General features: G+C 34.8%; 4 protein-coding genes across 5 annotated transcripts; 3 read left to right on the top strand and 1 right to left on the bottom strand.

The window, feature by feature from the left end:
* The first annotated feature begins 15,898 nt into the window (after window positions 1-15,898).
* LOC127806906 (pathogenesis-related protein PR-1-like) lies at window positions 15,899-16,883 on the top strand. The gene is made up of 2 exons (XM_052344480.1): window positions 15,899-16,267; window positions 16,360-16,883. Exons 1-2 carry the CDS (start codon window positions 15,991-15,993, stop codon window positions 16,659-16,661), a joined length of 579 nt encoding a protein of 192 aa, XP_052200440.1. The 5' UTR covers window positions 15,899-15,990; the 3' UTR covers window positions 16,662-16,883.
* An 11,561-nt stretch (window positions 16,884-28,444) lies between these two features.
* On the bottom strand, window positions 28,445-29,336 carry LOC127806905 (pathogenesis-related protein PR-1-like). Its single transcript, XM_052344479.1, has one exon. The coding sequence runs from the start codon at window positions 29,293-29,295 to the stop codon at window positions 28,774-28,776; it is 522 nt and encodes a 173-aa protein (XP_052200439.1). The 5' UTR covers window positions 29,296-29,336; the 3' UTR covers window positions 28,445-28,773.
* An 8,836-nt stretch (window positions 29,337-38,172) lies between these two features.
* On the top strand, window positions 38,173-40,392 carry LOC127805650 (flavonol 3-O-glucosyltransferase F3GT2-like). Its single transcript, XM_052342402.1, has 2 exons — window positions 38,173-38,659; window positions 39,518-40,392. Exons 1-2 carry the CDS (start codon window positions 38,173-38,175, stop codon window positions 40,390-40,392), a joined length of 1,362 nt encoding a protein of 453 aa, XP_052198362.1.
* Window positions 40,393-44,826: 4,434 nt separating this feature from the next.
* On the top strand, window positions 44,827-60,585 carry LOC127806904 (flavonol 3-O-glucosyltransferase F3GT2-like). Of its 2 annotated transcripts, XM_052344477.1 has the most exons (3): window positions 44,827-45,395; window positions 48,540-48,647; window positions 59,517-60,585. In XM_052344477.1, exons 1-3 carry the CDS (start codon window positions 44,903-44,905, stop codon window positions 60,392-60,394), a joined length of 1,479 nt encoding a protein of 492 aa, XP_052200437.1. In that variant the 5' UTR covers window positions 44,827-44,902; the 3' UTR covers window positions 60,395-60,585. The 2 variants fall into 2 exon arrangements, with proteins under 2 accessions (XP_052200437.1, XP_052200438.1); XM_052344478.1 differs by lacking the exon at window positions 48,540-48,647 and having other exon boundaries at window positions 44,829-45,395.
* Window positions 60,586-64,305: the final 3,720 nt, after the last annotated feature.

Raw genomic sequence — 64,305 nt, 5'->3', positions numbered from 1 at the left:
AAAAACCTAAGCCATACCTCTAAAGTCACATAAGGGGATGATAAGAAGGAAAATGGCACCGCTAAAGAGAATGCGAGCAATGGTTAAGTCGGTTGTACTAAGGAGAAATAGATAGATGCCAGTGACAACAACTAGGAAATTAAGGAGTAGGAAAATGAGGGGGTCGCAACAAACAACATTAGGAGAGAGGGGATATGAGGAGGAGATAATTTGGATTCAATTTCTATATAATATATTAATTCGTAGTTTCTCAGATACATTTTCCCAATTTCAATTCCAATCCTTCATTTATCAATATCCAATCCTATTTCCCAGGCGCAATGATACGCTCTACAAAGGGGGAAATGATTTAATTTGTTGAAATGTTGTAAAGGGGAACATGATTTAATTGGTTGAAAAGTTAAAGCCAATTGAAAAAGCAAAATTGAAGAGACATGACGACTGCACAGGCGCAATTCAAACTTTAAACTAGAAAGAGAGCAACTATTGAACCTATTATTTGGACTTATTTGAAATTAATGATAAAATTGAAGTGGATTTGGTCTTAAACTTACAATTTTTTATTTGTAAATTGGTTATGCTCTAGAGTGGAGAGTTACATGTAACATCTCGTATCGAACGATAAAAAGGACCAAATCTAACTTACCCTGATGGACCTACGCGAATTTTCTAAGGGTCACCCATCCTTGAGCTACTCTAAACCCTGGCTCAAACATACTTAAGTCAGGAGTTCTTTATTTACATTCAGCCCAAAAGGTATCCAGCTGAAGTTGTTTCCTTCCTTACTATCATCAATATATATACTAGTTTCTCTAGAGTCCATTCTTGGACCTAACATTGGACTGTTAGGGAATTACATTCTCCATCCTTTGAGCACATGATATCCTCATCATGTAACCTTACAATTGGTCCCAAATCTTCTCATCTTTAGGGGTTATCATCTTAAAAGCCTACTAGGAGTCGCTCCTTGTTCTGGCCCTTGCACCACTCCATGCCCTCATCGGACCACTTTCTTCAAGGGTCAGTTCTGATACCATTTGTAACATCTCGTATTGAGCAATAGGAAGGACCAGATAAACTTATCCTAATGGGCCTACACGAACTTTTCAGGGATTACCCATCCTTGAGCTACCCTAACTCAAGCACGCTTAACTCGAGAGTTTTTTTATCCACATTCAGCCCAAAATGTATCCAACTGGTATTGTTTCATTCCTTACTATTCTCGATATATGTACAACTTCTCTAGAGTCTTTTCTTGGACCTGACATTGGGATCTCGTGGTATTATATTACACACCACAAATTTTACGCTGGGTTGTAATTTTTTTTTTTTTGAACTGGACTATTATTACAAAAAAAATTACACTAAAAAATTAGATTAGATTTGTTATTGAGCTACCCTAAGTGCGATTTTGTGCACCCCCTTTAATAGAGGTGCACGACACCCCTCGTCAATTTAGGGGGGTGTAAAAAAGTTATTGGGATGGGGGTCTTTCTCCCCAAGCCGTTTCTCTCTCTCATCTCTTTCTTATTCCCTTGCTCTAGTTGTTTTCCTCCCGTAGCTAACTCTCTTACCATTGCTTCCCTCTCTACCACCGCTGCGTCACCTTTCGCTGTCACTTTGCCACTTCGCCCCGCCTTGTCTTTCGCTGCCTCACACTTCGCTTCGTTTCCCTTGCTAATGAAGAAAATGGAATGAGAGAGAAATGAGATAGGAGATGAGAGAGACGGGGGCCCTACAAAATTAACGGAAGGTAACGTGCACCCTCGTTAAATGAGGGGTGCACAAAATCACACTCGACTACGCTTAGGGCAACCTGTAATACCCCATGTTGGCATGAGATTGCCACGTAATTAAAATGAGTTCGAAATACCAAAAAATTGGCTTGATAATAAAATAAGTTGTCGAATCGACGGCAAGGAGTGCCTCAGAACTTAGATGTCTAAAGAAAAAAGTATATCATTAATGAGCGTCTCGAAATGAGATTTATGAAGCTGAAAGCAATCGAAACACAGACAGTTCCCGATATAGTTAAATCATAGTTTGAAAGACCAAATAAGGGTAACAGGCTTCCGAGAAATTCACAGAACCCTGAGGAAGCTATAATTTTATGAATAAAATAACCTTTAAGTGGTTTCGGGATGAAACAAAAGGGTTTGCGATCAAAACACGCATTTGGGCCTAAGTGTAATTTTTAATTCTAGTTGAAAAGAGGGTGAAAATGATATTTTTTCAAAAATTTTGGGCCAATTGAGAAGCATGGGACTTAGGTCTTCATGTGATAAAATATCAAAGTTTAAGGACTTGAGGAAGAGGGCCAAAATGCAAAAGGAAGAAGCTGGGGGCCAAAGTGTAATTTTTAAAATTGTCAGAGCAGGTGGGTGCCGACTTGCCACCGCACATGAAGCCAAATCCGGTGATGGGATGACTGGACCTTGCTAGGGTATAGCCAAGCATGGGCCTAGAAAGCTTAGGGGTGAAGTAATGGCCTGTGATTGGTCCAGAGATAGCTGAATTTCGCCTATAAATAGGCAAATGTTTCAACAAAAAGTGAAGCATCAAATCTCTTAAGTTTGGGAGTATTTTTGAAAGATTGGATAAAGGGCTTTTATTCTTTGGTGTGTGGGCATCATTTCTGGAGAACTTGGAGTGCTTTCATGAGGGTTTAAGTGGGTTTCGAAGATGGTTGGAAAATTGGGTGGGGTTGCCAGAGTCGAGGTATAAAACACCTGATCGAGACACTTTTGGCCACTGTTTCGAGCATCCAAGGGTGCTATTGTGATCGAAACAAGGAGTAGGCCAAGGTTAGAGGAAAAAATCGACTATTGGATATCGTCGGCAACTGAAAAAAAAGTAGAAGACGATCGGCGCATGCATTACACGCTCGGGTCTTCATGCATAGGGCACGTGGAGTGAGGTATTTTACTAATTTTTTTTAATATTTTTAAAAAAATATTTTATGAATTATGGTGGAGAAAAATTTGATAAAAACCTTGAAGAGGTATTTATTTTGGAATTTTGATGAGAAAATAAGGAGAAATTATGGAAAAAAATAAATGTTGATATTCTTTTAAATAAATATGATATCCAGGGATTGTTAAGGTTCGAGATTGAGTAACAATACAATTATTGAGACCTGGCATGAAAATCGAGGTGGGACACCAGAATCGAGGTATTCTGAATACGTTCAAGGTGAGTGATTTTACTATCAAAAATTGGCTTATTTTATACAAATGGTTTTGACTTGTGAGGGTTTCTACTTCAAACTTGATTGTTTGTGAGTGTTCGCCCCTATAACTCGGTTTGTTGTGAGTAGTTCTATCAAAAAACTAGTTTGACTTATGAGTGTTCTGTCTAAAACTTGGTTTATTGTGGGTGATTTGATCCTATACTTGATTTTGTTTCATGCAATGGTTTTGGCATGTGAGTGGTTGATTTCATGTGGATGCTTCATCCAAAATGTTTATTTACGTGTGCATTGAAATACATGCATTAAAATGTCATTTTATGTAATGTATCATTGCATGTTGTGGTTATGGCATTGACATATGTCTTGGACATGGGTAGTGTTTTCGGGATGCTTTTGAGTGGGAACGTAATCTCTAACATGATTGTGGTGAGCTGGGTTCCTGTGTTGATGTTGACCCTCCCGTATCGGGAGTGGTAACGATTGTTCCCAATGTGTCAGAGAGATGTGTTGATGTTGCCCCTCTTAAGCTAGGATTGTGTTATGCCAATGCGTCGATATGATTATGTTGACTTTAAAGAGATTACTCTTTTCCCGTGGTATAGGTTAAGCGTTGTATGGGATTCTCTTGAACTAAAATATGTCAGGATATGTCAGTTTATTTATGGTCTTGCATATTTCATGAAAATATTTTGAACTCTCACTTAAATGATTCAACATCTAATTTGGACTACCCCTACAATATTCTAATGTTTTAGGTGAAAATAACGGCGCTAAGAGAAATGAGGTTATCGAGATGTAGCCGTTGATCACATTAGAGACCCTTAACACATATTTTGATTATGTTTGAGGTATTTAATTGTGTTGTTGAGGGATTAATCTCTATGTATTTTAAGATGTCATGTCAAACAATAGTACGGTTTCCATATTTTGAATAAAGGAACTACGATTATGTATTATTTGAGGTTTCGATCTTGCTTCCGCATTTTATGATGATGTTACCTGTAATTAGCTCATTGATTTTTAAATTTGATATGCTGAGAAGGTAGAACGAGATTGTTGAAAATGATTTATGATTAACGTATGCTAAAAAAAGAAAATTCCAAAATCTCGGGTTCACACACACTTGAAAAAAGTGGGGTGTTACACAACTTACATGTGGATCCATCTGTACAAGAGGTTAACTCACAAGAAATGGGTGCTAAGGGGCTTTTATTAGAAAAGCCTTCTATACTCAAGCTTTATTAATAAGCCAAATGAAGAATTAATGGAATAAACAAATGAAAAAAGAAATAAATAAGTGAGACAAAAGAAGTAATATATATTTGAAACTTTGTGCATGGATGATCTTCTCATTTTAAGCAAATCAAAGATTTGGAGCGACTATGGGCTAAGATTTTTAGAGTTAATTTATTTTTTTATTTTAAATTTCATATTATTATCCTTCTGAAGTTGCTAATATTATCACATTTATTTCATGAGATGATCCACTTACAATAGGCTCAAGCAATTGGCCCAATTGTTAGTTACACAAGATATATGTACCATTATGGAGCTTTGGCGTTAATCCGTATATCAATTATCTATAAGTAAGAAATTATCCACCATTAAAATATAAATATATTAAAAATTTAAACACAAATACAAATATCAAACAATTAATGTTTTGTTAATCTAATTATTCACTATTGGGAAAATTGAACTATTTTCCCCAAAATCATACAAATATACTAAAAAAAAAACTATTGAATATAACAACAAATAAAACGTACACCAAAATATATCAAGGTTCGATCAATTTAGCCTACGTCCTTGGATATCACAAAAAATACTTCACTAATATCCAAAAAGAGAAATACACAGAGAGAAAAAAAATACAATTTGTGGGATAATATTCCAAATAGGGGGAGGGTCGCTTTTATACAAATTCTAAAACCTCCCAACCCACTCATTCACAGATGTGGGATTGGGAGAAAGCCATCAAAACAACAAATCTCCACCTTGGTGAATCTCCCTAATCCCAATCAAATTTTTCAAAATTATCTCCAAAAAAACTGTCATAAGTAGTGTTTTCAAATGCGCTTTATAGCGTCAACTTTAAATACTAAGGATATTAATCAAGTTCAGATAATGTTTGAACTTGACCGTTGTCACTACCTTAGTGATCATATCAACAGCATTTTCAATGGTTCAGATCTTCTGAATTTGTATCTAATTCTTCTATAATTTCTCATACAAAGTGATATCTCACGTTGATATGCTTCGTACTTGCATGATAAACTTGGTTTTTTGCTAAGTGAATAGCACTCTGATTGTCACAATGTACCTTGTTGTACTTCTAACCAACTCCGAATTCATCAAGCAAACCATAAAGCCAAATTGCTTCATTCACGGTCTATGTAACTGCTATGTACTCTATTTCGATTGTAGATAGAGCAACTGTACGTAGATTGTAAGGTAGACTTCTAACTGATTGGTGTCTTTGCTAAAATGAACACATAACCAGTTGTACATCAACGTTTATCCAAATCACCAACATAGTCGGAATCACAATAACCAACTATGTATTTACCCACTTTCTCATCCCGCTCAAACATTAAACCAATATTTATGATGTTCAAAATATATCGCAGAATCCATTTCATAGCTTGCCAATGTTCCTTTCCAAGATCATGCATATGCTTACTCACAACTCCAACTGCTTCTGAAATATTGGGCTTTGTACACACCATAACATACATCAAGCTACCAATAACATTTGCATATGAAACTTTTGACATTTACTCCCTCTTCGCAGCATTCTTCGGAGATAAAGATGCATTAAGCTTGAAATGATAAGTTAACGGGATACTCACAAGTTTTGACTTTTCATTCAGGCCAAAACGTTGTAGTACTTTCTTCATATATGTTTTATGAGTCAAACAAAGTCTTCCCCTTTTTTGTCTCTGATTATCTTCATACCAAGAATCTTTTTGGTTTCACCCAAATCTTACATTTCGAACTCCTTATTCAGCTGAGCCTTTAATTTTTTTAATTTCTTCACTATTCTTGGAAGCTATCGGCATATTATCAACATACAGGAAAAGATAGTGTTGGATTACATAGATCTCATCATATGTGCAATGGAATAAAATTTAATTTTGTAGGTATCACGTTTTTTAGAAATTATGGTTTACAAAATCAAAAGGTAAACGGAAGTATACCTCTTGACAAAATCCGATTTCACCATTAGGTTCTCCACCGTATAATCCTCCAAATGTAGGATGTTGAATCTGTTCACTCGAAATCACTTAGATCTAAGATATTCAAGAGAAGAAGTAGAAATTTTCTCAAAATTTCTAACTCTTGAGAATTCACACACACACCTCTCAATCTTCTCAACTCTCAAAGAGTTTCAAGTGAGCAAGAGTCTTGAGAGAAATTTTCTATTATGTTATTTATAGAGCATCATGGAGGACCCTAGGTGCCATTGGGCTTAACAAGCCCAATCCAACTAGTGGACTTAATAAGCCCAATTCAATTAGTGCTATTGGGCCAAACTTAATGTGTTAGCAAAAAGCTCAATCTAATTATTAATAATTAAATAATTATATTCATAATATAATTATTTAATTATTTTTATTTATCTAATAAATAAATGCACTATAATGAATAATTCCAAAATTACTAATTTATCATTCTTCTTTTGAAAAGTGATTACTTATTGGGTGGGATTTTTTGGTTTCACAATTAAATTGGCAACGAGAATAATTAATTATTAATTTTTGTAAATCATGAGTGACATTTAGCAATATGTCATGATTACCCAATTATTGTGAAGCGGGTATTGTAAACATTTTACTACGATACCATGCAATACGATCCTTTTATCATTCTATATATCGATAAGATATGAGATCATGGTCAGCAAGTCGAATCTCTTAATCTCGTCATATGACCAAATTCAAAATCAATCTTGACTAATTATGACACAACCTTATGGAACACATTCCATCGTCATATTACCTCGGCTAAGGATTTATTGTCAAGTGATTATTGGATCGTATAGGATATCCTCCTCATAAATCTCGAGGTGATAGATTTCATGTCTGATGCACATAGCTCATGTATTACTAAACTAGGCACATAAATATGTATGATTATTCCTTATTAGAGCAACCATATAATATCGTTGATATCATTTCCACCAATACATAGATATTCATGTCATCTTAGGTCTAAGGACTAGTTGCACATTTGCAGCTAACATTAAATCATTGATCCGTGAGATATAACCCATGTGATTCAATGTTAACAGTCTCATTCAGTGAACTCGTTCCTATAACAAGCACCCACTCATCTTCTTTCTATATCTCATACAGAATGACACGAGACTCACCAATCTTATCTTTTAGTATCTCATATTGAACAAGGAGAAAGATGATGTGATGGCTTTTGCTAGTTACTACTATCCAAGTTAGGAATTATATGGCCAGAAATATGTTTATAGTATAACGAATTGTGGATTATCTAGAACTCATATTTTTAACATTTAAGAATGGTATCCACATCTTATTATACTAATGGATATATATTTTTTTAATTCATATTACAATTTAAATAAAATATAAACTTTCCATTTAAGTAATATTTAAAGAATTACAAGATCGAGTCCCTTTATGTCACTAAAATTGGTCTTTAGGGCTCGTATCTAATATATAGATGAAAGATTCACCTTGTAGCTTGCGTAAATACACACAATGATCATATTTGCTTCTTGTGTACCTCTACCTCAACATAAACTAGTCAAATCACTTATATCACTGCCTTGAAGATTGCTTTAATCCATATAACGATTTATTTAGTTTGCAAACCTAATTTTCTTTACTAGCCATTCTAAATCATTCTAGCTAAGTCATATATATTTCCTCTAAAATGCGATTTTCACATCCATCTGAACTAGTTCCAAATCCAATTGTGCTACCAAGGCCAACAAAATTTTAATAGATGAATGTTTCAGAATTGGAGGAAAAACTTCATTATAATCAATACCCTCCATTTGAGTGTGGCCTTTAACCACCAACTTTGCCTTGTAACGGGTATCATTCTTGTCAAGAAATCCTTTATTATTTTCTTATACCTATTTGCATCCAATTGCCTTATCTCTTTTCGATAAGATGGCTATCCTCCATGTCTCATTCTTCTAAAGGGACTGCATTTCTTCATTCATGGCCTTCCTCCACTTTTCATTTTCTGAGTTTTGGACAACTTCATTATAAATGGCAAGAATGCCATCATTTACAATTGGAGATGCATATGCCACCATATCAACAAAAACAAGCAGGTTTGCAAATCTCTCTTCGTGCCCTTCCTATTGCAATTGATGATTCTTGTTGCTGTGGAGCTTCTTGGGTCGGAACCTCTTCTTCATATGACCGCTCATTTGCTGTAGGAGTGTTTCTATCTGATTCATCATTTATTGTTGGGACAATGATTCTTCTATCAAACTCCACTTGTTTTGGAGCATCAGCAATCTACTATACATTTGTTACCTTTTTTTAACATGGCAGATTCATTAAATGTAACATCTCTATTAAAGATTATCTTCTTCGATTCTAGACACTAAAGTCGGTATCCCTTTACCCCATAAGTGATCTCCATGAACAATGTTTTCTTTGCTCTTGGATCTAACTTGAATTCTTTAACATGGTAGTATGCAATGGAACCAAACATATGTAATGAATTATAATCATTAGCAGGTTCTCCAGACCACATCTCAAAAGGTGTTTTTTCACAAATAGCAGTTGATGGCAATCGATTAATAAGGTGACTCGCATATGCCATAGTCTCAGCCCAAAATTGTTTGTCCAACCCAGCATTAGACAACATAGACCAAACTTTCTCCAGCAACGTTCGGTTCATGCACTCTACCACCCTATTCTGTTACGGTGTATCTTTGACTGTGAAGTGTCGAACAATACCTTCATCTTGGCAAATTTTGCTAAATAAATCATTTCTATACTCACAACCATTATCTGTTCTAAGTTGTTTGATCCTTTTGCTAGTCTGAATTTCCACCATGTTTTTCCATTTAAGAAAATATTCCAACACTTCATCTTTTTTCTTCAAATAATACACCCATACTCTTCGGGAATAATCATCAACAAATGTAACATAGTAGTGTTTGCCTCCCATAGATGCTATCTTGGATGGTCCCCACACATTTGAGTGAACATAATCCAAAACGCCCTTGGTATCATGGATTGCAGTGCCAAATTTCATTATCGTCTGCTTCCCTTTGACATAATGCTCACAAAAGTCCAATTTACAGGTCTTGACGCTTTCCAACAATCCTTACTTGGCCAAATTTTGTAAGGATTTTTCACCTGCATATCCCAAACGCATATGCCATAGTTTGGTTGCTTCTGTATCCCTGTCATCATTGGAAGCTACAACTGTTGTTGTCCCAAATAACTGTATTATCCTAATAGTAATACAAGTTATTCTTCTTTCGAATCCCTTTCATCAATACAAGTACGCTAGAGATTACCTTCATAACTCCATTTTTTGCCGTTATTTTAAGTCCCTTGGATTTTAAAGTTCCCATAGAAATAAGATTATTTGTCAGACTTGGCATATATCTCACATCTATTAGTATTCTACTTGATCCATCATGATTTCTCAAATAGATTGTGTCAACTCTGATTGTTTCACGAGGTGTGTCATTTTCTATATAAACAACTCCTCCATTAAGTTCTTAAAAGTCAAAGAACTAGTCTCGATTGAGACACATATGGTGGCTGCAACCCGAATTCAAAAGCCAAGCACTAGAATAACTTGTCAAAGACGTAAGAACCAATGAAAAATCTAAGCATTCATCATCAAACTCAACTACATTTGAGACAGCTTTCCTTAGTCAGGTCTGCCTTTGGCTTTTAACTTTGGGCAGTCATTTTTTTAGTAGCCTTTCTCCCGACAAAAGGCACACTCATATTTGTTTGGTCTAGATCTCGAACTAGATATCTCTTTCATTCCTTTCTTTTGGCTTTGCGAATGGTCTCTTACAATCAATGCTTCTACTGAGCCATGCATTGCTTCTTTCTTATCTTTCTTTCTCAACTCATAGCTATACAAAGCGGTACAAACTTCACTAAAAGACACATGGATCTTCTTGTGAAGTAGAGTAGTTTCAAAAAATTCAAATTCCTGAGGAAATGATTCCAATAACATCAAAACCAAATCCTCATCTTTGAATATTTCATCCAAATTCATCAAATCAACTACCAACTGATTAAAGGTAGTGATATAATCATTTATCGTGGTACTAGGAACATAAGTAAAGTGGAATAATCTTTTTTTTCATGTAGAGCTTATTTTGACCACTTTTTTTCAAAAAAAGTTTCCTCCAATACCTTCCATAATGTACTAGTAGAAGTTTTCTTCTAAAATGCATACTTCTGTTCTCTAGACATGTATGATCGAATTGTACCACACGCCAATTGATTGATGGTCTTCCATTTTTTTCCTCAATATCAATTGGTTTCTTTTTCTCAATGATGATATCTAGACATTGCTGAAAGAGAGCGTCTAGAACCTTGCATTGCCACATGTCAAAATGGCCGAACCGTCAAACACCTCCATTATAATTCTTGTATTCGCCAAATTCCTCGCTAAAGTGTACGAGGAAGAAGCTCCCGAAATGGATGGTTCTGAACTCTTTTCGTCTGCCATCTTCTATATTCAATAGTTATCAAAGCAGAATATCAACAATCCAATAAAATCTTTTATGATTTGGAAGATCAGACACATCTACAACTACATAGCATACTAAGAAATCTTGGCTCTAATACTAATTGTTGGGAAAATCGGACTATTTTTCCCAAAATCATACAAACATACCTAACAAAAACTATTGAATATAGCAACAAATAAAACACCATAATATAATGAGGTTCAACCAATTTAGCCTATGTCCTCAAACACTACAAAAAATACTTCATTAATATCCAAAGAGATAAATACAAAAAGAAAGAAAAGAATACAATTTGTGGGATGATATTCCAAATAGGGGGATGACCCCTTTTATACAAAATCTACAACCTCCCAACTCACTCATTCATCAATGTGGGATTGGGAGAAAGCCATCAAAACAACATTTACCACAATTTGTTATGTGACAACTCATTTTTCCTAATTTAAATAACAATTTAGAGATATTTAAAATAAGAGAAAGCTAGACAAGAACGTTCAACCTAACTATTGTGTAATAAGAGTAAATTCTGTTTCATAATTCAAGTTTCATGAAGAAATCACGAATTAAGCCTTGCTCAATTAGATAAAAGATGAACAACCTTTCAAATAGTAACTTTCTAAACAAAAAAAACATAAATTAAAATTATATGTTACTCAATCTCTCAACCTCCCTATATTTCTCAACATTTATTTAAAGGCTTTTGCAATTGCTCAAGTGTCAAAGAGTCTCTCTATGGACATTTGTGTTAAATTTTGTCTCTTCTTATAATTTCATCAAAAACCTTATCCCCCTATTAATGATCTCTCTCCCACCATCCAACTCAGTCACAACTCATTTCCTTTTGCCAAATCAATGATGGCTGCCTATGCCTAGGGCCTCTATAAAAGAGAGACTCCAAAATCGATAATTTTGAGTACTAATTAAAATTTATTATTTTTTTAGATATAAAATCACTAATTTTATTTTATGATATTTTTTGTTTGAATTCATACTCTATTTATTTTGTTATTCTATACGGATGAGAAGGTTCTAAAACTCTCCAAATTCATGGTTCATTTTTCAATGTTAGATAAGAAATAATGAGGTGTCATTTAGATGAAGAGACTTTCCAAACTTGGATCATTTTTCAATGTTAAACAATAAATAGCAAAGTGTTATTTAGACGAGAAGACCGTAACTCCCAAGTTCATAGATCATTTTTTAATATTAGGTGATTAGTGGTTAATTTTATAAAAATTTTGTTATAATTATACCCTTCTTTTGATCTTAAAAATGGTTTAAATTAGATATTAATATATATTTTATGGTTATATGCAAGTTTAAATTGAAAAATGAATGAAATGAAATTCTAAAGTAAAATTTAAAAATAATAATAATAATAATAATAATAATAATAATATATAAAACTATATATAATACATATACATCATTATATGCTTGCATGTAATATATATATATATATAATATAATCTAATATATATGTGCCATGTGTAATACATATATATATAATATATAATTTATTAATAACATTAAATTATTATTTTTTTGTAGCCCATGAAAAATTCAAGGTCATGAAGAATTAAAATCCATGAAGAATCCAAGCTCATGAAAAATTCAAGCCCATGAAAAAATTAAAGTCCATGAATAATCAAGCCCATGAAGAATTAAGGTCTAACTTGAGCAATCCATGAAAGATATCATTTGGAGAAAGCCCAAGGATTATTTTAATCCTAATGAAGATCAAAAATCAATTTATAGAAATCTATTTTTATTTTTTAATGTGAGTGCTTTATTATGTGTGTTTTTTTAGCTAAAATCCATTTAACTATTAGGTGTGTATTATAGCTAAAATCCATTTAACTTTATGAGTGCTTTATTAGGTATGTATTTTAGCTAAAATCCATTTAATATTAGGTGTGTATTATAGCTAAAATTCATTTAACTTTAAGTGTGTGAGTGCCCATTAGATATAATTAAGTCTAGTTGAATAATTGAAATTGTGTGGTTTGTATTGCATCTTGTGGCCTATAAATAACTCACTTGATTGCATTTGTAAGTGTGATTATTATTCTTGAATCAAAGTTTAGTTATTTCCTTAGAATTCTCTCTTTGAAAATTGTTTTTGTTCTTATTTCTTTCTCTATTGTTTTCTCTTGTGATCTTACTTCTTTTTCTATTGTTTTCTCTTGTGATTTTACTTCTTTCTTTCTTCTTTTAAATTCTTATGTCATTTATGGTTACTTTATTATTCACCGCCTAAATGGCTGGTTAGTTTATGCTTTTAAATTTTTGCAATTTTAATTCTTGTATTTTAATTATCCACCGCCTAAATGGCCGGTTAGTTTCTGCTATTTTAATTCTTGTCATTTAAATTCTGTTATTTAAATTACGTCGTTTAAATTCATGTCAATAAACTTTCAAATGGAAATGAGTAGCTAAATCTAATCTTAGGTTAAGGCAATGACAGTGTCCAACGCCAATGATTCTCAAAGAAAGTTGCGCTTTAAATGAGTAACATTAATTTAAATTTCAATATGAGTGTGTCTTAATTATTGAGAAATCACTAGGTTTGGATTGGAGCGTAAGCCTAACTTAAAGCTTTCATGTTACGCATGAGAGTTAATAGAACTGGAAACGCTATCATACCCAAACCCGGATGATTAATTTAGTTGTCTTGTATATTAATTGTAATTGGATTTATGGTAGTTACTTAAATTAGAATCTCACATATCATGTATGAGCATTGCTTAAACTAGAACTATCATCATCTCTAATTCCATTTAATAACAAACCTTCATATCTGAAATTAAATTAATGTTACTAACCTTATCTGTTAAAATTTGGAAATCAACGGGTTGGCATTGAAATTGTCTTAACTCAAGTACTATCTAATTTTATATTCTCACTTTAAGTATTTATTTCAATTACTGCCTTAATTTATTTCCTAGTATCTGTTGTTTAAAAAACCATAAAAAAACTTTGTTGCCAATTTGTCCAAATACGTGTGTGCTTGTGTGTGACATTTTTTTTTATTTTGCCATAAATAAATCTCTCGGTGGACGACCTGGACTTATTCAGAAAATATAAATTTAAATTTGGATTACAACTGCACTCGTATACTGACGAGTATAAACCTCTCACCTAAATAAAGAAAAAAATATAAAATTTTTATTATGTTTTGTTTTGTGTTTTAATTGCAGGGTGGGAGTGCAGTCATTAGGTAATAAATAATGAGGTATAAACTGGTAATACAATGAAAAGAAAAGGCAAGAAATAATATTATTTTAGGAGGACAATTTGATAAAATGATTTTTTGAATGACATAAATTTTATTTGAGAAATTCACATTGATCTAAGTATTAAAGAGAAAAAAATAAATTGATGACTTTTTAATTTATAGGACTTGACTGCGGATTCTCTACATTTTTTGTTTATTCAACTCTTACATTTTCAGATCTTTCTCTCTCTTATATATTGTCAATTAAAAAAAATTATTTTTTAAACTTGAATATAAAATTTTAATTAATAATTTTGTATCTTAAAAAAAATTTAAATAATTCTTGTGTAGCGTGCAAGTTTTTCAATGCAACTTAACACTTTCTGAGGGTGCATGATTACAACATGATCACTTGTGTTCTTGTTTATAATATTTTACAACCGATGGAATAAAAATCAAATGGCAAGTTGGAGGACAAAGTCAGGCCCATCTAAGATGTGGGTCGATTATGCTCAATATTTAATGCTTTTCTTTTTTGTATTTTCCTTTTTCGTCTATCAATTCTTTGTAACAAATCATGGTAATGTTGGGACAATAAAAGTCTAAGAATATTTAAATCCTAAATCTTAAACCTTTGAATGAGGCCTTAATTCCATATTGAGAGCCGAAACTCTGCAGATGGAAGCCCAAATAAATCATGAGCTTGATCAATAAAAATTTTGCTTAATGTAGAGAGAGAAATAAAGGCAGAAAAGATTATTTGAAGCAGGCTATTGGGTATCTCACCTTTCAACCTGTAAATTGTTCTAGCCGGCGGCTATTTTTCTTTTTAATTTTTTGATTTTTAATTTCTTTTAGTTAAATTTAATTTAATTATGATTTACTTTACTTTACTTTATTTTACTTAATTAACAGTGTTACTAATGGGAAGAGTATTTGAGCAAAAAATAAATAAACTCTAAGAATCTCCAAAAAATTTTTTAGACTATAAGGGATCCCGATTACGGGTTGCCTAATGAAAATAGTTGGGGCTAACCACTTGGCAACAACAAGCCTTAGATTAAGTAAGTTTCTTAGGCTTAATTTTTACAAATGCTAAGCTAAACAAAATACAATCATATATTTATTGGGTACAACAGCTAGGGGTAAAAATTGTCATCATAGTCTCTTATAATTAGGGCTTATATCTTTTTGGAACAAAACCACTCACAATTTGTTATATATTTACTTAATATATGCAATTTATAAAATTATTGTACGATACTTAATGAATTAACCTAATATATGTCAAAAGAAATAATAATTAAGTTCTCCCCGATAACAAAAAAAAAAAATTAAAAAAATTGCCATCCTCATTGGTTGGTTGGTGGAATATGTGCCGTACAGGATCCCCCCAAATAATTTATCATTCTCGAGAGGTGATCATGAGAGGAGGTGATAACAAAAAAGTCCAAAACGAAAATCTATCGAACTTCGATGATCAATGGTAAGTGTGTGTAGGGAACCTATGAATGGCCACTGGTTGCTGAAAGCAATAATTATTTGGCAGCCATGTGCCTGATTGTCTCTAGAACGCTCCGTGGGCCAGATTTTCCCAGGAAACAAACAAGGCAGGGCTCACGGGTGCAACATAACCACCTCACACCAGCTCACGGGACCTTCAAAACCTTTCTCTATGCTCCCATCAACAAATAATTGTCGTTGAAAACGTAGTGCCCGGCCATATCTTCTTGAAATTCATATATATATATATATATGAAGTTATGAACCCTAGGCCACTAGGGTCGTCAGTGCCCAAATAGAATATACCGAAACCTACAACTGATAACCGTCTCTCCACTTCCTCTCCTTAAAATGAAGCTGCATTTGCTGCTTCTCTTCACGGCCTTTACCACCGGCAGCCTCCTAGTCTCCTCCCAGCCACTGACACAGCCGGAAACCGGCCGGAAGAAGCCCGACAACGAGACCATTTACAGGGTTTCCAAGCAGCTGTGCTGGGGCTGCGTAGGCGAGTCTCTCCAATTCTTGTTCGCACACAACTTGGTCAGGGCGGCAAAGTGGGAGCTGCCACTTATGTGGGACTCGAACCTTGAAAAGTACGCGAAATGGTGGGCCGGACAGAGAAAAGCAGGTCGTCAACATTTCTAGAAAACTAGTCATTTGATCTTTGTGTATATAGTTTCATCAATGGTTTTTATGGCGATCTATATCGTTCTAACACAGGCTGTGAGTTGGTGCATTCGTTCCCGGAAGGCGAATTCAAGCTAGGGGAGAATATATTCTGGGGCAGTGGCACAAGTTGGAGGCCTAACGACGCCGTTGGGGCGTGGGCCGAGGAAGAGAAGTACTACTCCTATAGCTCCAATACATGCGCTGCGGGCAAAGTGTGCGGGCACTATACGCAGATTGTGTGGAAAAGCACGCGCAGAATTGGCTGTACTCGAGTTGTTTGTGACACTGGAGATGTGTTCATGACTTGCAACTATGACCCTCCTGGAAATTACATTGGCGAGAGGCCATATTGACGGGTTCTAGAGATTAAGCTAGCTATATGTATAATATTAGTTACTTGGAAGGCCACAAGAATATTTGTTTATATATAGACATGTGTAAGTAGACATAGGAGTTATGTGGCGAATGTTGCATGCATGCGTTACCTATGTCTCATGTATGACATATCATTGATGTATATATGTTGCTGATGCAGAACTTTAATAAATATATAATAATATCTATCCAACTTCATAAAAATTTATATATTGCATGCGGAGCTGCTGTTGTGAAGGGATCTGCGTATAGAATAACTGGGAAAAAATTGATCTGAATTTGATTGAGGACTGAGTTGGCCGAACCAAATTGATGGATATGGCAACTAATTAAGAATATGGGATCAATAGTAGATGAATACGACAGCAGATTGCAGTGACATTGATGATTGATGCCCTCATCGTAGCCCTCTTTCTATGTATGTTAATTCGATTTTGTTATTTAGACACCGAGCTTACCTGTTACATATATTTTGTTGTGACAATTAGCAGTAACTCAAATAATTTTGTGTCCAAATAGTATTTTCAAAAAAACATTTCATATGCCCCAGTGTGCTCCTTTGATAGTGATGCTCTTATGAATGGTTTTGCTCCACTAATAGTACTTGATGGGTCACTTACCATGTTTAAATTAAGTAAAAGATCTTATAATGTTATCATTAAGACTTAACAAAAATATTGAATTTGAATACAGTAAGACGCTAATTTATCACTATGCAGACAACCTCGTTGAGACTTAATCTAATGGATGAGACGGAATTGTATTACGATCTTTCTGGACTCAAGCATACACTAGCTTCCAAATTTATCCTTTTATCAACAAAATCCATATATTATGTATTCTCAAATGATTTATCACATAATTATCTGTTCTCATATTTATATACAAATGTATATATACATACTAGTGGCTGTGTACCAGTATGTATATGTGTTGTGTAATTTGTATAACGTACATAAATTTATATGTAACTCGTATAAAATTTTCAACTAAATATATTACATGTTTTGATTCTATATGTTTAAAATATATAATAAACTAATAAAAGTCATTTTGAACGGATCATTAATTTATTTACAACTACTAATGCTAAACAATATTATCATTCAAATGTATTATAAAAATGTTATAGGTAAAGCCCTCAGAGATAGTGCCCAACAGTCTGGGGTGTGCATGAAAGGTTTTATGTCTTCACATTTGTAGTGTGTTTGTGTTCGACTCTTAGTCGTTGTGAACTCCCTAATTTACCTCATTTATCTTGGAATTGGGCAGTAGGGGCACTAGCAAGAAGACATCATCCTAAAATGTTATAGGTAAAATTCAATTAAATAAAAACAGTCCAAAATGACTAAAAAAATATCTGGTCCAATATATTAAAAAACTCACATAAGCAAGAAGCCACAACACCCGACTCCTCTCCTTCCCATGTTGCTAATTTTACTCTTAGGAAAATAAAAGACTAAAAAGCATAAATGATCACTGAATTTTGTATTAAAATATAAAAAAGTCACTAAATTTTAATTTGTAACCAAAAAGTCATTAAAGTTTAATTTAATATATAATTTCATAACTATTGTCAATTATTATTAAAATGAGCCAATAGAATGTTAATCTAGCTAACAAGGTGAATTCATATATAATATTAAAATATCACATCATTTAAATCTGACCTAAATAGATAACCTGACCCGAGATGATTATTTGACCCAATATATAAATTAATAGTAAACGGTCACTCAACTTTGTACTAAAGTATAGAAATGTCACTAAACTTTAATTTGTAGTTGATTGGTAACTTAATTTGGCTAAACAAAATATGTATTTAGTTCTATTAATTTGTATTATAACAGCAATATCCGTTGGATGTTGAAGTTTGCATGTCAGCAGCATCAGCAATCCGTTGAAGATGTGCCTTGATCTTTCTTTCTCTCTGGCGAGCATAATTTCTCTCCCAATCTTTTATCATTCCTATCTGTGCCTTTCATTGCCTTTTTGCATTCTATCACTCAAATCTTCTCTTCTCTTCTCCATCCCATCTCTTTTTAACTTTTTTTAATTTCTTACATTCGATCACCCATATACATCTCTGTCTCCTCCGTCTCTACATTTTTCCCTTCTTTAATTTGCTTTCTTTCTTTTTTTGCCTAAATATATTCTACCACTCTTCCTCTTTTCATTTTGTTACCGATGACTCACCCTCACATTCTATCACTGTGCGAACCCTCCAATAACTTCACCCTCCCTTCAATTTTTTTTTTTTTTTTTTAACGTTTTTCATCAACCAAATCCACTATTTCCCTAATCTTTTATCACCCAAAGGTTGCCTAAAAAACAATTCACAAAACAAATTGTTACTAAATTGAATTGACAACAAACCACAATCAAACTATCAACCACATACGAACACAAAATTTACTTAAAAAAATACAAATAAAAAAAATTATGAATAAAAAGAATAAAATATCACTAACTAAATATTGATAATATAAAAGTGATATAATTATAACTAATTTCAGAATATTGGGCACCTATTTATAGATCTAAAATCACCTCTAGATGTACACAGGAAAAAATATCTTGATCAAAACATAATTCATGAGAATATTCCTCCAAATGAGATAAATCTCACATAAAATCGAATTTGACAATATCATAATCACGGTTAAATTAAGAGTTTCAATCTCAATCAAATTTGAACTTTGAGTCACAATTGTAACACAAATGTATGATCAAACCATCTCCTCTACAATTCCATCATCGATCCCTAAATTTTGTAGTAGGATTTTACATTGATGTTGCATTGAGAAATATTTTGCATAAACCCAACTAACACCATTTGTTATTGGTTGAATACAATAATTAAATTTATATGGCTTAAGAAATAGTTTGGTAGAGTCTAGGAGAGGGAATAAGGTCTGTAACGGCAACAAGGCTTAACATGTGCGTGATTAGAAGGTGGCTCAATTTGTTGTCCAGAAGAGTAAGTTCCTTAGGGCGAGGCTCAATTCGTTATCCGAGAAAGCAAGGAGGATGTCCTGAGTCTTCAGATGGCCTCTAGAAGTTTTTAGGAGCCTTGCTCCTTGATGGCTCTAGTCTTCAGTTGGTTGGTCTTCCGATGGGTTCTAAGAATCCCTAGATAGGTAAGCTTCAGATGGGTCTGCAACATAAGAATAGTCAAAAAGTACGCAAGGAGCTCTTTCACACAGGGTCTTCGATACCTAAGTTAGATGATGCTTATATATGTATATATATATATATATATTTTTGGATTATGCGCCCAAATTGTAAACCTAATCTCTCAATCCTCATAGATCTCACTCCCAAATTTACAGTGAGTCACACAACAAGAAAGGGAAAAATGAGTTAGGGTTTTCCCGATGTTTCTCTTGCAATTTCAGTCTTATCTTGCCAAAAACGTTCTCAATTCTTCAAAATATTTATGCGGCCAAGGGACAAAATTAGAATTAACAGAACTGATCAAATAAACGATTTTGGGTTTGAGCTGTTGGGCTGCAGACACCGACGGCCCATGGTCCATTTTATTTTATAAAAAGCCCAATAAAAAATGCTTGAGTCATGCACATTTTTAACCCATGGATGCTGCTGCTTTCCACTAGAGAGAGGGGACAGGGGAAGGAGTTGACTATAAGGGTGGGTTAGGCTTAGGCGTTGTGAGGCTTTTGTCACTTTTATGGAATTTATAATTTCACCTATTTTGTAATTAGATATTATAGAAAAATCACTTTTTTACTTTTGTCAATTATTTTATGAAATAAAATTTAAAGGATATTTTAGATATATTAGAAATTGGATAGAGCTTTAAAAGAAGGAACACCAAATCTAATCTGGTGTTTACTTGTTACAATAGAATATATACATTTGGGTGTGCATATATATATAATGTATGTGTATGCATGAAGTTATGTGTGCGTATTTATTTAAGCTTAATATATATGAGGACCTCTCAGTAATTAAAAAATAATATTTATTTTTAATATGTAAAAAGTTAAATTTTCCTATCTGTATTAAAATTTGTAATTTTAAGTCCTTATTCTAACTGTGAGTAAATAGAATTGCTATTTACATTACATAAGATGTCACATCACAAACAAAATCAAGCCAATAAAAAATATTAAATTAAATTTAATATATAAATATAATATTTAATTCTTCAACAATTAAAAAAGACATTTTGAAAGAAGAACTGAGAAAAGCACGGAGAAAATGGAGAACAAAAGAATTGTGTTTCATGGATGCTGCTGCTTTCCACTAGAGAGAGGGGGACAGGGGAAGGAATCCATTATGAGGCCGGGTTAGGCGTCATGGGGCTTTCCTCAGTTTTATGGAATTTATAATTTCACCTATTTTGTAATTAGATATTCTAGAAAAATCACTTTTTTACTTTTATCAATTATTTTATGAAATAAAATTTAAATAATATTTTAAATATATTAAAATTTTGATAGAACTTTAAGAAAAGAAACACCAAATCTAGTGTTTACTTGCTACAATAGAATATATACATTTGTGTATGCATCATTGCCGACTCAAGATATAAGTCACTAAGATCTATGCCTAAGGTTCTCAAAACTTTCTTTTCACAAGAAAAATGTTGAAAAGAAAGAGATAAGACTTAAGTTATACGAAAAGAGAAATAAGAAAAAGATATGATACAAAATGAAAATGAAAAAATGTTATTTTTTAAAATGTGAAAAAAGATAACATAGAGAGAAGATCTAAATAAAAAAATATAATTTTTTTTATAAATATAATTTTTAATATAAAAATAGTTATTTAATTTAAAAATAAACATAAATTCTATACAAATTCTAGAAAAAATTTAAAATTGAATTTTCTTTTTATCTTTATTGATGCGTGAAATGTGTTTTTAAATTGAAAACGTATTTTTAATATTATAAAATAATCATAAAAGAATTTTTTAATTATAAAATTAGCCGAGAAACGTTTCATAGCATTTTAGAAATTTCAACTCCCCCCCCCCCCCCCGGGCGAGAAGTTCTTCTGCATCATAGGAGGAGATGCCGGAAAAGATGCTGGAGAAGACGCGGAGAGAAAGAGAGAGAGAGGAGACGTCAGAAGGGACCGTAGATGCTCGAGGAGATACTTAGGAGAGAGAGACGCAGGAAACCGACCAGGAGATGCCAATGGGAGGAGATGGCGATGGCCGATGGGACTCCTCAACAGTCAGCCCTCTCTCTTTCTCTCTCTATCTCTCTTTCTCTCACCATCCTGCATGACGGCCGAAGCGTGACCCACCGGCAACCGCATGTCGTGACCAGCCAGCGCCATTGGCCCATCACCTATTTGATCTGTCATGTCAGCTGCGTCATTACCGCCTGCCCCTGCTGCATTAAATGTTTGTGAGGCTTGACACTTGACTTTGACTGACTTGACAGCATGAGAGAGAGATGAAGGTGGAAGGGGAAGAGTGTGATTTTGTGTGAGGGTGGACATAGCCCTCACTGATTTGGGGGTTATGTTTAATAGAGGGGCAGTCCCCTCTGTTATCTGCAGCCCCCTTTGTTATCTTTGGCTGCCCATCTATTAAACATCTACCCTCGTTAGAGAGGGTGAACAAAATCGCACTCAAAGGGGAAGGGCTCCCTATATACAGCTGCCATAGTTCCTTGAACAACGAGAAATTATCAAATCGTTAGGCGTTTTGTGAAACGATGGAAGAAGAAAGGATAAAACAGTGTCTCCAATGGAGCGCCAACTGTAATTTGGCGTAAAAAGTGTCTCCAACGAATACACTAAAATAGGGTTAGACATAATTTTCGATAATCAAATTTGGTATGAAATGAATAGTGTAACACTAAATTTGATGTTATATTATTCATCAATACTAAATTTTTTTTATTATTTTATTCTCAATTTTACCCTTGTATAATTTTAAAATAATTTATTCCCTTTATATCCTTTACCACTTTTATTATATTTATATATTTTGATTAATAATTAAAAATATAAATTAGATTATTATAAAAAATATATACCAACAAAAATATTTTATTAAGATCTATAAAATGAGTATAATATTGAATATGTTTTAAAATATTTAATATGTTTTATAAATACCATGTTAATATAAAATGAAATATTTTTGTTTATGTATGTGAATTTTTGTATTTTAATAATTACTTAATAGAAAGAAAATATTCTTAATGCAAAAATTCAATAATATAATGAAAAGCAATAATTTTTTCATTAACTTAAATTAAAAATACATGATGAAAATAGAAAAAAAAACTTAAAATAAAAATAATAACAACAACAACATGGCTTAAAAATAAAATACTTTCCAGTCTTAATTCTAAAGTACCATTTAAAAATTTGGTGGATAAACAATTAATTTGATAAAAGTTATGTGAAAATAATTAATTAAAAATTTAGTAAAAAATTAATTAGAATAACATATTTTGAAAAAAATTAAAAAAAAATATGACTATAATTTTTAATTTTTTTATAAAATATGACTAATTATTTTTAATTATATTATACTATTAATTTTTGTTAAATACTTATTTATAGAATATTTTTTAAAGATTATTTTTTACACTAATTTGGTGTCCAACATTGGAGACAACACCAAAATGGTGTTAAAATATTTGGTGTAATCTACGTTGGACCCAAATTAGCGTCTAATTTAGTGTCCAACATTAGAGATGCTTAGGCCTCGCCATGATCGACAATCGAAACCTCTTTGGCTCTCTCTCTCTACGATTTCTCTACAGGACATCGGCGATGAGGTGTTGGACTCAAACGGTTGAACTGTTGGAGCTTGTTCTGCTGCTTCAATTCGACTCTTATTTGGCCCCCGTTACCACACGACCGCAGCAGCACTGGTAACCGGTTTGATCGGCAACGTCATTTCCTCCTTCGACTAAGACGTTAACTCGTTGAACTAGAGGTTTTTCTCTCTCCTTCTTCACTAATCGCTATCTGGCTTGAGTTTGAACTTTGAATTGTATGACTATCAGACTATGCTGACTAGCTGGTTTTTAAACTTTTCTGTTAAATTGCGAAATGCAAATGCGAAATTTGGATGATCATGTTGTTAAATTACTGTTATTTTACTGATACACCATTTTAGTACATGGAAAATAATATACTTGAGGAACATATGGGTTATAGAGAATTTTTTTGAAAAATAATTAGACATATATATGTTCAATAAATAAGAAACGTAAAAGGATAAAGGTAAGCAACCCAAAAATAGATAGGGTTGTTATATATAAATGTAGGATATTATTTCAATATCATGGTTAGTTTTTAACGACGTATGTTTTGATTATTTTTTAGCAAGTGATAATATCAAGTTTTATCATAATTTCACCAAGAAGTGCAATTAAAACAGCATAATTAGGTGATACAATTTCTACTTTCTTGCACTTTTTATAATTATTTTTATTTTAACAAAATAATATTAAGGGCTCTAAATTAATTATTATTTGAATAAAAATGTCTACTATAAAGTATGAATCTAGATTTGAAAAACATAAGAAAAAAAGAAAGATAGAAGAATTAATTCAATTCCAAAAAAGTGCACTCGATCGATAGATTTGTTATTAATATTAAACACCAAATGTTAGAAAAATCAAATGAAGATTTAAATAAAAAATTAGTTGAAATTTGTAAAGAAATTTTTGAAGATAACAATTCAAATTCACCAAAAAGTAGTGAAGAATGTGATCAAAATTTAGAAGAAAATGTTTCAATTGACAAGAATAAAAATGTTAATTATAGAGATAAAATAATTATTAAAAATATTTATGATTTGACACAATAAAAAAATTTACCGTCAAGCCTAATTGATTTATTAGTTGAAAAAGGTCCAATTATATAAGTTTTAGATTTTTCAAGAGATAAATATTTTTAAACAATTTTCTATAATTCATTACATTTGAAATTTGCTAAATGAAGAAACATATGATAGAAATTGGCTTAGTATATTCAAAAGAATTAAATAAAGTATTTTGTTATTGTTGTAAATTATTTAGTTTGAAATCAAATACATTTCAATTAGCAAATGAAGAGTGTGAAGATTGAAAAAATCTTAGTACCAAACTTAAAAGTCACAAAGCAAATAATGGACATAATATAAATATAAACATTTGGGTTGATACTGATACGAGAATATTACTTAAAAATAAAATAATTGATTAACATTTACAAAAATAAATAAATAAAAAGAAATAACATTGGAAGAATGTACCAATAAGAATTGTTGTTATTGTAAAAAAATATTTCAAAAAATAATTTGAGATTTCGTGGTACAAATGATAAATTTTATCAAAATAATAATAATAATTTTTTAAGTTTAATTGAAATGATTACTGAATTTGATCCAGTAATACAAGAACACCTTAAACGTATTCAAAATGAAGAAATTCACAAACATTATCTTAGTCGTCGTAATATATAAAATGAGTTGATAAATATTTAACATTAGAAATAAGAAATATCATTATGAAAAAAATTAAAATATTTTTTAATTATGCTTGATTATATTCCAAATGTAAGTTACCTAGAATAAAGATATTTTATATTAAGATGTATAGACATTTCAACAAGACTAATAAAAATAGAAGAGTGTTTTATAAACTTTTTAACAGTGTACGATACTTTTGGTCAAAGTCTTTTTAATATACTAATAAGTAAAATAAAAAATCTTGAACTTAATATAAATAATGTGAGAGGGCAATGATATAATAATGAATCTAATATGAAAGATAAACAATAAAGTGTGTAAAAAAAGATTATAAGATATAAATTTTAGAGCATTTTATACACTATATATGTTGTTGTCATAATCTTAATTTAATTATTTGTGATATGACTAATTCATGTGTTAATGGTATGACATTTTTTGGAGTCACACAAGGTATGTACTTATTATTTTTTCTTCTACAAAAAGATAAAAAAATTTACAAAATCATATTTTTAATTTGACACTTGAGCCAAGTGTTAAAGCAATTAAATTTCAAGTTCTACAAATAAGAGATATTTTATATCATTAGCAAAAACTAGTGAGGATCATAAAAAAAAAAAAAATTATTTCTTTAGCAACACATGAGATTGAAAATTTTGAATTTCTGCTAAGCATGATTATTTGGTATAATATGTTGTTTATTGTTATAATATAGTTAGTAAATATTTACAATGTAAAGATATAGATATTGATCTAGCAATAGATCACTTGAAATGTTTTATTTCTTTTTTTAAAAACTATAGAAAAAATTGGTTTAAATCTTCTATGATTTTTGCTAAGAAGATTGTAGAGTAAATGAATATATAACCAAAGTTTCGTGAAAAATGTATAATTAAGAGAAAGAAACAATTTGATGAGAATGAAATTGAGGAGATAAAATTATCTATTGAAGAATATTTTAGAATTAATTAATTTACATATTTAGTTGATCATGTTATTTCTTTCTTCAAAATAGGTTTGAATAATTTAAAATATACAAATATAATTTTGAATTCTTTTATAATATAGAAAAATTAAAATTATTTGATGATGATAATTTGAAAAAAATTTGTTTAAATCTTAAAATTTTCTAAAGCATGACATGCCTTTTGATATTGATTGTTTAGATTTATTTTAAAAATTAAAAATTTTAAAATAAATTATAGCCATAGAAATAAAAACACCAATACTAAATCTTATAACAATGGTAAATTCTTTTTTAAATGGATAAATAACTTATAAAATATTATTAACCATTCCCGTTACTATAATTTTAGCATATTTTTTTAAAAATTAAAATTAATAAAATCTTATTTATGTTAAACTATGTCACAAGAAAATTTAAGTAATTTACCTATATTGTCAGTTGAAAAATATTTATTTTTTAAACTTAAATACAAAAATTTAATTAGTGATTTTGTATCTCAAAAAACAAGAAAAATAAATTTTTAATAATATTTATTATTTATTTATATTATTAAAGAGTCAATAAAATAATTATCACCTATGTTAACAAAATATATTATATTAGATTTAATATATAAATATAATATTTAATTACTCAACAATTAAAAAAGACATTTTAGAAGAATTACTAAGAGGCTGTTTGGCTCATCGATTTTTTCCATAGCTTTTAAGTTGTTTAACTTTCAAGTTAAAAGTTAGATAGTGTTTAAACTAATATTGTGTTTAGATAAATATACTTTTTAAGTTGCCAATTAATATTTATGTGTTTAGTTTGAAAGAGTTGATAAGTTATTAAAATTTGACAAAAAGACCAAAATAGACATAATGTTGAATGATGTAAAATTTTATTATTAAATATAAATAAATTATACATAATTATTAAAAATATATTAATACAATATTACTATATATATTATATATGTTATATATAATAATAATATATATTATTTGTGTTATATATATACACATATATATACGCTGCACGCAGCGAGCAGAACAGTAGCAGAGTGAGAAGGAGGAGACCCACAATGCGACGGCGACGGCAAATCTGAAGAAGGAGGAGGATCGGGAAGCAGCGACCGAGATGGACTACGGAGACGACAGTAATGGAGAAGGGTCTGTCGACTGCGCTGGGCGATAAATCTGGAGAAGATGTTGGGAGAAGATGAGGGCAAACTGGTATTTTTCTCGGTCAACTCTATAGCTTTTTTTCCCAAAGTTGGGGGCACCAGCTTCTGGCCAACGTTGTTAAAACAACTGATACGTTATACAGCGTTAAAGTTGTTAATGCTTGCCAAACACTTTATCATATAAATCTGTATAACTTTAAAGCTATTCATGCAACTTATATACGGTCAAATCGTTAAGCCAAACAGACTCTAAGAAAAGCACGGAGAAAATGGAGAACAAAAGAATTGTGTTTCATGGATGCTGTTTCCCATTAGAGAGAGGGGGACAGGGGAAGGAGTTGACTATGAGGGCGGGTAAGGCATCGTGGGGCTTTGTCACTTTTATGATATATAATTTCACCCATTTCGTAATTAGATATTCTAGAAAAATTACTTTTTTACTTTTATCAATTATTTTATGAAATAAAATTTAAAGAATATTTTAGGTATATTAAAAATTTGATAGAACTTTAAAAGAAGGAACACCAAATCTGGTGTTTACTTGTTACATTAGAATAGACATATCTGTGTGTGCTGTGTATATATATATGTATAACGTATGTGTATGTGTATGTGTATGTGTATGTGTATGTATGTATGTATTTATTTATAGATACACATCTACATAAAGATGTTTTTACAAAAAAATATATAATTTATTAATGTTGGTGTAAATTGAAAAATGAAATTTGAATTTTGAATTAGTAAGTTATTTTATGTGTAAAATTTTTTCATTATAAAAATATTTTTCTTTATTTATTTTTTGAGCCAAACACCAAAATGTAGGAACATCCAAACAAATTAACAAATTAAACCTTATATTCACATTCTTTCTAACTATAAAAATTTCTCACTATAAAAATCTTATTAGTAAATTTTACAATTTGTTTTCCAAGTCTCTTTAATGTTACATTTTAGTATATGTTTTATATAATAAATTTAACACAAGACGCTGCCTAAAATGCCTTTCTATCTGGGTGACCTGTAGAGCTTCTTTATCTCCAACTTTTCTGTCAATGAGCTGGAAAGGTACATCATTAAACAAAACATGTGAAAGAAATCTAATTATATTTCTTTCTAATTAGGCAATTATATATACACACACATAACAGACACAGAAAAGTTCATAGAAAAAGAGAAAAAAACACAAACAAAAGTCATCTTGTTTTTATTATTATAATAGAAGTACCAGCCATTTGGCAGGCCACACATCCTTCTCTTCTTCTTCTTCTTCTTCTTTTTTTTTTTGACAATTCCAAGTTCAGGTAGAAACAACAAATTGAGCACACAGGCTTTGTGTAAGTAGATAATAATGACAATATTGTCAGTACCATTAACATTTATGAACCGCCCAACTACCAAAATTCCCCTCTTCAATGCTGAAAACCTTATATATATATATATATGTCATTCCAATGTAAAATAAATTCGGTCCGAAAACAGATGATCCGATGAAATCGCCGATCAGTAGGGCCTCTCTCCGATATAGTTTCCAGGAGGATCATAGTTGCAAGTCATGAACACTCCCCTCCCGCCAAAACACTTCACTCTTGCGCACCCGATCCGCCTCGTCGTGCTCCACACAATCTGCGTATAGTGTCCGCAGTCCCTCCCGCCAGAACACGAGTTGGACCAGTAGTTGTACCACCGCCACTCCGCCACCCACGCCGCCGCGGCCTGAGCCGGCGTCCACCCGTCACCGCTGCCCCAGAAAATGTTCTCCCCGTACGGTCCATTCGAATGCTTCAACGCACAGTCGACACGCCGCTGGTTAGCATACCATTCCGCGTAGCGAGCCAGCTTGGCGTCCCACAGCAGTGGTCTCATTCGCAGAGCGGAGCGGGCTGCGTTTTGGGGACCCAAAAATTGGTTCACATAGTTGAGGAAGGTGCTTTGTCTCGGGAAGGCGGCGCCGGCTCCGGAGCCGGAGCCAAGGAGGAGGAGGAGAAGGAAGGCCGCCGCCGTGCGGCCGTAGCTGGGAGTCATTCGGAGATTTTGCCGCCGCCGGAGTTTCGTTCGGGAAGTATAGGACCATGGTGCAAGGGAAGTTAATCCGAAACATATATATATAAAGCAACACTTCAGGAGTAGTTGAATTTATTTGTTAAATTATCTTTATGGGTTTCTAAAGTTTTCAAACTGGAGGGTGGCACCCATGTTCGATAATGATTGCCATATTTGTTTTGTGGGGACCAAAGGGTATAAAGTCGAAGCTACATTTGACAATGTTTTCTTCACTTGGATTAATGACATATATAGACGTGCTCATCAATGTGTTTGTAAGCGACATATATATTTAAGGTTTTCTATGTAGGGCTAATTAGCTTAATTCTCTAGATCCCCGTTGAGTCATCCTGCAAAACTTTTATAATAATGAAGACGAACATGAGTTTTGAATTAGACATGATCATGTCTATGTCCAGCTTCCTGCAATATCAAAATATTCTCTTAATTTGTGGCAAATTTAAGGTTGTTTTATTTTGGATTTTTATGAATTACAGTATACCTTTTTTTTTTTTTTTGTCAATAGAATTTACTTTTTTTTTTTTTTTACTAATGAATAGCTTATAGTACATTAAATTTGAATATAATTGATTATGATGAATTTATTAATTTAAACTGTTACATTTGATGATTTGATGGATGCATTTCTCTCAAATAATTAATTTTAGTGTGTTATAATAAGATTTTTTTTATTATATTTAGACTGAATTAACTTAAATAAGTTGAGCTAATTAATGAATATATATAGCTCACCAGTTGTTTAGCTCAAGTTAGTTTATATTAACTTATTTGAATATCATTAGACATTATGATCAGGTTGCATGCATCAACCAATTTGCAAATTTCACTTGAATAACCTAAAAAATTTAATTTATATCAAGCTTGAGTTATACAAATCTTCATTTAGTTTGTTCGATTCAATAAAATTAACAACAAGGTAAACTTTTTGACAATATCATCACGAGATTAATTAATTAATGACTATATATGACAGTAAAAGGAAAAAAATTCACAAAACCATCAGATAATTGCAAAAAACGATATTACAAGTTTACGGCATAATTTTGCTAATTTTTTACAAAAATTCTGGAAACTAACTAATAGTAATTAGACTGATTCATTAATTACCATTGTTCATGCCAACAATGATTCCGTATGGTTGGTGGGAATATTTATGATATAAAATTTGTCACAAAGTCAAGAGGGAACCGAAATCCGCGGGGGCCTGGCCTTGTGTCCCGCCTAAATCAGTGGCACCTAATTAATTAACTACTCGATCTACCTCTCATTTTCTTTTTATCTTCATTATTTCTATGCTAATATATATATATAGGTTTTGCGTATGCTGATGTGATTTGTTTATTTTTATACATTAATAAAGAAAATTCTATTAAATAAAATCTAAGTTATAGAAATTTTGATTTCACATTATTCTAATAATATTGTGTTATCAAAATTACAAACTATTGAAATGCAAACCTTTTGGATGCTTCTATGGTACACAAAGAGTACCAATTAGCTTTAAGGTTTTAATCATTAGATTAGTTTTAATAAAGTTTAGTCTTTACATTGCATAAAAGATAACATCTTAATTTAACTGGTTTAAATTAAAGATTTAAAAAACTTAATAAAAATCGAGTAGATTATAATAATCATCCCTAAAGTTTGATTTAATTGTAAAAAATAGTCTTCATATTTTAGAAATAACAAAGATTATCGATGTCATACCAAACCATCACAAATTGACTACTACACCAATAATTCTCTCCTCTCCCTCCACCATATATATATATATATAAATTTGATTTGACAAACATATATTAACAATCTATAATATATTTTAAAATATAATTAAAAATCGCCACAAAATGTTAGTGATGGATGTCCTCATGTTGCACCATGGTTGCATCTAGACATGGCCACGGTTCATGAACTGCCGGTTCCGGTTCAAGAAATCTTTGAACTTGAACCGAACCGCCCAAGGGCGGTTTGGGACGGTTCGGTTCCGGTTCCGGTTCGTGCCGGTTCGGTCAACGGTTTGGACCGGTTCGGTCAACGGTTTGAGCTGGTTCGGTCAACGGTTCCGGTTCCGGTTCAAACCGAATTTTTTTAATTTTTTTTAAATATTGTTGTATTCAATTTTGGTCCTTGTTCCGTTGTTCAGTTCGGTTTAGTTTCGATTTTTAATTGTTAAATGTAATTGTAAATATAAATATTCTCAACCATATTTTTAATAAAAAAACACTACTAAAAATTGAAGAAATATAAGTAATAATTTCATTAAAAATAATTAAAACAACTAAACAAGTATGTAATACAAGTAATTAATTTTTACAAATGTGAAAAATAAAAAATAAAAAATAGAATTAGACTTAATTTCATTAAAAAATAATTACAACAAAAATGTAATACAAGAAATTAATTTTTACAAATGTGAAAAAAAATAAAATATGGACTTGGATGAGTTGGATCCTACGCATCTTTATTGGAGTCGGAAGTCGCCGTTGTTGAACCATCATTAACCCATTCGTCAGATGATGATGAATGGATAAGTTCTTCTTGACGTCGCATGTTAGCTCTTTCCCAATCATCGAGGCAAACTTGAGCTTCCAATGATTCTGGAGCCAATCTTGATCTTCTTTCGTCCAAAATGTTGCCTCCACTACTGAATGTTTGTTCAACGGCTACAGTTGAAGCTGGAACTGCAAGAAGTTGACTTGCAATAATTGCAAGAGTTGGAAATGTCTCCTTGTGCCTTTTCTACCACTCCAAAATTTCAAAATTTAAACCTGTATCATCACCAAACTCAAAAACTGTGGTTAGATAAGTTTCGAGCTCCGAATGTGAGCTCGATCTAGGTTTTTTCCTCCTTTGATCTAAAAATTTATGACCCCATTTCATTGGTTGGGAGGAAGAGGAATGCGAAGCCATGGATGGAAATGATTCTTCACTACTAGGAGCAATAACATATGCTTCATATAATTGATTGCATAAAGTTCTAACCTTAGAAATTATAATATTCACATCAATTTCTTCATTATTTTCTAATCCTAACAACGAATAATAGTTAGACAAACACTCAATTAAACCATCAAATTTACACCTAGGATCAAATACCATAGTAACAAGAGAAATTTTAGGAATAAATTGATAATAACGTAACCATTTTTCTCTCATTTCTAAAACAGCATGACAAATTTCTTCAACATTAATTCCTTCCCATTAATACACCGGCCATATTCATTGCTTCTATTAAAAATTGATGTGAAGTTGGTTTATAAACACTACTAAGTGTATGAGTAGCATCATTAAAAATTCGTAAAATATTCAAAATTGAACTACAAACATTCCACATAGTTGGAAAAATAGGATATTGTGGAATATAATTTGCTGCAAAAGAACACAATAAATCTTTATATTCAAAAGATTGATTAAGTAATTTAAAAGTTGAGTTCCAACGAGTAGGGACATCTTTTGAAAAACGTTTTGGGGTTTGACCATTGGAGATGCAAAAATGTGCCCATGCTTTTGCAGTTCGAGGGTGTACCCAAATATAAGAAATAACATTTCTAATTGGATCTAAATAAGAATTAAGTGACTTAATACCATCTTGAACACATAAATTTAAAACATGGCATGCACATCTAACATGAAAAAATCTTCCACCAAAATTTGGTTGGCAAATTCTTTTCAATTCATTAATAGAAGCAGTATTAGCCGATGCATTATCAAAAGAAATTGAAAAAATTCTATTAACTAATCTATATTCTTGTAAAATTTGTTGAATTAATCTACAAATATTTTCAGCATTATGACTTTCATCAAAACATCGATACGCAAGAATTCTTTTTTGTAAAACATAATTTTCATCAACCCAATGACAAGTAATACCCATATATGAATGAGTTTGCCAATGATCACTCCAAATATCACTACAAATAGAAACATTAATATTATTATTTTGAAAATATGTTATCAATTCAATTTTTGAGTTTTTAAACAATTTTAACAAATTCCTTTTCTAAGTATTTCTAGGAATTGATTTAAAACTAGGATTAACAAAGTTTTGACAAAATCGAGTAAAACCTAATTTTTCACCAAAACTAAAAGATAAATGATCAATTGCTACCATTTCAGCTAAACCAGACCTACAATTAGCTTCATTATAATGAAATAATTGAGGAGAGTTTGAAGAGGTAGCAAACCCGGATATTTGTGTTTGATCGCGGCTCAATCCAACCTTGAGCGGGTGCTTTGTTTGCAAATGTCGAGCGAAAGTACCATATCCACCTCCTTGCTTGAATTTGTATACCTGATTACAATAATTACAAGATACATCAAATTTACCATCTCCTTTTGGTGTTTTCTTGAAATGAATATTAAAAATATCAGAAGTAGAAATTTTTCCACCTCCCTTTTGTTGAGTTTCACTCTCTTGTGTTTGAAAATTTTGAGCTTCAAACTCAACATTTTCAACATTTCTACCTTCACTTGCCATTTTTTTGAAAAAAATATGATAATAAAAAAATATAATAATGATAAAATAATATAGTAACAAGTAATAAATAATTAACAATATAATTGAATAAATTGATAAATAACAAAATGAGAAAATTGAAGAAATTGAAATTGAAATATTAAATGAGAGACAAAATTGAGAGAATAATAGCTTGAGACTTGAGAGAGAGAGAGAGAGAGAAAGTGTGAAAAATGAGTGGGGGAGGGAGGGGTATATATAGATAGGAATTATAAAATTAAAAAAAAAAATTAATAAAATTGGCTTGGGGGGGTGGCAGCCAACGGTCCAATTTTGGACCGTTGGGGGAGGGGGGGCACGGGGGGGGTTTCCGGTTCCGCGGAACCGGAACCGCGGAACCGGAACCGGCGGTTCCGGTTCCTCGGAACCGGCGATTTCGGTTCCCCGGAACCTTGAATCGGAACCGAACCGAATTTCGCCGGTTCAGTCCGCTTCCGGTTCCGGTTCCGGTTCCGCCGGTTCCGGGTCCGGTTCCGGTTCGAACCGCCGGTCCGGTTCAATTTTGGCCATGTCTAGTTGCATCTAGGTTGTATATTGTGAATATCAAAACTTTTTTATTATGGATATCAATATGTTATATCACAATACCCAAATGTTATATATTATAGGTAAGGGAATACAACTAACCTAGAAAATAAAAAACCCAAATCAAACTCAACTCAACTTTTTGACTCCATGTGGTTCAATTTTTCATACAGATCGATTCATGTTCAATTTGTAATGTAAAAAAAAAAAAAAAAAGTATTTGGTTCATTTTCGGATATGAGTGTTAGAAAATTAAACCTAATGAAAAAAATTAAATGAAAGTCTAATAATTAAATTGAACTAAAACCCAAAATTGAACGAACCTCTAAACTAAATTGGAGTGATAAAATAAGTAAATAGGTTGAGTTCTAGTCGATTCATTATCGGGTTGTGATATGTAAAGAGTCAATCCTAATTTGTTTTGTTAGCTATGAAGTTAAGAACCCTCAATCCTAATTTAGACATACTAGTTAAATAGGTAAACATAATCTATTAATACACCCAACAAAAATTTGTATAAACTTTCAGGTCACCCCCACTTTAAACATGCCTTGAATAATTAGCATGAAGATATATGCAATCATTAGCTCTAATTAGCGATAATTAAATTAAATTAGCGCGCTTCTATTTTCGGCTGGAAATCAATCAGGACTGTCTGATCCATAATTGTTTGCGCGTGCGTGAGACACAATCCTCTCAATCCTTATCCATTTTAGAACCCCGTAAAATATTCATGAATTGTTCTGAGTCTTGTGAGAATAATAAAAAATAAATTAAATTATATTTATACTCACATGAATTTGGTGTAACGGTAGAAAGTATTCTTATATTTTTGAAAATAATCTTCTGATCAACAGGCTTAACAATTCATTTGGAATGGATCACCTTAATATTTCAAATTCATTTGTGTCGACACACATTTTTGTAATATCCAGCATTGAGCAATAAGAAGGTCTAGAGCAACTTATCGTAATGGACTTATGCAAACTTTCTAGGGGGGTCATTCATCCTTGGGCTACCCCAAGTCAAGCACGCTTAACCTTGAAGTTTTTTATCTACATTCAGCCCAAAAGGTATCCAGTTGGTGTTGTTTCATTCCTTACTTAATCTCGATATATACTACCATTTTTCTGAGCTTTTGGGATATTACACATATCGTGTCATCATTATGGGATCCACAGCTGTTGGTCAACTCTTTAGCTCTCGCCCTTCAACGACCAGGAGCCCCACAACACTTATAAGTCCCTAAGTGGTTGCCCTTTGGGCAATCGATGTGGGACGAACCCGATGTATCCACACCATCCCCCCCCAGCAGGTGTGGTGAGGCTCTATCGGCCTCTCCCTTATCGGGGGTTGTAGGGACCATTAGGGGCAATTCCCACAAACGGCGCTAAATGTCGACACACATTTTTGTAACACCCTGCATCGAGCGATAGGAAAGTTTGGAACAACTTACCATGATGGGCTTACGCGAACTTCCTAGAGGGTCACCCATCCTTGGGCTACCCCAAGTCAAGCACGCTTAATCCTGGAGTTATTTGCCTACATTCAGTCAAAAATGTATCCAGCTAGTATTGTTTCCTTCCTTACTTATTATCAATATATACTATCATTTTTATGGGTTCTTGGGGTATTACACACATCATGGGGTCCACAGCTGCGGGTCAACTTTTTAGCTCTCGCCCTTCAACAGTCAGGAGCCTCACCGCACTTATGAGCCCTTCAATAGTTGCTCTCTGGGCAACCGATGTGGGACAAGCCTGGTGCATCCACACTATCAGGGGGGCTCCTGGCCATTGAAGGGCGAGAGCTAAGAGCTGACCCACAGCTGTGGACCCTATGATGATGACGCAATGTGTGTAATACTCCAAAAATCCAGAGAATGATAGTATACATTAAGAATAAGTAAGGAAGAAAACAACACCAGTTGGATACATTTTGGGCTGAATGTAGGCAAATAACTCCCAAGTTAAGCGTGCTTGACCTAGGAAAATCCAAGGATGGGTGACCCCCTTGAGAAGTTCGCGTAGACCCATCAGGGTAAGTTGTCCCGGACCTTCCTATCACTTGATGCAGGATGTTACAAAAATGTGTGTCAACATTTGGCACCGTCTGTGGGAATCTTTCAAGAGGATTGCCCATCACCCCCTGCACTGGGGGGGCCAGGGGGCTGATTGGCCCCTAGGCATGAATCCCACATCAAGTTGCCTAGAGGGCAACCACTGAGGGGTTCATAAGTGCGGTGGGGCTCTTGGCTGTTGAAGGGTGAGAGCTAAGAAGTGACTCGTAGTTGTGGACCCCATGATGAAGATACGATGTGTGTAATACCCCAAGAACCCAAAAAATGATAGTATATATCGAGAATAAGTAAGGAATGAAACAACACCAGCTGGATATCTTTTGAACTGAATGCAGGTAAAGAACTCCCAAGTTAAGTATGCTTGACCTGAGAAAATCTAAAGATAGGTGACTTCTCTTGGAAGTTCGTGTAGGCCCATCAGGGTAAGTTATCCCAGACCTTCCTATCATTCGATGTGGGGTGTTACAAAAATATGTGTCAACAATTTATAATACAATTTTCAATATAAAATTTAATTAAATTCTACAAATTTATGTTTGGAATTAATCTAGATTTAAATTCTATTTATTATTATTGTCTAAAATACTCTTGATATAATTATCTTGTTAAAGTTAAAAATAGTTGTCCAAATGATTAAATTTAAACAATATCATTTTAAATAATTAAATTTAAAATGTAAATATTTAAAAATTTTAAATTTCAAATTACATCAGAGATGAAAAAGTTCTCTCTCTAAATCTATTACTAAAGTTTTTTTTTGGTCGTTACGCTTTTTGTCGCTAAATTCGTCTCTAAATTTCGTCATATGCCTTTTCATTTTACCCAAATCTTATGTGCTTTTTGCATTATTTTCATGAAGATTTTATATGATTTAAATTTAATGTTTTAAAATATTTTGATTTGTTTTTATTTTTTTCTCAAACAATTCTTTTTGTTAGTTTGAAGTTTAGTTGACACTAACAAACTTATCAAAATGACATCATTTTTAAGAAGACTTAAATATTAAATTTAAATCACTTGAATCTCCATAAAATTAAGCCTAAATCACATGAGTTCCCTGTATAATTAAATCTAAACCGTAAGTATATGAGTGTAATTTACCATTTTTTTTTCCTAACCTTGTTAATAGTTTGAGTTAAGGGAATGGGCTGGTGAAAAAAAAAATGCAAAGTACAGAGATCTTTACGACTAAATTAATTTAACTATAAGAGTCTTCATGAAAAGAATTCAAATTAATCACATTGAGTTTCAATGAAATCTATTTTATTATAATATATTAAAAAATAAATTATTATATTTAATAAGCCAAAGAGGAAACAGTCAAAGAATTACTACTCAAAAAGATTACATAAGAAACAATCAAAGTAAACTAAGTCGAATTACAAGAATAAATATATGTACATTTTTTACTAAGTAAAATCAATAAATATTGTTTCAACTACATGATAATGAGTTAACTAAGCCTTCTCCAACCACAATTTATCTAAAAATTCGGACGTTATTGTCATTTGATTCTGGTTTATCGCTGATCTCTCTCTCTCTCTCTCTCTCTCTCTCTCTCTCTCTTGCTTGCTCTCAATTAGTATTGGCCCTTTAGGTGAGGGACTTCACCTTTTGCAGACAAGTAATGCAAGTATCAACAAAACAAAGTAAAAAACATGGCATTTTGAAGCAATATATAGTTGTCAGAAACAGGCAAATCTAAGCTGATCTATCTATGCCAATTTCAGGCAGCAATGAAGCACATGTTGCCGTCCTCGCATTCCCATTTGGCACCCACGCTGCACCGCTTCTCAGCCTCGTTTGCCGGCTAGCCGCTGGCGCACCGGATGTCAGGTTCTCCTTCCTCAACACTGCAAAGTCCAATGACAAAGTCTTCTCCAGGATCAAAGTTGGTGACCATGCCAACATCACACCATGCAATGTGAGCGATGGCATCCCCCAAGGCCACATCTTCTCCTGCAACCCTTTGGAAAGCGTGATGCTTTTCATCGAGGCAATGCCGGAAAACTTCAAAGATGGAGTAGAAGAGGCTGTGGCCAAATCTGGCATGAAGATCACCTGCTTGTTGACCGATGCATTCTTTTGGTTTGCCGGCGATATGGCAGCTGAAATGGGCGTCCCTTGGGTCGCACTCTGGACGGCAGCGCCTTTCTCCATATCTGTTCATCTGAACACCGATGTCATTCGTAGAACGTTGATAGGTCAAGTTTTTTCTGCATAATTTTTTCGTAAGATACTATATATAACAATATAAGATCATGGGCTGTAATTTTGAATCTTTATCAACGAAAAAATATTTGCTTACCGAAAAATCAACAAAATCTATTATTTGTTACATTGAACAATGGGTAGATCGATCGATTCAGTACGTTTAATTCCCAAATCAACACAACTTTTTGGTTGAGAAACTTGAGATTTTACTTTTAGATGCACCCAGATAAAAAAAAAAAAAAAAATTAAACAAGTATTGGCAATATCTTCTGGCATTGGCTCGCTTGGGTAGTGCAAAAGTTAATTTATTTAGCCTATTCGCCATACAATGGCTTTGTGCCCTTGCAAGTCTATGTTAGAATTGTCCAACTTAAGCTTGTTTCAATAGAGTCAAGTGTTGTTTTGTGCTGGTTGCCCAACTTTAGCTATGAGATTGTTGATAGTTGTAGGCCTTCCTTTTGTTGCGTTTTTACTTCTGGTTCTCTATGAGTCCATAATGAATCTTATTAGCACAAAAAAATTAGATCTAAGCTAGCCAGATCAATCATGGTGCATATTACGTAAGCATACAAAACATAGAGCTTTAACTTGCCATTTAGATTTAGGTTTAGGTTGGAGTTCTCATAGCAAGAAAAAAGCACTACAATTTTCAATCTTTTGAAAAGCACAGATTTTGTCTTACCTTTCCTATTCAAGCATTCAATTAATGTAATATGTGTAGCAAAGTTTTGGGTTTCCTATAATTCATTTGAATGTTCCACAGAAAAACATGAAAACAATTTTCTGGATATTTACTTAATTAGGCGATTTTGTTTTGCTCAGTACTTAATGAATTCACATAATTGCAGGTGAAACAGAAAACGCAGACCAAACTCTGGAATTCATCCCAGGAATGCCAGCAGTAAATGCCGAAGACTTACCAGAAGGCATCGTTCATGGAGATCTCGAATCCCCGTTCTCACGCATGCTCCACAGCATGGGACAAACGATACCAAGAGCAGCAGCTATCGCCCTTAACTCGTTTGAAGAAATAGACCCCATCATCACCGACTATCTCAAGTCGAAGCTGAAGCCGCTGCTCAACGTCGGCCCCTTCAATTTATCCTCGCCGCCGGCATCCTTTTCGGACGAGAATGGCTGCATTCCATGGTTGGACAAGCACAGAGCTTCTTCGGTGGCGTATCTATGCTTCGGCACCATTCTAACACCCCCATTGGAAGAGCTAATGGCGTTGGCAGAGGCACTAGAATCCAAAAATGTTCCATTTCTTTGGTCTTTGAGGGAAAATTCCAGACTGCATCTCCCGGAAGAATTCCTTACAAGGACAAGAAATCTTGGGAAGGTGGTGCCATGGAGCCCGCAATTGCAGGTCTTGGAGCACTCGTCGGTGGGAGTTTTCGTGACTCACGCAGGTTGGAACTCGGTGTTGGAGAGCATTGCCGGTGGCGTGCCGATGATTTGCCGGCCGTTCTTTGCTGACCAGCCACTGAACAGCAGATTCATAGAGGATATATGGAAGATCGGAGTGAGCGTAGAGGGTGGGGTGTTCACGAAATTTGGAACGATGAAGGCGTTGGATCAGATTTTGGGGTCAGAAGAAGGGAAGAGAGGGAGAGACAACATTAAAATCCTCAAACAGGCTGCAGCAAATGCTGTCGAATCAGATGGGAGCTCTACTAAGAATTTCAGAACTCTGTTGGAGTTGGTCACTGCGTGTAACTAAGAATTAACTTTTGATTTTGGAACTAAAAGGTGAGGTGGCAAATTACCCCCACCATCTATATATTTGGCCAAAACGTAGAGTCTCCATATTTTTTTGCAGTTTGTAATTTTAATTACACTTCTCTCAATTTTTTTAATAAAAAATTGATTCAATAATGACTAAATCATTACCCAATCAGATGCATAGACAGATAGATAGCCAAACTCCGACTACTTCATCGTCGCCGTAAAAAAAGAAGATGAGAGAGAAAATGTGATATATCATATATGAAAATTAAATTTTTAATATGTGTGAAGTAAAAGGAAAAATTTAGTTAAAATTGTAGAATTAGAAAAAAATTCTATATACAGATATAAGTATATTTTTAAATTTATATTCATTGTAATTAATGGCATAAATAGGCACATGAATAGTTTGGAAGTGGTCAGCTGTAAGCACCCCCGCCCGGATATCCCAACCGTCCGATCTATCCGAACGAAAATGCTTACATAAGGGAAGAGAAATAGACATAAGACTAAAAATACCATGGCATGCATACATACGAAAAATACAACAGCAGAATCAAAACAATATACATGCACGCCCACAAGTACCTCGCTAGAACAACGGTCAAGGAGTATATAAAAATATACAGACACTTGTGCCAACAAATAAAAGATACCAGGAACAACCGGGCACAGTAAAAAATGAGAGTCAGAACTCCTAACAAAACATCAGAGAAGACGAGGGCAGCTAACTGTACACCCTACCGACATGGCTGGCTGTTAGGTGGCGCGGTCCTCGCCCTCGACTTTTGCTTTACCCTTACCTGGAATGATGAAAAGCAAGGTGAGTCGCAAGACTCAGTAAGTTTATATGAAAATGAAGGTTGTAAATGAAACAGAAGAAGAGATCATCCTAAATATAAACCCACATGTACACACAAGCCATGTGACGCAACAACGCAACAGTGCCGCATAATGAAAGCACATACCGGTCCTTGGGGCCCACATAAGATACCTGGCACCCAAGTCCCATACCAACCTGCCGTTGCCCTAAAAGACAACATAGATCTCCAACAAACCTGTGCGCATTGTCCCGAGTCGGTACTCTCGTCACCCGTATCCCTGCCGATACTCCCGACAGCCGAGCCATAGGCTCCCTCGGAACGGTACTCCTGTCTGAGAACTAAATACTACCAGTAACCATGCAATACATATAAAATGCAATGGCATAATGAGCATCAACGTGATACAAGGCGCCCATACATCCAGGCATCAGGCCACGCTCTGCCCATATAGTAAATCACATGCGATGCATATGCCCGTACTGGATGCAACCTGACCAATCTAGAATGTCCGTGATCAAGCATAACCAAATCATGATAATCCCAACATGCAGCCCATACCCATGTGCATACCAAACCATGCTACAAGAATAAAATGATACCAGATCATGCTATAATCACATAACGACAGAGCCAGTCAATAGTGCTTGGCACCGGTCAGCAGTCAGTGACCAGGAGATACCATCTGACGACCTAAGATAGACCATACGACAGTCACTCCATCATCGAATAGCCGATCCTTGCCTCCACTGCACAACCGCTCTAGCCAATAAATAACCAAAAATCCATAATAATACCCGAACAACTAAGAACCTAGCCCCGAGTGAGTACGGCATCATTCCCATAGGCTTGAGGGTGGCACAAACCCCCATAGGCAACCAACGAATAAAACCCTCGAGACCAATTTAATAAATTAAATTTTAAAACAAACCGTTTTAAATTCCATAATTTATTAACAGCCGAAATCAACGAATGGAGGTCAAATAAATTGACATCGAAAGAATCGACAATGAGGGTATAAAGAATTTGCCTTTCCGAAGATAACCTTAGGCTTGATTTGACCAAACGCGGTCAAAGTTATACAAACTGTAATATCCCAATTATTTGTCAAAATTAATAAAATTGGGCTCTAAACAAAATTTCAACTGCACAGAATATTAATTACTAGTTTAATTACATACCTGGATAATTAAATCTGGGATTAAACGGGATTTAATCCGATTTTTGAAACCCAAATTTCTCAATTTCACGTCGCGAGCTCGCTGTTATTTTCTGAAATTTTTCTTACTGTTCAAATGTGAAATTGGATGCTGAAATCAGGTGAAAAAAAGGGCCTTAAATTGGCCAAAAGAAGTGGCCAGAACGCGGCCATGTGGCAGCGCTGGGGCGGCCACCGCCTCCTAGCGAAACGATGTCGTTTCGACGTCCAAGGCTGATTAAAATCAGCCAAAATCTCTCAGCCTTGCGCGCCTGCCCGCGGATTCGAAGCCAAGACCTCGCCCATGCCTGCCTCTCGCACAACCGCTCGCGCCCGCACGCCTTCTCAACCTATATAGGATTTAGGTTATATTTAAAGTGACTTTTGGCCTTTTCCGCGATTCACGCCAGCACCCCCAAATTTCCATTAATTGCACTCTCACCCCCTATATTAATTGCAGAAATGCCCGAAACTTCTAAAAATCACACAAATTAATTTATTTCATTTTTTTTCTAATTCCAGAAATTCCTAAAATAATTAATCAATACCTTAATTTCTTATTTCCTTAAAATCACATAATTTAATTTTATTTAATCACAACAAATTATTTTGCTATTTCTTTTAAATCAAATTATCTCAAAATTAATTTAAATCACCATTAACGGGGCGTTACATCAGCTCCGGTCTGGAATTGATAGGATGCATAAGAAAATTATGCAGTCTAGATATTCATATATATGTATTTGGACTGAATTTTATGGATCCATAATTCCGACTCTAGGCTGTTTGGCTTACCTTTTTTTTATACTTTATAAGTTTTTCTATTCATAAATTATGTAAAAATTAAAAGTTAGTTAGTGTCTAAATTAATAACGTATTTAGATAAATGTGTCTTAAGCTGTCGTTTATATAATCATGTGTTTAGTTTGAAGAAATTAATAACTTTTCATAACTTAATAAAAAGATTAAAATGGACATGTTGTTGAATAATATAAATAAAATTTATAAGAATATTAATTTATAATAAAAATAAATTATAAATTAATATCTAACTAATAAAATTATTATAATTACACATTAATAAATTATACGTAATTTTTAAAAAATATATTAATATAATGGACATTAATATATTATATATATTGTTACAGAAGAACACTTATAAAATAGAACCGATTAGTACAGTCAAAACCAGAGTATCGAAAAACAAGAACACAAGAAGAGCATAAAATAGAACTCCTTGTAAATGGCGATTCAAGGCTCATATTTGAGTCTGTCCAGATCCTACTACTTAGGTAACACCAACAGAATAAGGCCACCAAAACCACAGAGAAGTCCCAAAATCCCAAGAATAGAAAATCCTCAAATGTTCAAGCCCTCTTGCTGATTTACAGATCTCGCCCAGAAACCCCCCCCCCCCCCCAAAAAAAAAGGTTACTCACCAAAATGATTCACCAAGGAATAGAGAGCACCACTCGCAAAAAAGATGGAAACAAGAATAGTAGGCCGGGAGCTTACCTTAGAAAGATTTGTCGGATAGAATAAATAAAGACTACTCACCGATAGACTAAGGGCTCCCAAAGGAACGAAAGACTACTGCCATGGAAAGGGAGATTTGGCCAAAAAGAGGTCATAAGGATTCACGAAGATCGGTCATCAAAAGGAAGCTATCTAGTGAGCAGAGAGAGAGAGAGAGAGAGAGAGAGAGAATCAGTTGTCAATAAGGGCAAGGATAAAGGGAAATAGTCCTTTTATATGATAGTGCTAGGGTAAGGCAAGAGCGTAAATGGGCTTAGGCTTGAGCTTTCTTAAGCCTTGAGCAAATGAGCTCGGCTCATTTCTTTTCCAAAGACTTAATAAAGGGCTTATGGTCTAACTTCTTTATGGGCTGCCAATGAGTGGTATTTTATTGGACTATACTTTAATCTCGGGGTAAAATCTACGAAGATAAACTCGAATCTTCGTCATAGTCTTGAGCCTCATTGGGAAATAAAAAATAATATATATATATATATACAGATATGAAGGAGATGGTGGCAATGAAGGTGATAATAACAGACAATGGAGGATGTGGTGATGGAGATGACGACGATAGGTGATAAAGAAGAAGGCGATGGAGGTGATGGCATTGGATGATGGAGACTATGACAACGGATGATGGAGGAGGCAATGATAGAGGTGATGATTAGAGATAGAAGTTGTGAATGATAAAGGTCAGCCATGAAAAAAAGCTACGTAATGAAAGGTAGATGGATAAAGGAGTAATGTTGGAAATAGTTGAGTTATTCGAGGATAAATTGATAATTGAATTCGTCAATTAAATAAGCTGTCAATAGCTTAATTAAAAAAGTTGTTGAAATAATTTATAAGATTGATAATATTTAATCTCTTAAATTTTTAATAAATGAGTAACAAAATAAGTTCCGCTAACCCAAAAACCACCCTGAATAGTACAGTCTGGAAGCTGAGGCTCTTCCTAAGCAGCCATGGCGGACCGCTCCAAAGAGCTCCATGTAGCAGTGCTCGCCTTCCCCTTCGGCACCCACGCCGCTCCTCTGCTCACCCTCGTCCGCCGGCTAGCCGCCGCTGAGCCAGCCTTCAAGTTCTCCTTCCTCAGCTCTGCTAGCTCCAACAGGACCATCTTTTCAGGCTCCAAAGCCGGGGACTTGGGCAACATAACGCCTTTTAACGTGTGGGATGGCGTTCCTGAAGGCCACGAGCTCTCCGGGAACATCCATGAGGGTGTCCAGTTTTTCCTCCGGGCCACGCCGGGAAACTTCTGGGCAGCCGTGGAAGAAGCGGAGACGGCGTCTGGGTCGAAGGTCGGCTGCTTGTTGAGTGATGCTTTTCTGTGGTTTGCCTGCGATATGGCGACGGAGATGAAGGTGCCATGGATGCCTTATTGGACGGCTGGATCATGCTCGCTTTCTGTTCACTTGAATACGGATCTCATCCGAAGCTCACAGCTGGGAAAATCAGGTATGTGTTTGATTTTGATCCCAAAAATGTCTTTTTTATCTATCAGAAATTGATCTGTGTTTATATGAATATGCTTGCTTCCATTTGTTGTCGATTTAAGCATAATTTTGCAGCGATTGGCGTTGAAATTAGGTTATGATGAAGGGCGGATTGGGTTTGGGGAAGCACAAGTTGGGTTCTTGAATCCAGTCTGCCTGAATAGTGAGTAGTATGAATTTTGAACGTCTAAAAAGATTTAATATTAGAAAAAATTAACATTATTTAAAATAAAAACACGTAAAGCATTTTTTATTTTTTATATAAATTTTGATAATATATAAATGGATAAATGTGGAACTTAAAATTTGGTTGGAGCAGGATGGCTGGTTATAAAGAGACAACTTTTTCCGCCCTTTCGAACAATGGAAATCGTGTCTGTCCCTTTTGTTTGTTAGTTAATTCATTACATTAACGTGACTCTCTTCATGCCACGTCTTTATTATTTCCCACGGCCTTTACAACCACTTGTGAACTATAAATTTATAATAATTTTATTTAAAATTATTAATAATTTATAATAGTGAATATATTTATTATTAATTTTAAATAAAATTATCATGCATTTAGATGTAATTATTATAATAATAATTAAAATTTATTATAAACCTAGGTTCTTTTACCTTCATCAAAGAAAAAATATTATAATTTTAAAGTATAATAAGGATAGTCTATATAACTTTATTGAACCTAAATTTTAGGGTTGGTATGTAAAGTTCTACCTTTTTTTTTGGTAAATTTGGTACATACCAAACTTTCCTGCTTCACTCTCTCCCTGGTCTTGAAATGAGCAAAATTTTATATTACTAATTGATACTAATATTTATGTAATATAAAATGTCAATATATAATAAAAAATATATTACATACAAATAAGATATTATATAAAAAAACTCACCATCTATACAATGTATATTTTATATTATATATCATATCATTTGTCTTTTATATAACATTTTTTTATGTTTTCTAAATGACTAAATTACACTCAATACTTTATATGGTTTTGAGCCATTTGCATACATCTTTTATGCTTTACAAAAGTTGTTGAGATCTGTTATGTTACACGGAAACACCTTATAGGTGCAGTTTTTTTATTTTCGAAACATTTTTTATTCCCGTTTCGGACTCTATTTATGTCTATTTTTTTTAAAAAAATGTCCGTTTTCACGTTTTCATTTCCTATGGGAAACGTTTCCCATTTCCATTTCCGTGTAACATAGCCGTATTGTTTAGTTTGTTTGCCAGTACCTCCTTCCATTATCAACAGTACTGTTATTAAATGTTAACTAAATCAAATGAAACTAGATTTAACTAAAACTAAAACATGTTTGATGCGCCCGAAACTCACAAAGCGGGTCACGTCTTCTTGGCCAAGCTCAGTCTTCCCAAAAGCAACATTAATTAATTAACATGTGGGCCAAGCTGGGATTAATTTGCAAGCCTCTAAGGCCAAGACTAGCCTGGCCTCGTAAACTCTACATGGAATGGATTAGGCTTGGTGTTGAAACCTTCACCCTGCCTGGAACCCTGAATTTTAAACTATGAAGGTCCGAAATTGGGTGATCTTAATTACTCAGGGTTTGCAAGCTGATGATCGATGATTTAAAAGTTATGTTGATCAATAGGGATTCTTGCAATGATCCAACAACGATAAAACCTATCTTGTCTTGGATTTATCCCAATAATCCTAGGATTATTTTATTCTCTTAAAATTTAGAAGGGCAGTCATCATCAAGATAAGGTAAATCTTATTAGCATTAAGTTAGGATTTTTCTCTCTGAGTGGCAATATTCAGACACTAAATATATACTTAAAAGACACAACTGTCCTTAAAAATGGGTATTATAACTAGCATATTAAAAATGGGTATTAGAAGTGGGGATAACATTTCTCACGAATAGTGACGTTTTATATGATAGGATGTTAGTACGTAATATAATTTATTTTATCAACTATATCATAATATATGATTAAAGTCTAATAATATGTTAACACGAGATGTAATATTAGATTATATAGAATATTATTTTCTTGGGCTCTTCTTATTATTCCAATGTAACCGTTTAGTTTGCCAGACTCACACTTTAATTTTCATACATCGTTTTTGCCTGTGAAGTTGCAATAATCATATCGGATGCAACAATTAGTGCGAAAAAAACTTTTCCTACGTCAATAAGACTTCAGAGGGCAACTGTAAGGAGAATATCACAGTTCCTCCCCAAATCAATTTTATGTCACAGTATGATAAATTAGTTAAGTGTTTGTAATCTGTTACTGTTTCAATTTATTAGTTGACATAGTTAGTTAGTGTATTAGCTGTATTAGACCCAACTAACTGCTCACGTGGCTCTTGTATTAGATACCATAAGTAGCCCATTGTAAAGACTTTCTGAAGAGAATACATCCTCATCTTTTTCCTCTGCATTCTCTCTCTCTAACACAATTACTCTTCTTCTTCTTCTTCTTTGATGGTTCTATAATGGAACGATTCATGCTTTTCTACATAGTATTAGAGTAAAAAAAGAATAGAATTATCTTTATTAGATTAAATCAAAGCAAATCTAGTATCAAATATAGGAGTCGTCTTATATAACTGTATTTGAGCAAGAAATGAGGTTATGTCGTTGGAGAAACCAGATTGGTCCAAAATGTAGAGCCTGCCCTCCAAACGTCCCACTGCTATGATGTCTCTAGTCATCAGGTCTTGAATCAAACATCCATAAGGAAAGAAAATCATCACAAGTGTATGTCTCGAAGTAATTTACTGATATAATTGAGGTTAAAATGAAGTAAGGGTATATAAAGCACATCTTGAAAATGTAAGGTAGAGCTAAGTTTGATAATGCCTACCTAAGTGACGGTAGTGGTAGTACCATCATCGGGTAAAGAAATGGTAACTGATTGTGTGATAGTATGCAATGTGGCAAACATTTTAAAATCATGACACATGTAATCTGTTACACCACTATCAATGATCCAGTGTTTGTTATGAACTGAGCCAAAACAACAATGTTGCATAAAGGTTTTGTTGTTTGTGATACCAAACATCCCAAGGCTATGATGATCATGTGGGCCACTTTTGTGTGGATACAACCCAATGTGCAGGTCACCAAATAGAGAAGCAAGTCCAAAGGGCCTTTGAGGAGGCAGGGCCAATTTTGGCCCAGCAGCTTAGGCCCAAATTGAAGCCCAGCTCGGCCAGCCCTCTCCCAGGTATATAATACTTGTTTCTCGTTTTGTGACCTACTTCTTCTCTGGCCGTTTGCGACTCTGTCCAAAACCCTAGCTTATCTTCTCCTCCTATCTCGCCATTTCTATCTTCTCCGAAAGCCTGGTTCCTTTATCCTCCTTTGACGGATTTTTTGTTGGTTTCGGTTTATCTCTTGATGGCTATAAAACCTATGTGGGTTCGATGGGACGAGAGAGTGAAAAAGAAGAGAAACCTAGTTGAACTCGTTGGGTCTCTGTGTGAACCATTTCTGTGTGATCTTCTTGCTGTGTGCTGGTACCGAGCTGGGCCGATTGGACTTCGATTTGGGAGAGCTTCTCGTTGGTTCGCTGTAGGTGATGATATACAGATCTGAGCCTTGAATAAGCTGTAACCTTCATTGGTATTTTAAAAGGGAAGTTTAACTTTCTGTTCTTGTGTTTGTTGCTATCACTTGTGATTCGATTTGTTCGCTACTAACAGAAAGTGTTTTGGCTCTGTGCAAGATTATTTTCCCTACAAACTGGTATCAGAGCCGAGTTTGGAGACTAAGAGATCATCGATCTCTTAGTTGCGTTCGAGTCTGGGGAAGGTTCACAAAACCCTAACCTGATTCGAAAATCCTACTCGATCTCTCCACTCCGGTTGTTCTAAGGCGCGTGAGATCCTTCGTCGGCTTCTCGACGTTGAGGTGAGTCTCGGCGACCGGCTTGTGTAGCTCGGGCCAACCGGCGGCCGACGGCGCGTGCAGCTCCGGCGACGGTGCGTGGCAGCACCAACGGCCGTGCGAGGCTTTTCGACTATCAGCCCAACCTCAGTGGTTTGTCTCTCTTAATTTACTGACTGTTAATCCGGTTAGTTTGGTAAGACTCTACTAACCCTAATTTTGTTTCAGCAAGTAGCAGGCCATCGTGTGGGGGTGGACATTAGGATTGGGGGTTACCCTGTGGTGGTAACCATTACGTGCTGATAGATATATTAGGATTATCTACTTTGCTGATTTCTTTGTGAACTTGCTGATTTTGGAATTGTGTAATTGTTATTTCCTGACTGTTTAGTTGCTAATTGCATTCTGAAAAAATCTATCTGTTGCATTTTGCTTTGTGCATCTAATGGCAACACAACATTTTGAACTAGGTGTTTTTAATGGTAAAGGTGATTTTTCAATATGGCAACAAAAAATGAGAGGAATTTTAGTACAATAGAAGGTTTCAAAAGCTATAATCGGTTTTGCTAAACCTAGTACATCTAAAGAAGGAACCGAAACTGAAATTTCTGATATAACTGAAGAACAAAAGGAAATGGATGAATTAGCATACACTTCCATAATTTTACATCTCTCGGATTCTGTTTTGAGAAAGGTAGGGAGATTAAACACAACTAAAGAATTGTGGGAAAAGCTTGAGTCTCTATACCTTGTGAAGTCTACTCCTAACAAACTCTACTTACTTGAACGATTTTTTAGTTTCAAAATTGAACCCTCTAAGGACTTAGATGAAAATCTAGATGGTTTCAATAAATTGGTTCAAGATATAACAAATTGTGGTGAAACAGTGTCTGAAGAGTACAAAGCCGTTATTTTATTGAATTCCATACCTGAAACCTATAGAGAAGTTAAAAGTGCAATAAAATATGGTAGAGATACATTGTCACCTGAAATTGTTATTGATTCTCTTAGAAGTAGAGAAATGGAACTAAAAAATGAGAAAAGAAATGGTGAAGTTCATATGGTAAGAGGTAGGGGTAGATCACAGTTTAGGAATTCTGAGAAGAATGAGAAGAATGGCAAGCAAAATGGTAGAAGTAGGTCTAAGTCCCAAGGAAAAATAAAAGGGAGAAAATGTTATGGCTGTGGAAAGCCTGGGCACTATATAAAAGATTGTTATATAGAAAAGAATAAACAAAAGGAGAAGGAAAATAATGAGGCAAATGTAGTGTCTTCTGAAGGTGAGTCTGGTGAGGTTTATATGTTAGTAAACTTTGATTCATCTGAAATTAATTTGTCTGTGAACACCTATTTGCATGAATGGATTGTAGACTCTGGTGCTTCATTTCATGTTACATCTCGAAAACACTGGTTTGCACATTTACATGATTCTGATAATGGGCATGTTGTTACTTGTGATAATGTGGCATACAAAGTAGCTGGTGTAGGAGATATAACTGTTAAATTTGAAAATGGCTATGTGCTAGTATTAACTGGAGTTAGATATATCCCTCAAATGAGTAGAAATTTAATTTCTGTTGGGGAACTAGAAAAATTGGGGTTCACAGGTGAGATTAAAAATGGGATGATCCAAATGTTTAAGGGTGTACTTAGGGCTTTTAAAGCTGTAAGGAAAAATGGAATTTATTTAACTAATGTACAAGTGTTAAGTAATATAACTCCCACTGTTGCCTCTCTTAACACGGATCACACACAAAAATGGCACAATAGGTTAGCACACATTAGCTTAAAGGGTCTCAAATATCTGAGTGATAAGGGTGTTTTTGGTAAGGATCAAGTGTCAGACCTGCCATTCTGTGACTTTTGTGTCCTAGGTAAACACCACAGACTCTCCTTCTCCTCTAGCAATCATAAAACGTCTAGAATCCTAGAGTATGTTCATGCAAATTTGTGGGGACCAGGGTCTAATCCTACTTTTGGAGGAAATAGATATTTCCTATCTATAATTGATGACTTCTCTAGGCGTGTATGGGTATATCTTTTAAAAGAAAAGTCAGATACATTTTCAAAATTTAAAAGATGGAAAATACAATTTGAAAATCAAACAGGGAGAAAACTGAAATATTTAAGAACCGATAATGGTCTAGAATTCTGTAATTCTGATTTTGAAAACTTATGTACTGAAAGTGGCATAACCAGGCATAGGACTGTACCCTACACTCCACAACAAAATGGAGTGGCCGAAAGAATGAATAGGACTTTGTTAGATAAAGTTAGGTGCATGAAGCTAGGGTCAGGTATGCCAAAATCATTTTGGGGAGAAGCTATAGTGACTGCTTGTTATTTAACTAATTTGACACCTTCAGTGGCTTTAAGTGGTGATACACCCTATGAGAAATGGTATGGAAAATGTGCAGATTATTCTGTTTTAAAAACCTTTGGTTGTGCTGCCTTTATACATCAAAATGAGGGCAAATTAGAACCTAGAGCTAGAAAGTGTGTCTTTCTAGGGTATCCCGAAGGAGTAAAGGGATATAGGTTATGGGATAGAAGCCAAAAGGGTGTAAAGATCATAATCAGCAGGGATGTCACCTTTAATGAATTGGAAATGCCATGCCTTAAGGAAGACTCAAACTTAGAGAATGAAAACAAGCTAGAAAACACTAAGAGTAAGGTGGAGAAAGTTAGTACTTTTATCCATAATACCCCAAATGAGGTGGAGAGTAATGCACAAAATCAGGTTAATGAAAATGAGAGTAATCTAGAAGAAGAAACAGAAAGTCCAGATTCCCTAAATGACTATCTATTAGCAAGAGATAGGGAAAGAAGGCCACAAAGACTCCCTAAAAGATTGGAAACTGATTTTAGCATTGGGTATGCTAGCTACCAAGATCTAGTAGATAAAGAGCCAAATACTTATGAAGAAGCTATTAAAAATGAAAATGCTAAAGAATGGATTGGTGCAATGAAAGAAGAAATGAGTTCACTTCATAAAAATCAAACGTGGGAATTAGTCCCTAGGCCTAAAGACAAATCCTTAGTGGGTTGCAAATGGGTTTTCAAAGTAAAAGAAGGGGCAAGTGGGGCTGAACCAGTAAAGTTTAAGGCTAGGTTAGTAGCCAAGGGTTTCACACAGAAAGAAGGAGTAGATTACCATGAAATTTTTTCTCCAGTTGTTAAGTATACCACAATAAGGGTTATGTTAGCATTGGTTACTTACTTTAATTGGGAACTAGAACAATTAGATGTCAAAACAGTTTTTTTGCATGGTGATCTAGAAGAAAACATATATATGACTCAACCTATGGGGTTTGAAGATAAAAATAATCCTAATTATGTGTGTTACCTGAAAAAATCTTTATATGGGTTGAAACAGTCTCCTAGGCAATGGTACAAACGTTTCGATAATTTTGTACATTCCATTGGTTTTAAAAGAAGTGCTTTTGATTACTGTCTTTATCTTCAGCATCATGACAATTACTGTGTGTTCTTGCTGCTATATGTTGATGATATGCTTTTAATAGGTCCAGATATAAAAATGATTGATGAGATCAAAACAACTTTAAACAAAGAATTTGAAATGAAAGACCTAGGACATGCTAAGAAAATTTTAGGCATGGAAATCAAAAGAAACAGGTCTATTTCCATTTTGTTTTTGCATCAATCATTTTATATCCAAAAAATTTTAAAGAAATTTGGCATGCATGAGTGTAAACCAGTCTCCTTACCCTTAGCAAGCCACTTTATTTTATCAAGAGATCAATCACCTGCTAATGAAGAAGAAAAAGAGTATATGAGTAAAGTGCCATACTCTAATGTCATAGGGTCAATTATGTACTTAATGGTGTGTACTAGACCTGACCTAGCTCATGTAGTTAGCACACTTAGCAGGTTTATGTCAAACCCAGGTCCTAAGCATTGGGAAGCATTAAAGTGGTTATTAAGATATCTGAAGGGATCTTGTGATATAGGTTTAGTGTATAAAAGCACAAATGAAGAAGTTAAATTAGAAGGATTCACAGATTCTGATTATGCTGGTGATAGAGATAACAGGAAATCAACTTCCTCTTATGTGTTTACATTAAGTAAATCCTGTGTTAGTTGGAAATCCAAAATTCAGCATATTGTTGCACTATCCACCACTGAATCAGAATATATAGCTGCAACTGAAGCAATTAAAAAATCCTTATGGCTTAAAGGTTTACTCACAGAACTGGGTGTTTTAAAGAGTAATGTAGTAGTTTATTCAGATAGCCAGTCAGCTATTCATTTGTGCAAAAATCCCATGTTTCATGAACGCACTAAACACATAGATATCAGACTCCATTTTATACGTGACATAGTGTCTCAAAATATTATTAATTTGGAGAAAATTATGACTGATTATAACCCCTCAGATATGGGTACTAAGGTTCTCACATTAGCAAAATTTAGGAGCTGTTTATCACTCTTAAATATTGGTAAAATAACATAATCAGTTCTGTGTGAGTGCTGATAAGCTATGTGCTGTTGCTGTGTGCTATTTTTATGCTGAGTGCTATTATATTGCTGTGTGTTATTTATTTGTTTTTTGCTTAGTGCATTATGCGTGTTTTTTGTGCATTCTCGGTGGGTTCCGATTTGCTGGATGTTTGGTATCAAGGTGGAGATTTGTTGTTTGTGATACCAAACATCCCAAGGCTATGATGATCATGTGGGCCACTTTTGTGTGGATACAACCCAATGTGCAGGTCACGAAATAGAGAAGCAAGCCCAAAAGGCCTTTGAGGAGGCAGGGCCAATTTTGGCCCAGCAGCTCAGGCCCAAATTGAAGCCCAGCTCGGCCAGCCCTCTCCCAGGTATATAATACTTGTTTCTCGTTTTGTGACCTACTTCTTCTCTGGCCGTTTGCGACTCCGTCCAAAACCCTAGCTTATCCTCTCCTCCTATCTCGCCATTTCTATCTTCTCCGAAAGCCTGGTTCCTTTATCCTCCTTTGACGGATTTTTTGCTGGTTTCGATTTATCTCTTGATGGCTATAAAACCTATGTGGGTTCGATGGGACGAGAGAGTGAAAAAGAAGAGAAACCTAGTTGAACTCGTTGGGTCTCTGTGTGAACCATTTCTGTGTGATCTTCTTGCTGTGTGTTGGTACCGAGCTGGGCCGATTGGACTTCGGTTTGGGAGAGCTTCTCGTTGGTTCGCTGTAGGTGATGATATACAGATCTGAGCCTTGAATAAGCTGTAACCTTTATTGGTATTTTCAAAGGGAAGTTTAACTTTCTGTTCTTGTGTTTGTTGCTATCACTTGTGATTCGATTTGTTCGCTACTAACAGAAAGTGTTTTGGCTTTGTGCGAGATTATTTTCCCTACAGGTTTCATTACCAGCAAAGTTTGGATTGCTGCTTTGAAGGATTTTCAAGAGAGTGTTGGGTAGAACTGTGCTTAATACTTCATTTCTAGTTACAACATTAGAAACCTCGAGGAGTATCTTGAATTTTCTCTGCCTTGCTATCAAGATGTGCCACAAGTCCTTGACGATATCTTAATTTATTCCTATTGGTTTTATACCAATCAGGATATCCAATCAGCTTGAAACATTGTTCTTTGGTGTGCCCATCCCTCTTACAATACACACTTAATTCTTCATTTCCAATTGCAACATTAGAAACTTCTAAAGGATTATCTTGAATTTTCTCTGCCTTGCTATCAACATGTGCCACAAGTCCTTGACGATATCTTTGTTCTTATTGGTTTTATACCAATCAGGATATCCATCAGCTTAAAACACTATTCTTTGGTGTGACCATCCCTCTTATAGTACACACAGTAGCCTTTTTGAGCCTTTGATTTGCTTGAATCTTGCAGTATGTAAATCTTGTCAACAAGGCTGAACCATTTGCTACATCAATGAATGAATAGGACACTTGTCTCTGTGCCTCAACTTGCAACACCATTGAATGAGCCTTGATAACAGTAGGGAGAGGATCTAGTAAAAGAATTTGGTTCCTAACCTGATCATAACCATCGTGGAGTCCCATCAGAAGTTGCATTAGTCTGTTTCTATTGGTTATATCAGCCAAAGCCTTTGCTGCTCCACATGTACAAGGAGGCAATGGATCCACAAAGACCAACTCATCCCACAGTTTTTTGAGTTGTGTATAATATACAGAAACTGATGCATTCTGATGTTGTTCGGTGAAGCATCAAATGATGCCGTTTGGGTTAAAGGTTTGGAGGGCCACATTTGGCATCTGCAAGTTGTCGTGTGGCGCCTGCAAGATGGCCACGTGGCAACCATCCTCTTCTCCAGATGGCGCTTGGTTGCCTTTTTGTTAGAATATCGATCGTGTTGCACGACCAAATCTTGGTCATCCATCTTACCTTTATGATGCTCAATCCTAGCCATCCAGATATGCTATTTATCTCTCGCATTGGGATTTGAAGCGTCATGAGAAGGAAAAAGGAATAGAGAGGGGGAGTCTTGATCGACCAAGGGTTTTGGGGGTTTCTTCGTTTGCTCTGTAAATGCTTTGTATATGCTTATCTTCCTTGTTCTCTGGTTCAATAGGTCTTAGCTTCTAATCTGTATTTGTGATTATTGGAGCATTTTTGTTAGCAAACTAGTGATGTATAGAGAGTGTTTGTGAGCCATGTTTGAGGGTGTAATCTCCGTTTCTCATTTAGTGTAGTGAGCTCTTCTCATCGGATTTCAACGTGGACATAGCTCTGATTTGGGGTGAACCACAGTAAATCCTTGGTCTCTTTATTTCTTTTCAGTTAATGTTCATACTCTGTGTGTACATATGTGTATGCTTTCGGCCATGAAAGGTATTTTAGATTCTCAATGATTGAAACTTGTTTTGGTATTCTCTTGAATCCTCTGCTATTCGTAACGCATTCTCTTTCGAGATTAAAGCTACTTTGCATTGAATTTGATACACCCATGGCTAGTTACTTTCCCCAATCTCTCAGCAATTTCTTCCCAAAGCTCTCTAGCATTGGTTGTGTATGGGAAGACCTCTAACACGCCCTTCGAAATTGCATTGACCATCCAAGATGTGACCATGTAGTCACATCTCTGCTAGAGCTCAAACTAATCAGAATCTTCACTTGGTGCCCGGATTTTGCCATCTATGAACCCTAATTTATGTTTTTCCCTAAGACCGATTTGCATTGCATGACTCCAAGATCTGTAGTTTGTTCCATCTGGACGATCCGAGCTCTGTAAACATAATGGATCTCTAGCAGTTATATCGGCACTTCGATCATTAAGAGTTTTTGTTATTCCAATTTCAAGATCTCCCTAGGTTCCTTAAGAGAAGCAAAATAGAGACTCCAATTCAAAGACAAAATGGTATCAACTCAGTGATTGTTACTCTGATACAATCACATTCTCCAACTTGAACGGGAATATGGAGAATATCCAAGCAACCACACATATTTTAAACAGACTTCCTACACCATGTCTTGATTGGAAATCACCTTATCAAATTCTTTTTAATAAACCTCCAGATTACACAAACCTTCGAGTATATGGCTATCCTTATTACCCAAATCCAGATAAATTTAGTCCTAGAGCAATTCCCTCTATTTTTATTGGTTACCCTGGAACCCAAAGAGGATACAAATTGTATGATTTGCAGAACAAAAGGCTACTTGTTAGGTGAGATGTTCGTTTTTTTTTTTAAATCAATTCCCTTTTAAAACTGCTGTCCCCAACTCCTAACGTAACAATACCATTGTCTCTTGTTTTCCCTTATGATTTTTTTACCCCACCCACACCTATCCAATCTCCTGCTTCCTCTCCTCCAGAAAATTTACCTACATCCACACATTCTTCTCCTTCCAATCTCATTGTTCCTTCCCCAGTTGAAATTGTTGTTCCCCATTCCTGACCTGTTCCTATTCCTAGAAGAAGCCCACGCACTCGTGCTAAACCAGCTTGGCTTCAAGATTTTTTAGGGACCGCTACTTCATCAACTTCCCTTTGCAATGATTCACGTCATCCATGTAAAGCCCAATCCACACAGCTTTTTCTCACTCATTTTAATTTGTCCCTACCTATACTATTTTCCTCAATAATGTTTTTGCCATTAAAGAACCATCTACCTTTCATCAAGCATCCTCCAACCTTAACTAGATTGCTGCCATGGATATTGAATTGGAGGCAATATTGGAAAAGAATGGAACTTGGGAACTCAGCTCTCTACCTAAAGGCAAAAAGGCCTTTGGCTGTAAATGGGTTTACAAGGTGAAATATAACATTGATGGCACTATGGATCGTTACAAAGCTCATTTGGGTGCCAAAGGGTATATAACCAGATAGAAAGTTTAAACTTTAAAGATAGCTTCTCACTTGTTAAGATTGTCACAGTGAGGATTCTTATTGCCTTAGCAGCAGCAAAAGGTTGGCCTCTCTGTCAACTAGATATAAACAACGCCTTTCTTCATGAGTTTCTCAATGAAGAAGTATTTATGCAGCCACATCCGGGTTACTCCAAAGATGCATCAGGCTAAGTTTGTTTGCTCAAACATTCACTTTATGGCTTGAAACAAGCATCCAGGCAATGGAACCTTGAGTTCTCTTCCTTTCTAGTCAACATTGGGTTCCATCAATTGTTGCACAGTTATTGCTTATTCATTCAACAGTCTGGCATCCATTTCGTCGCATTACTTGTTTATGTACTTGACTTGCTGTTAACAAATGGCAATTTGGTTCATCTCAACCTGGTTAAGCAGCAACTGGATGCTAAATTCACTATAAAGATCTTGAGTTTGTTAAGTATTTTCTGGGCATCAAAATTGCAAGGTTTGAATGTACGTACTTTCATGAGTCAAAAGAAATTTATAATGGATGTCATACAAGATGTCAACTTGCAAGACGCAAATGTTTCTTTCTCTCCTTTATCTCAAGGACTCAGTCTTTCACCTGATGAAGGGTAGCTTCTCTCCAACCTAGATCAATTTCACAGATTAGTTGGCAGGTTATTATACATAAATATAACTAAACTCTATATTAGCCACTCAGTGTAACATCTAAGCCAGTTTATAAATTCACTAAGGAAACCTCATCTCGATGCTGCTATTCATGTTCTCAAGTACCTCAAAGGTACCGCATCTATGGGTCTTTTTTATCCTGCCTCCAACACACTTCATCTTCAAGCCTATTGTGATGTTGATTGGGCCTCTTGTGCCTTCTCAAGGTGATCTGATACTGGGTTTTGCGTCTTTCTTGGAGGAGGTCTAATTTCCTAGAAGACAAAAAAAAAAAGAAAAAAACCAAAGGACCGTCTCCCGTTTTGCTGAGGTAGAATATCGCAGCATGGCCTCTATTGTGTATGTGAGTTGTTGTGGATTTCATATTTTTAAAGGATCTTCAGGTTCAACTCCACTTTCCCATTCCATTATACTGTGATAATTAGGCAGCCTTACACATTGCTGCCAACCCAGTCACCAAGTATTTGGACATTGATTGCCACTTAGTCAGAGAGCATCTCAAGCGTGGGTTCATTCAGCCTCTCCACATCTCCTCCACTGCTTAGCTAGCAGACATTTTTACCAAACTTTTAGCTTCAGTTCAGCGCAAAAATCTTGCTACCAAGTTGGGATTGCTTCACCCACATTCTCCAACTTGAGGGGGGTTACCGAGAATATCACAGCTGCCACCTTATCAATTTTATGTCACAGTATATTAGATTAGTTAGTCTTTGTAATCTGTTACTGTTTCAGTTTATTAGCTACCATAAATTGCCCATTGTAGAGACTCTTTCACGGGTGAATACATCATCTTCTTCTTCCATATTCCACTCTCTCTCTCTCTCTCTCTCTCTCTCTCTCTCTAACATAGTTGTTCTTCTTCTTCTTTGATGGTTCTATAATGGAACAATTCATGCCTTTTGCAAACCGAATGGGGAGATAATTGAATAAAGAATTAATTGTCTAATCACATGTGTAAAAGAGATGCATTTGACATAATTAAAAATAAATTTATTATATTTTGAGATTTCGAATTTTTTAACCTTAGTCATTAAGCGTTAATTTTTTTTAAAAAAAAATATAAGTTCATCAATTATTAATTAACTTATTTATTGAATTCTTATGTATTTCCATTTAGTTCAGGATATAGTATGACAGACTTTTTATTATGAAGAAAAATAATATATCATGAGTATATTTCCTTTTTCCCACCGAACTAAATATTTGGATTGGCCACTCTGAATCCAGGCGCGTCCAAAAATGGAGATGGAGCTCTCGAGTTCATCCCAGGATTATCATCAGTCCGCCCGGACGATATACCAGACGGGATCCTTACCGGAAAGCTAGACTCGCCGATGGCTGAACTGCTCCATAACATGGCAAAACACCTCCCAAGGGCCACCGCCGTGGCGCTGAACTCCTTCGAAGAGCTAGAGACCGCCATTGCAGCCGACCTCAAGTCGAAGCTCCAAAAGGCGCTCTGCATTGGCCCCTCAACCCTATCATCACCAGCTTTATCGAAATCAGACGAGAATGGATGCCTCTCGTGGCTGGACAAGCACGAAGCCGCATTCGTGGCGTATATCAGCTTTGGGACCATAACCACGCCACCTCCTAATGAACTGCTAGCACTGGCAGAGACACTCCGATCAAGCAAAATTCCATTTCTTTGGTCGCTGAGAGACCATTCAAGGGGCCTACTGCCGGAAGGGTTCGTGGAAGAGACGGAGAGTTACGGGAAGATGGTAACGTGGGCTCCCCAGCAGGAAGTCTTGGCGCATCCGTCGGTCGGCCTGTTCGTGACTCACTGCGGGTGGAACTCGATCCTGGAGAGCATTGCCGGCGGCGTGCCGATGATTTGCAGGCCTTTTTTCGGAGACCAGCAGCTGAACGGCAGGATGGTGCAGGATGAGTGGCGAATTGGGGTGATGGTAGAGGGTGGAATATTCACGAAAGCTGAGACAATTCGTGCTCTGGAACTTGTTCTGTCGGGCGAGGAAGGGAAGAAAATGAGGGAGAAGATCTGGGTTCTAAAACAAAATGCACTAGAGGCTGTTGGACCAAATGGAAGCTCAACTACAAAATTCAGCACATTGGTGGAGCTGATAAGATCTTGTAAGTCGTAAGCTCCTGCATATTTACGTTTTTTTTTTGTCTGAAATAAACTCCTTTTACAAAGGTGGCATTCACCCGGAGTACTTAAATTTTGGGTTTGTAAGTAAATATCTGCTAAATTATGAATTTTGCTTAGACTATGGACTGATTGGTTTTTGCACCTCTTTGGAGATAAATTGAAATTTTAATTTAGTTTAAGTACTGATTAAAGTTAATGATTACATTTTATCATTTTCTTTTCCATTTTTTCCTCTCAAATTATCAATTGACCCTATTTTCTTTTATTTAAGGTTAAATTTGGTATTTCAATTTTTAATATATAGATTTGTAATAATAGAACTTGTGTAATTATTTAAGATTAATTAGGGTATTATAGTCATTTTCTTTTTTGACATGTAAATCTAATTTTCTGACATAAAAATAATGTCAAAAGAAATTCTCAACTAAATATATAAAATTATAAGAGAGTTAAGTGTTCTAAATTATAAACCTTGAAGTGATTTAAAAGATTTTAGCCTTTTTATTACTCCAAACCCCATAGAATATACCAATATTGTGCCATAAAATTTTCTAACTCTTAGTTGTAAAATAAGGACCAAGTTTGAGCAACTCAATGGATTTTGAAACCCCTTAGGAGTTTGTAAATTTTAGGGAATTTTAGTAAATTTTAACATTTAATAGTTAATTTTTAATTTTTAAAATTTAACATTTAACTAACCAATAAGGCATTGACACGTCACCTAACTTTGAAAACCTAGTATATTTTCCCGTCATTTATGATTGTGTGGTTCAGACTTAAAATGCAAGCCTGCTGTTATACACCAACTTTTTTGGGGGGTTTTAATTCTATGCGGGGTGACTCGCAATAATGACTTATGTGGATATGCATGATCGAGATTATTCTAGCCCATCTCAGCAGGTTCTAGATAGTCCTGTAATATTCTAATATGTTCTAGATTATTAATTAATTCTTCATAAGTTAGAAGTTGGAAGAGATGTAATAATGTTGGAAGGTCCTAGAATGTAGGTGTTACACATATTTTTGTAACATCTCGTATCGAATGATAGTGTAACAGCCCACTTCTTTAGGGCGTGTTATGCCTTAGGAAATTTGGTTTTTTTTTTTTTTCTTTATATTATCTCGAAATTCCCCAAGACCTTATCCAGTGCGAGATATCTACACTAGAAAATAAATACAAAGCGGAAGCTGAATCGAACCTGCTCATATAATAATAACTAGACATGATATTCATTACAAAGTTAATTCATAAGCGTCTGACAATACAATGTACATAATTCTTAAACTACTCATATTATAACATAACATGATACATTTATTCGCTTCTTGACGTTTCACGTCACTACATATCACCATTGTCGGAATCATCTCTGTGAGTCCCGACTGGAACGTTGAATGTTCCAGGGGCGAACCCAAGTTAGATGATGAACCATCTAAGTAAGGGTACATAATGCTATGTCATGAGTGTATGCAATGTCTTTCATCGTAGGTGTCAACTGCACCCCTCATGCTACCTACCATTTTAGCGGCCACCTCTTTCGAAACTGGGGTGTATGGGTGCACCCTTGGTAAGGCAGCAGTGCCAGTTCGTACCCCCTACGGCCTCATATGCGTGTGATCGATGATATCAACGTGTATTTATGCATTTCATAATCATGTATGCAGTCTACGTGATGAATACATATCAAGGCATGTCAATATGATGAAATCATTATCAAGGAAGTACCACTTACTTTCTAGAGCTTATCGGGCTACTTCGAAATTCGTGCCTTGCCTCGATTTGCGTGCCAATATCAAAATTTGCACGAGTCTCTTCAACTTCAGCCTCGAAGTATCCTAATCACCATAATTATTTAAATAAACATTAAAACCTATTTTTTTCATAATTACTGGCATTTTCTATAATTTTCTCTCTATTTCTTCCTATTTTTCCTCAATAAATCTAGATTAAATATTTCTAAAAATATTTTCTCAAATATTTCACTACGAAAATTCATAAAATAATATTCTAGAATTTCTGAAATTTTCTAGAGAATTTTACTCACCTTAACTTAGCATTTCGGATTTCCTCGATATGCGTGCCCTATCCTTGAAACGCGTGCCCGGGCCGTTTTTCTCACCAAAATCTCCGGGATATCATCGAAACATAAGTTCTTATTTTTTTGGGATTTTTTAGGATTTTTTTCCCATCATTTTTCCTTTTTTTTTCCTTTTTCTTTTCTTTTTCTTTTTCTTTTTCTTCTTCCTCCTTCTTTCTTCTTCCCTCCCCTGCTTCCCCGCGAACGTCTACAACGCACCAGCTACCGCCGCCGTCGCGAGCCACTGCCAGCGCCACTGCCGCTCGCGCCATGCCCTCCGTCGCGAGCCACCACCCGTGCGACCACCGCCATCGCGGCCAGCCACAGCCGCTGCCCGCGGCCATGGCCGTACCTGCTTCGCACCCAGCAGCTTTGCGTCGGCCATGGCTGACCGGTGCTGCTGCTCGCCTTAGCCCTCGCCGGACGCCGCACCCATAGTCGCTGCCTCGACCTGCTGCTAGTGCCTTCAATCGCTCCAGCTGCCTTGCTCGAGCTTGCTTCGCGAACAGCCATGGCTGACTTCGGCCCACCTCCTTCCATCTCGCTCTCTCTCTCTCTCTCGGAACGCCCAGCCCGAGCTCGATCCCTCCTTCTCTCTCGCATCACTCGGCCCCCCTCTATCCGAAGCTCTTGGCCGAAGCTCCCGTGCTTCTTCTTCTCCAATTGCTCCCTATTTATAGGCGCTCGGTTAATCCCTCCCCTCATTGGCCGTACCCCATTGCGTGCAAATCTTCTTGGCGTGAAAAATCTCCCATAAATCTCGACGGGCATGAAGTTTGCGTGTAAAGGCTTCCAAAATTTGCACAGGCGTGGGTTGCATTTTACAGAGCCTCTACCATGCGTGTATACATATATTGTATATATATATATATTACATATAAATTACTTTATAATAAATGAATATATATATATATATATAAATGCCCAATTTTAACCCTACATTTATTAAAATAATTCTCTAATTACCATAATATCCTTGAACACTGAATTATTTGGCATTAAAATACTGAAAACACAAAATTAATAATTCAAGATTACTCGATATTGGCAATTCCATCCCAGTGTCCTCACCGGGCTGTCGTTTCATCCCGAAATCACTGAAGGGTTGATCCTTACGAAAAATCGGAGCCCCCTAGGGTTCCGCTAATTTTTCGGGAGCCTCCTGCAACAATTCGATTTTGCAGCCTAAATGGCAGCTGGATTTTAACTATACCGAAAATTGTTCCCGATTAGATTTCTTTTGATACCATAAATTCTATCTCGGAACGCTCATCGAAACCATATCATTTTTCTTAGATAATTCTACCCCGAGACACTCCCTGCAGTTGATTCAGTACTTGTAACTGCTATTAATTCAATTTTTCAGTATCCTAAACTCATCGAAATTACGTGGCAACTACATACGAACATGGGGTATTACAGATAGGAAGATTCGAGATAACTTACTCTGATGGGTCTACACGAACTTCTCAAGGGAGTTACTCATTCTTGGATTACCCCAGGTTAAGCATGCTTAACTTGAGAGTTTTTTACCAACATTCAACCCAAAAGATATCCAGCTGATATTGTTTTATTTCTTATTTATTCTTGATATATACTACCTTCATCTGGATTCTTGGGGTATTACACACATCGTATCATCATCATGGGGCTCATAACTGTGGGTTAGCTCTCAACTATCGCCATTCGACGACTAAGAGATCCACTACACTTATGAGCCTCTCAATAATTGTATTCTAGACATCAAGATTGTCTTCTAGACAATTGATGTGGGACATATCTGGTACATCTACAGTAGGCATATGACTAAATATATCTGCACCTC

Source organism: Diospyros lotus, chromosome 7, assembly GCF_014633365.1.
Source record: "Diospyros lotus cultivar Yz01 chromosome 7, ASM1463336v1, whole genome shotgun sequence".
In the NCBI taxonomy this organism is placed as follows: Eukaryota; Viridiplantae; Streptophyta; class Magnoliopsida; order Ericales; family Ebenaceae; genus Diospyros; species Diospyros lotus.
This window is presented reverse-complemented; position numbering and strand designations above follow the sequence as displayed.

Excerpts from the sequence above, each read along its gene's own strand:
- LOC127806906 (XM_052344480.1), top strand. The coding sequence starts at position 15,991 with ATGAAGCTGCATTTGCTGCTTCTCTTCACGGCCTTTACCACCGGCAGC. Across the intron at positions 16,268-16,359 it reads GGCCGGACAGAGAAAAGCAG|GCTGTGAGTTGGTGCATTCG; the intron begins GTCGTCAACATT and ends GTTCTAACACAG.
- LOC127806905 (XM_052344479.1), bottom strand. The coding sequence starts at position 29,295 with ATGACTCCCAGCTACGGCCGCACGGCGGCGGCCTTCCTTCTCCTCCTC.
- LOC127805650 (XM_052342402.1), top strand. The coding sequence starts at position 38,173 with ATGCCAATTTCAGGCAGCAATGAAGCACATGTTGCCGTCCTCGCATTC. Across the intron at positions 38,660-39,517 it reads CATTCGTAGAACGTTGATAG|GTGAAACAGAAAACGCAGAC; the intron begins GTCAAGTTTTTT and ends ACATAATTGCAG.
- LOC127806904 (XM_052344477.1), top strand. The coding sequence starts at position 44,903 with ATGGCGGACCGCTCCAAAGAGCTCCATGTAGCAGTGCTCGCCTTCCCC. Across the intron at positions 45,396-48,539 it reads CTCACAGCTGGGAAAATCAG|GTCACCAAATAGAGAAGCAA; the intron begins GTATGTGTTTGA and ends CCCAATGTGCAG. Across the intron at positions 48,648-59,516 it reads CTCGGCCAGCCCTCTCCCAG|GCGCGTCCAAAAATGGAGAT; the intron begins GTATATAATACT and ends CTCTGAATCCAG.